Source organism: Nycticebus coucang, chromosome 17 (genome assembly GCF_027406575.1).
Source record: "Nycticebus coucang isolate mNycCou1 chromosome 17, mNycCou1.pri, whole genome shotgun sequence".
In the NCBI taxonomy this organism is placed as follows: domain Eukaryota; kingdom Metazoa; phylum Chordata; class Mammalia; order Primates; family Lorisidae; genus Nycticebus; species Nycticebus coucang.
The window spans coordinates 32,461,471-32,533,559 of record NC_069796.1 but is presented as its reverse complement, the minus strand read 5'-3'; the positions used below and the strand labels follow the sequence as shown (position 1 = coordinate 32,533,559).

At 41.3% G+C, this 72,089-nt stretch overlaps 1 protein-coding gene and 1 non-coding gene across 2 annotated transcripts; both read left to right on the top strand.

Moving 5' to 3' along the window:
• Window positions 1-34,037: 34,037 nt before the first annotated feature.
• Window positions 34,038-64,023, top strand: PPP2CA (protein phosphatase 2 catalytic subunit alpha). The gene is made up of 7 exons (XM_053566142.1): window positions 34,038-34,541; window positions 54,467-54,676; window positions 59,384-59,557; window positions 60,298-60,387; window positions 60,883-61,044; window positions 62,641-62,759; window positions 63,280-64,023. The coding sequence occupies exons 1-7, from the start codon at window positions 34,440-34,442 to the stop codon at window positions 63,350-63,352; spliced, it is 930 nt and encodes a 309-aa protein (XP_053422117.1). The 5' UTR covers window positions 34,038-34,439; the 3' UTR covers window positions 63,353-64,023.
• LOC128569477 (U6 spliceosomal RNA) lies at window positions 53,930-54,036 on the top strand. Its single transcript, XR_008375412.1, has one exon. It is a non-coding gene; the product is annotated as a U6 spliceosomal RNA (small nuclear RNA).
• Window positions 64,024-72,089: the final 8,066 nt, after the last annotated feature.

Below are 72,089 nucleotides of genomic sequence, written 5' to 3'. Positions count from 1 at the left end.
AGTTTTAACTTATGTTTTCTATCCTCTAAGGTTTAAAAAAAATTGTTATGAGAGGCTCGATGCCTGTCACTCAGTGGCTAGGGCGCCAGCCACATATACGAGAGCTGGAGGGTTCAAACCCAGCCCAGGCCCGCCAAACAACAATGACAACTGCAACAAAAAAAGTAGCCGGGCATGTGGTAGGCACCTGTAGTCCCAGCTACTTGGGAGGCTGAGGTAAGAGAGTTGCTTGAGCCCGAGAGTTTGAGGTTGCTGTGAGCTGTGACGCCATGGCACTCTACCAAGGGCAATAAAATAAGACTCTGTCTCAAAAAGAAAAAGACCAGTAAGAATCTGAGGCATGGGGTGGCGCCTGTGACTCAGTGGGTAGGTGAGACTCTGTCTGTCTTGTCTCTCTCTCTCTCTCTTTTTTTTAGAGACAGAGTCTCACTTCGTCACCCTCAGTAGAGTGTGATTGTGTCATAGCTCACAGCAAGCTCCAGCTCTTGTGCTCAGGTGATTCTCTTGCCTCAGCCTCCCAAGTAGCTGGGACTACAGGTGCCTGCACGATGCCCGTCTATTTTGTTTTTTTGGCAGTTTTTGGTCGGGGTGGTGTTCGAACCCATCACCTCTGCTATATGGGGCCAGTGCCCTACTCCTTTGAACCACAGGCACTGCCCATGCCTGGCTATTTTTGTTGCAGTTTAGACAGGGTCAGGTTCAAACTTGCCACCCTTGGTATATGGAGCCGGCGCCCTACTCCCTGAGCCACAGGTGCCACCTGAGACTCTGTCTCAAAAAGAAAATAAATTGTTATGAGACATTTCAAACATAGAGTAAACAGAATCTCATAATGATTCTTGTTTTTTTTTTTTTTTTGAGACAGTCTCACCTTGTCGCTCTTGGTTGACTGCCATGGTGCCATAGCTCACAGCAACCTCAAACTCATGGGCTCAAGTGATCTCTTGCCTCAGCTTCCTAAGTAGCTGGGACTACAGGTGCCCACCACAATGACCGGCTATTTTTAGAGACAGGGGTCTCACTCTTGCTCAGGCTGGTTTCAAACTCTTGAACTCAGGCAATCTACCCACCTTGGCCTCCCAGAGTGCTAAAAGTACAGGTGGGAGCCATCGCACCCAGCCTCATAATGATTCTTCATGAACTCGTCATCCAGCTTTAACAGTTATCAGCCACATGGTCAATTTCGTTTAATTTACACCCTCACTCATTTCCTCCCGTCTTGTATTATGTTGAAGCAAATTTTAGACATCATATAATTCTTCTCTAAATATTTCAATACGTATTTTTCTAAAAGCAAAGGGCTGTTTTTAAAAAGACACAATCACTCATAACATCTACAAATTATTAACAAGTTTTTAATAGCATCAAATATCCAGTCAGTGTTCAAATTTCTCATATGTCATGTTTTTTACATTCTGTTTGAATCAAGTCCTATTTTAATTTGTTCTTTTACTTCCTGTGGGCTACCCTGTGCAAAGCATTGAGTGAAGTTCTGTTCAACACATCAGGTGCTGAAGCTCTTACTCTGGGGAAAGGGCATCTTGCTCACTCCACTGATGAGCTGAGAATCTAGACTTCTTCAGGTGGCCTGTGGAAACCAACAGCAATTTCCACAGATGCCTGTTTGGACATCACTGATATTTATAAACTCTGTGATTTCTTTTTTGTGTGTGTGCGCTTTCTATGGTCCTTGTGTAAAAGAGCTCCTTTAACATATTTTTCTTCTTAACACCTGTTCAGATGCCTACACAGTTACTCAGCACTTACCATATTGAGTAAGATAAATAATACTTGTTTATATTCATGCTAAGCAAATACTGATTTCCATCATCTTACTATCTTAGTGCTTCCTTAAAACTGAAAAAGGGATGTGGGATGAAATGAAAGACTGAGGTCATGATCAAATGAAGTAATGTACCCGTAAGTAAATTGCAACCCAGACAGTGCTGTACAATGGTAGTTTTAGTAGAAGAAGCAACGCTCATCTCACACCCATTATAACTTCATAGTAACTGTATTGTTAGCTTCTCCCTCGTCTCCTGTCTTATATTCAGACCCATACCCAATGAGTGGGGCTGTTGTAGTGCGGCACCCTGTGCCAGGCCATGGCACAGTCTTGTCAGTGGTGCTCTCATTGTTGGCACAATGGAATTTTTATGACAGTTGGGATATTTCCCCCTTTTTATTAAGAATAAACATGAGTAGAATTGGAAAAATGAGGCCGCTGATGCTAGTGGTTAGAAGCATCTCTGTAAAAATGTGCTACCATTAAGACAAAGAGGAGCTCCTTAGAGATACTGAGAGCAACGAATCTTTGGCCCCATCTGAACTCTTAGTTGTAGACTAGTTGACATATATTCTTTGAAGAATAAGAAAATAATTGGCCAGGCCAGGGGCTCATGCTTGTTATCTTAACACTTTGGATGGCTAACGTGGAAGATCACTCGAGGACAGGAGTTTGAGACCAGCCTGAGCAATATAGTGAGACCTTGTCCCTGACTATTCAAAAAAATTTTTTTAAATTAGCTGGGCATGGTGGTACACACTGTAGTCCCAACTATTCAGGAGGCTGAGTCAGGAGGATCCCTTGAGCCCAGGAGTTTGAAGTTGTAGTGAGCTATGATGACACCACTAGCTAGGCAACAGAGTGAGAATCTGCTATACACACAAAAATAATAATACTACTAAATAAAAAGAATTTAAAAAGAAAGAATATCTACAAATGCTAAAAATATATTGCTTGATACTGTGATTAAAATGTGAAATGCAGTTGGGGATTTTATACTGATTTTTAGCTTTCTGGGAATGAACTATCCTTAACACATATAAGCCTATTATTTGACTTTCATACATTTGACTTTTGGATATTTTCAGAAACACATCATGTTAGAAACATGGAGCTGCCCATAATTGAACAAAGTTTCCCCTGCCACAGTTACCCACAGAGTTAGAACTCTGGAGGTACAGTGAGGAGACCAGCCTAACCCTGGCATAAGGCTCAGCCAGCCTGGAGTGGAGGGTAGCAGGAGAAAGGGGGTGGATACCTCGCCCAGGAGAGTAAGCCACTTCTCCTTCTTTTGCAGTCCAGGGCAGTCATGTCATGAGAAGCCATCCTGATGACATGTGCCCAGTTCACATGGTCAAAATATGCTGTCTAGCTGCATTCTTTCCTCCTGTGGTAGGCGTTGTAGGTACCACATTCTGGTATTTGGGTGAGGAGAAGCCTCAACAGCCTCATTGAAGTCTTGATGACACTGAAACCTGGCAGTCATTTAAGGCATCATTTGGTGTAAGACAGAGGACTCCTTCAGCAGGTAGGATTGCCAGGGTTCTGTAGCTTAAGGCCATGACAATTCTTTATTTCATGGCCTTGACTTCTGTAGATAGGATAATGGATACAGTATGGGAATGCAGCTTTCACCATCTGTTCTGCCTTGAATTACAAATACATCAAGAACGTGCATCACAACTACATCATTACGGAAAGGAGTCACTTCTAGCCCTATGCCATAATTTAGATCTAACACCTTATGTAATTTATTTTGGATAAAGCTTTGGGGGCAAAAAAGAAATCATAGTGTGATGGTATCATCTAAAAATTATATCATCAATACTACTTTTCCTTTGATATTATACTAAACTCAGCTATGTTCGATTGTATTTTTACTGTGTTTGCTCTTGAGAGGTAAATTCTGCTGAGTATTAGAGTAAATGGTCTTGGGTTTAAAATCTAGCTCATATTTTGAGATTCTTCAGTACAAGAGAACCTTACAGAAACAGAACATTTGTAATGATGATAATGAGCCTCCACTTTATTTAGCAAACATTGGTGAATTGGATTTGAGTTGCCTTGTCTGTTTGCTAACTGGATTGTGAGTTGTTTGGCAAAGAACCAAGTTTTCTTCATTTTTAAAATTCCCGATGGCACATAGCACATGGCTGGAATTTAGTGAAGCAGAACAGAGACATGAATATAAATAATTATAATACAAGGCAGAAAGTAGTTAGGGCTGAGAAAAGAAATATGAATGAGCTGTGGGATCCTAGAAGAGAGATAATTCTTTAGTTGGGAGAACTGGAAAGGCTAAATGGTTGGTATCAAGTAAGCTGGGTCTTGACAGATAGGTGGACCTCTACCAAATAAATATGGAAGATAAGAATTATCATATATTGGAAGTTTATTCTGTGCCAGGCACTGTGCTAAGCATTTTCATGCCTAATTCAAATGAATTTTCCCAGCAACTGTGTGAGAAATGTGCTATCATTATCCCATTTTAGACCTGAAAAAACTTGTAGCTTTGGCAGATTAAATGATTTTTCTTTCCTTTCTTGAGAAAGAATCTCACTGTGTTGCCGGGGCTAGAAAGCCATGATGTCAGAGCTCATAGCAGCCTCAAACTCCTGGTCTCCAGCGATCCTCTTGGCCTCAGCCTCCCAAGTAGCTGGACTACAGGCACCCACCACAATGCCCAGCTATTTTTTTCCTATTTTTAGTAGAGACAGTGTTTCACTCTTGCTCAGGCTGCACTTGAACTCCTGATCTCAGGTTATCCATCTGCCGTGGCCTCCGAGTGATGGAATTACAGGTGTGAGTCACCTCTCCCCCAGCCTTAAGTGATTTTTTCCAAGTCACACAGTTGGTAAGCAACAGAACAAGGATTCAATCCAACTCTTAAACATTGGGCTTTCGCAGTGGTTCTCAACCTTCCTAATGCTGTGACCCTTTAATACAGTTCCTCATATTGTGATCCCCAACCATAAACTTTTTTTCGTTGCTACTTCATAACTGTAATTTTTCTACTGTTATGAATCATAATTTAAATATCTGATATGCAGGAGACCCCCAAAGGGGTCACGACCCACAGGTTGAGAACTGCTGGGCTAGACTGTCCCTTATTCTGGAAGTGAATTCAGTGGTTCAGCATTTAGAAAAGTATGGATATGCTCTGAAAACATTTACTAGTGATATGGCTGGAAAATAGAGAATGTGGAGGGTAGAGAGAGAGCAGAGGGAAATGAGGTTGTTCTAAGTCAGGAACAGATGACAGAGAACTTTGAATGCTCTGTTAAGGAACCAGGGGATTTTTGGAAGGTGATAGAGGCATTAAATACATATTAGTGTAGTGACAGGACCAGATATATGCTTTAGGGAGACAATTCAGTGTGAAAGGGTGGGATGAGAGGCATAAGAACCAGTTTGGTGGCTATTGCACTAATGGTGCAGGAGTGAAAAGGCATACGTAGCTCCAAGAATATGTGATTATGTGATTTCCTCCTGTAAGCCTACTTGGGATTCTTACATTTTAAGAAAAAAATGCATGTTCAAAAATTCAGAACAGAAACTAGGGAATACTTATTAGCTTTATAAAATATGCTCTATTATAAAGCTTTTAAAATAAGACTCAGTTTAAAGAGTATTTTGTACATGAATCTTTAGGTACTGCATACATTGACCTATGTTTCTGTAGCATTCTTTGAAGGAACAGTCACCAGTGACTAACAGAGGAATATGGGGAATATGTTATTAATGTCATATGAATTCCTAAAGTATTTCTTTAAAAAAACTGAAACCCCAGAAACCCACAGCATTTGGCATCGGAAAACTCTCTAGATGCCTAGAGGGTAACTTCTGGACTGTGTTCTGGATCTACAACGGTTCCCCTATCCATGCTGCGTGCCTACATTCCCAGTGTGTGTAGCTCTGAGGCAATGTGTGACACCATGACGTTGCCTTCCTACGGTAATCGCTCATGAAGAGGCAGGCTCACTTCACCTTACTTTTGTGAAGAGTTCATTCCCATGATTTCCCATCCTGAAGTGCAAAATAAACAAATAATATAAATTATATTTTCTGTGAGAGCTTGTCACCCACTTTCTATGATCTTATCAGCAAGGTACAAACATGTCCTATTTACTGCACAGCCTATGGGAATGGCAGCATTTGCCGCCTAAAACATGACACCCAGATATTATGAAATTACTAATTTTAAGTGTGGGAGTTATTATATTGAAGATGAGTTTTTATTTTTTAGATGCCTGGGATTTGTTTCAAAATAGCACAGGATGGGCTCGGTGCCTGTGGCTCAAGTGGCTAAGGCACCAGCCACATACACCTGAGCTGGCGGGTTCAAATCCAGCCCGGGCTCACCAAACAACAATGACAGCTGCAAACAAAAAATAGCCGGGCGTTGTGGCGGGCACCTGTAGTCCCAGCTACTTGGGAGGTAGAGGCGGGAGAATCTCTTGAGCCCAGGAGTTGGAGGTTGCTGTGAGCTGTGATGCCACGGCACTGTACCCAGGGGGACAGCTTGAGGCTCTGTCTCAAAACAAACAAACAAACAACAACAACAACAAAAAAAAAACAGCACAGGATGGAGGAAGTTGGTAGAGCTACAAATAAAATAATAATGACCATGAGTTGATGACTGTGGAAGCTGGATAATGGGTACCTGAAGGAATCATTATACTATTCACCATATAAATTAGTGAATAATTATTAGTTTTACAAAGGTCTGCTTTTATAGATGTTTGAAATTGTAAATAATTTTGAAATGATCACTCTCAACAGAATTAATGTTAAGATTTGGGGTTAAAAAGGAGAAATACAGGCTCGGCGCCTGTGGCTCAAGCGGCTAAGGTGCCAGCCACATACACCTGAGCTGTTGGGTTTGAATCCAGCCCGGGCCCGCCAAACAATGACGGCTGCAGCCAAAAAATAGCCGGGTGTTGTGGTGGGTACCTGTAATCCCAGCTACTTGGGAGGTGGAGGCAGGAGAATCGCTTGAGCCCAGGAGTTGGAGGTTGCTGTGAGTTATGATGCTACGGCACTCTACCCAGGGCGACAGCTTGAGGCTCTGTCTCAAAAAAAAAGAAGGAGAAATACAAATGGATTGTTTCTAGAAAAATGTGCAATCTTTCTTCATATACAGTATACTAACCAGTCCCTCAACTCTCCATACGCCTCCACTAGCTCTGTGGAGTGGTGATTAGCTGTGTTTGCATTTGCCTGTGCCTTTTATCTGTGCAGTTAGAGCTTTTTCACCTCTGATTTGTCTGTTCCATTAGATTAGTAATCTCATCATGGCAAGACCTCTTATTTAACTGGCCCCTCACCCTATAGCACAGAGTACTCTTATGTTTCAAGAACAATAAAATAAATCATTCATATGAGACCAAAGAGTATAAGCCAACATTTTTCAAAAGGCTGGCAAGGGTGGGGTGATTATCTAAATGTTGGCTTATGTATCAGAAACATCTGAGTTCAATTCAGTCCCTATATTGATTGCTTCTTGAACTAGGGAGAATGCATCATATATTTTCTTCCTGTAAAATAGAAATCATCTAGTCTCAGAGTGAAGAAGGGAGAGGACGGAGAATGGAGAGAAACGGAGATACAGATGGGAGCCATGTTCTTCAGTGACTCAGCCATTCCTAAGCGGTATAGACTATGGACTTGTCCCCAGCGGGCTGTGTTCATCACCCTGGCTCTGTGTCTTATTAGTGTGTGGTTCTTCTGGGTAGCTTAACTTGCAGTAGCAGCTATAACTCTTTTTCTCTTTTTGCATTGAGTTGTGGGAAATTTGATTGTTGAGAAAGGTCATAGCATTATTTTAAAGGTGCTCAAAAGGCCCTGAATGTACAGGGACTTGCTCAAGGTCATAGTTATGCACTAAGGCTCATACTAAAATTCAGGTCTGTTCCCTAGTTCAGTACTATGAGCCAGTTCACCACCTCCACCCAAGCTCCAGAGACCTACCTTGGGGGCTTGTTTTGAAGATTTTAGGCTAATGGGAACCAAGGGACAGGTTAATAGGGGCCCTGTTTGAGAACTACAATCTCTAGTTTGGGGTTTCAAAAGGAAGTTTAGAGAGGATGGCTTATCTCTTAAGCAACCTGTTAAGATGACTGAAAGGATGACTGCGGGGGAAGGGGTGACGTCCTCAGCCACACTGAAACCGGATCTACTGCTCTTGGTAAGGAAATAAAGGAGGAAGTGAAGCAGATTCATCATGGCTTAAGGAGCTTGGTATGCGGAGCTAGGATTCCCTAGCCGTTGACAGGGCAACAGCAGGAAACTTTCTCACTCACAAGCTCACAAGGGAGGAGCTGCTGGGTGTTGGGACAGACCTGTCTCGCTGCCCTCTGAGGAGCTCATAGAAACAGTGGTGATGTCAGGTTTTCTCTGGCTAGCAGAGAAAACTCTGGAAAGTTTTCTTTAGTAGAAACCTTATATAGTAGTTCTGAATGAATAATTGGCAAATATAGCTTGGATACAGGTAGATTTGTTTGTTTGAAAGTTTATTCTACTAAATGGACATTAACACTAAAATTTCCACTTCCCTTGCACACCTAAAAGTGGTTAAAAAAATGAGACGTGAACAAGCCCTTATTCCAGGGGCTCGGAAGATCAGACATGTCAGCTAACTTGAGCTCTTAGCAGGCCCCTAGGCAGGCTCTCAGCCCTAATTATTACTCTAGGAATAGGTACTTTTTCAGCTGTCAAGAATGCAAAGTTATAGCTTGCAGGGACAATACGATGCCTGACAATTAAGTTCACGAACTCATCCTAGAAAAAGTGCTACAAAGCTCATTGATGAAGGTCACTATGGTCACTTTCAAAGTACCCCCCTTGGAAACTGGCCCCTCAGTTCCCCTTCCATGCTAGCTCCGAAGCCACCATTCAAAGCAATTTTGGAACTCTTTTTCTGAAATGGCCATGAGAGCTGTTGCTATATTAGCCTTGATGTCATGGATGTCATCAAAATGTCTTCATTTCAATATTTCCTTTATCTTCAGGTAAACTAAAAAGTCATTGGGGGCCAGATCAGGTAAAGTAGGGAGGGTATTCCAATACAGTAATTTATTACTGGCTAAAAACTCCCTCACAGACAGTGCTGTGTGAGCTGGTACATTGTTATGATGCAAGAGCCCTGAGTAGTTGGTGAAAAGTTTAGGTGGTTTTGTCTAACTTTTTCACACAGCATTTTCATCACTTTCAAACAGTAAACTTCATTAACTATTGTCTGGTTGGTACAAATTTATAATAAACAATTCCTCTGACATCAAAAAAAGTTAACGTTTCGTTTTGATTTGGATGAATGGAACTTTTTTTTGGTCATGGGGAATTGGGCTGACTTCCATTGTGCACTTTGATACTTTGTTTCAGGGTTGTATTGGTATCCCCACGTTTCATTATCAGTGATAACACAGCCCAAAATATCGTCTTGCCTCTCCAAAAGATCTTGGCAAACTTTGACTCTCCTTTGCTTTTGTTCATTGATGAGCTTCTTCAGGACCTTTTTTGCACACACCTTTCTCAGGCCAAGATTTTCAGTTAAGATTTTCCTGTTTCTTTATGGATGTTTACTTGGTCTAGTATATTTCTCACAGTTAATCAATTATTTTGATGTACAGTTTGACAATTTTTTCCTATGTTTTCATCATTTTTGTTTGGCACTGGCTGCCCTGACCTCTCTTCATCAGTAACACTTTCTCTCTCTTCAGAAAAATATTTAATCCATTTGTACACTACCATTTTCTTCACGGCATTATGTCCATAAACTTGGACTAACATGTTCCTGATTTCACTTCGACTCTTGCCAAGTTTAACCAGAAATTTAATGTTTGTTCATTGCTCTAAGTCAAGTTCCAACATTCTGGCAATGGCACACAAAAACATGCAGCAACAACGAACACCACTCAGCAAGATACCAGCCACCACACATTAACACAAACACAGCTGTGAGATGTTGATATACCAAGGTTTTGAAACCTTATTGAGTTGTTGTACAGTGCTGCAAACATAAGTGCATGGTGGCAAGTTCACAAACTTATTGTCAGGTCTTAAATCTAGCTACCCTTGAATCTAGCTACCCAAGAACCTTGGATTTTCCCTGCTTGCACATAGGCAAGCCTTGAGTCTAGGTTAGGCAGTGTCCCCTGCTCTGTCTGCTCCTTGACATCCTCATGCCCATGGACTAGTTCAGCCTTGCATTTTCTCTTCTGTTGAAACTTCCTTAGGAAGCTTGGTACCCATAGCCCATTGGTTATGGCACCAGCCACATACATCAAGGGTGATGGGTTTGTACCCCACCCAGGCCAGCTGAACAACTGCCATAAAAAAATAGCTGGGCATTGTGGCAGGTGCCTGTAGTCCCAGTTACTTGGGAGGCTGAGGCAAGAGAATTGCTTAAGCCCAAGAGTTTGAGGTTGCTGTGAGCTGTGACGCCAGGGCTTTCTACCGAGGGTGACATAGTGAGACTCTGTCTCAAAAAAAAAAGAAAGAAAGAAAGAAAGGAAATTCCTCAGGATCCAATTCAAATCTTCTTTGCCTTAATGTGTGTCCATTTCTTGAGTAGTCATCTGGGAGCACAATAAACTTCTTGATCATTAAGTAGCCACTACTTGAAATTTTTTCACAAAATTTGAGCCTCTTAGAAGAAAGATATTTTAAATCTGGCAAATAAACACATAAATTAATAAACATGGCAAACCTTAGACCTGGAGTCAAGTAGAAGGGAGGGTAGGAAGAGTAGCCTGAACTGGGACCTTGCAATAAACTACAGGAGCCAATCATTCTTTTATTTTATTTTTGAGACAGAGTCTCACTCTGTCACCCTGGTTAGAGTGCCGTGGTGTCATAGCACACGGCGACCTCAAACTCTTGGGCTCAAGATATCCTCTTGCCTCAGCCTCCTGAGTAGCTGGGACTACAGGTGCCCGCCACCAGGATTGGCTATTTTTAGGGTCTCGCTCTTGCTCAAGCTAGTCTTGAACTCCTGAGCATAAGCAATCCACCCACCTCAGCCTCCCAGAGTAATGGGATTATAGGCGTGAGCCACTGCTCCCAGCCTCATCCTTAACGATAAGAGAGCAGGGCCTAGGCTGACACAGCAGGGAGAGATTCTGACTCTGGATTCATACGGGATAGAAGACATGCAGAAGAAGGGAAGATCAACAACTCAAATATGTGAGTTAGTGACTCCCAGGACATCGAGGTGGAGATCTAACCAAGAGACACTCGAGGAATAGGCAGGAACAGGCTGACTCCAGGGCTGTGAGGGAACAATGCACTTCTGGGGCAAAGGCATGAAGGATGCCGGGGCAAGGGGATGAAGCCATGCTGGAGCCCTTCAAGAAGGATAAGTCAGGGCCCACTGGATGGTGGATAGCCTTGTCTCGGGCAAACCAGCCAGGCCATTTGTGAATCTTTGGATCTATCTTGTCACATGGCAGCCATCTTCAGGTTTTAATTTGTGCTCTTCCTTCTGAATGCCAACCTTATGTTATGGTTTTTATGTCTTAGGCCCCCTAATTGGTGTATATTTTCTGGATCTAGATGCTTTGTGCACACAATGATTTGTACTTTTCTTCCTCTGATCCTTTGCATTGCTTTTTAAAGCCCACCTCCTTGCTTCCTTACAATTAATTGCAGATGATAAGGGTAGTAACTATGGTATTCAGCATGGCTCAGATCCTTGCTTAATGGGCTGCTTACCCAGGCCTATTAGAAGTACTGAGATGTAATTCTAAATTCACAATCACAAGAAGTATAGTAATAATCTATTTTCTGAGATCATTATTCTTTCAGAAATGTCTTGAAAATTTTATTCTTTCCTGAAAAATTGAGTCTTCTGTCCCCTTATTGAAGTTCTCATTGTAATTATCATTGGAGATATGAGAAAATACCAGCAGAAAAATAAGTAATAGTTCTTTTTTTATCCCTTACATGTTTCATTTACCTCCACACATAGTTATTTTAAGAGTGCTTAAATGTATCTGAATGGTCACTAAGAATTTGTGATGGATTTTAAACCTTAACAGTTTAAAAAAGCTGTCCTGGATGGCTGAATCCAAACCTGTTCTGGAGTCCTTGAAGGGAATTGTCATTCCTTATCCATATCTGTCAGAGGTTGGTCACTAAGTGGCAAAGGCAGAATGGCCTAGAGCCAGCTCCACCACTGTGGCAAAGCCACTCAAGAGCTGCTGCCCTATGGATATGAGGACAGTCACTTTGCCTGTGTTCTGCGCACGGAGGACAGCAGTGATAAGGAAAAAGACGCTTCTCTGCCATCTTTAAGACAAAGTGGACAAGCACAGTGCCTAGGCCCCTTGCCTTGGCCATAGGCAGGCTCGTCTGGTCTACCGCCAGGTCTGCAGCCATACCTGACTGTCCAGGTCCTGTGGAGCTCACACAAACTGCACCAAGCCACATACATATAAAGGGCTCTTGCAGTGTGGCACTACTTATCAACTTAAGTATATGCATATCCTATGATGAGATTTCTGTAATCAACCGGCACCCTCCCCTTTCCTGTACTAACCAGGAGAAATGTTGCAAACAACAGAAACCTGGTGGAAGTAAGAATAGAGGACTGTTTGTAGGGCAGTATCCTATAGTTGCACAGATTGTGCCCTCCACAAGCCTCTACCCAAGGAGTGAGTGGGGCCTGAAACCCAGCTTGAGTTCTACTTTGCTGAGCCTTGCACTGTGGGACTGCATCCTCCATGAGGAGGAGGTGCCTTTTCTGAGGCACATAAAGACAGCATGGGGTGAGAGTTTGCCTAAAGAGATTCCCACCTGGGTCCAAAATGAGTACATAAAAGGTTACCTGTGGCAGCTTTACTTTGGTGGTGGGATGTTCAAGGCCCTTGGAGTGTCCGATACTGGGGAAGCAGAGGCCAAATGCAGCGGGCGCACACTGTGGATAGTCTGCAGCAGTCAGAATGAGGGCTTAGATGGGCACAGAGCAAAATGGTCTTCAAAACAAAGCAAGGAGTGGAAAACATAAGACATAAAAGGAGATATAGAACAGTACACACATACTATTGATGTGAATTAAAATACATGCAAACTAAGCAACACACTTTGCATGAACACATACAAGCCAAAAATATATATGAATATATTAGAATGGTTGCCTAATGGGCAAGGACAAGAGGGAGGAATAAGAACAGGAGGAAATACATACATACATACAAAACAAAAGAGGGGCCTTGTATGGACCAATTATAGTATAATGAGTCCTGAACTAAAAAGTGTGATTAACTTAACACTCTATACCAAAGACCTTATAATTTTTTTTTTTAACCTAATGGCACTGGACCCTGACATTTGAAGCTTTCCTCAGCCTAGCTGCCGACTCCCAGCATAGCCTCAACAGGATGAATACAGCTTCTTAATGATCTCATCGACAGAAATTTATAACTGTATTCCATGAGCTGTCTCATAACATGCCAGCTCAGGGGTAGATGAAGCTTTTTTTTTTTTTGAGACAGAGTCTCAAGCTGTCACCTGGGTAGAGTGCTACGGCATCATAGCTCACAGCAAGCCCAAACTCTTGGGCTTAAGTGATTCTCTTGCCTCAACCTCCCAAGTAGGTGGAACTACAGGCGCCCACCACAATGCCCAGCTATTTTTTGGTTGTAGTTGTCATTGTTTGGCAGGCCCAGGCTGGATTCAAACCCGCCAGCTTTGGTGAATGTGGCTGGCACCCTAGCCGCTGAGCTACAAGCACCAAGCCTGATGAAGCTTTTGTTAAAATTAGAAATGGGTCTTACTATCTTGCCCAGGCTTGGGTACAGTGTCTATTCACAGGCTTGATCATATTGCACTGCAGCCTCCAACTCCTAGGCTCAAGTGCTCCTCCCACTTCAGCTTCCTGAGTAGCGAAGACTGCAGTAACACACCATGCCCAGCTTATCCTCTTTAAAATCCTTGTAAATTACTTTGTTTTATCAGTATTATTTTAGTTTCCTGATGCCCATAAACAAACTAAAGCATTTATTCTCTTGGGGAATAAATATCTAAAAGCTAGGTTAATGGAGGGGCCCAATAAGAAAGCTGACATGGGGCTGCAGGAGGCGAGGCTACCTGAGATAGACCTCCTGGGACTTAAAGCCAGGCGGCTGCCACAAAAGGCTCCAGTCCTCCCAGCAACCTCACTAGGGAAGCCTTGCATCTAGCACAGTGCTTGGCCCATAGGAATATTTCCGTAGGAAATATTAAAAAAAAAAATGTTGGTAGAATAATGAATGAATGAATTTTCCTGGATATGAAAAGAGTGAAGCCACATTTTCTCCCAAGGAGAAAATCCTTTTTTGAACCAGATCTCCCAGTAAGAATAACAATGTGATGCTTGGAAATGCAGTGACTATCTGTGACCATGAGACAACAAGCCAATACTCTAAAGGTGGCAAAGCAGAAAGACCAAAAGGACTTTAGTCTTAGGATGTCATTGAGCTGCCACAACAGCCCTGAATTACATAACTCTTGATTTCTATAAAATAAAGAAATTCCTATCTATTCAAGCCACACAGAAGAAAAGCTAGGTTAATGAAGAAAGAGGATTGAAAAATAGAAAAGAGGCTCAGCGCCTGTAGCTCAAGCAGCTAGGGCACGAGCCACATACACCAGAGCTGGCGGGTTCAAATCCAGTACAGGCCTACCAAACAACCATGCCAACTACAATAAAAAAATAGCCAGGTGTTGTGGCGGGTGCCTGTAGTCCCAGCTACATGGGAGGCTGAGACAAGAGAATCGCTTACGCCCAAGAGTTTGAGATTGCTATGAGCTGTGATGCCATGGCACTCTACCCAGGGTAACAGCTTGAGACCTTGTCTCAAAAAAAAGAAAAAAAAGAAAAGAAAAGAAAACCTCAATTCTGTTTGGCCCGTTTTCTTAGAAATCTTGTGGCCATTTTCTGCATCCGGCCAAAGCTGGCAACAGATGGATCAGGGTGGGCCCTCAGTCTGAGAAAGATAGGTCAATGTAATCAAAATGTTATCTGAAACTAAAGTCTTACACCATCTAAAAACAACATTTTTGTAATCCAGCACCATTTTATTAATATACAGAGCAGCCATAAAGTTCATGTCCAATTAATAGTTATAGCTATTTAAATTGTACACAAACTTTATGGCCACACTTTATGTCTTTTTAATTAGCTCGATGGTGTGCATTTGTATCCATAATACATCTAAGGCCTACATTAATGTGTCTATATATACATAAGTACAAATAGAGAAATAAATCTTTATCTAACAAGATAGTTAACTTTATTCACTCCTTTCCAAGTAAAATCAATATTAACTATAAGCTAAAAATAATACATAGTTCTTAGAAAATAAAACTTAAAATTTCTGGTGCTTGAGCTTTGTCATTTACATTTTTTAAAAGAGGTTGTCCATGTGATTTTTTCTTTAAGGTCTGGTGAAATAGCACCAGCACCATTTTTTTTTTCTTGACAGGGTATTACTTTATTGCCCTCGGTAGAGTGCCATGGCATCACAGTTCACAGCAACCTCCAACTCCTGGGCTTAGGCGATTCTCTTGCTTCAGCCTCCCGAGTAGCTGGGACTACAGGCCCCGCCACAATGCCCAGCTATTTTTTTTGTTGTTGTTGCAGTTTGGCTGGGGTTGGGTTTGAACCCACCACCCTCGGTCTATGGGGCTGGCACCCTACCCACTGAGTCATAGGTGCCACCCACACCAGCACCATTTTTGAAATACTCAGACATTTCTCGTGCTACTTGTATAAGCAGCTTAAACTCAAAGAAGTCCTAATATTCTTCAAAGGAGCATGTGTTCAATAGATATACAGTAAGTGTAAGTTATATCAAGTGACCTTTTACTGCAGGGAGACTCGGGACTGAAGACCCCATTCTTGACAAGAGAAAGCACCCCCAGAAAAAGAGGAAAACTGAAAAGTAAGCTTGAGTGAATCAGAACAAATAAAAGTCAGCTAGTTGACATTTAAGCTAGCCATTGCTAGCAAGCTTCCTGACTTTTCTGAAATTCTAGTGGGTTGGGGATACAGATTACAAATATCCCCACTGGGTCTGTGAGCACTTTGAGGAAAAATGGCCATGGAAGAGACTATGGCAAAGACCTAGAAAGATACGTTAACTGGGTCGTTTCCTGTCTAGTAAAAAGGCAAAGCAGATACCCATTGTGGAGATTTGCATTTGCCTGGAGCAGAGATCAAGGGAGTAGCTTGAGCCCTAAGATATGGGCAGAAGAACTTATATCCCTTATGGCAGAGGAAGATCCTCTGTAGTGGTGATGGGAGGAAAGTGCCTCCCTCCCACCGATTCCTCAGAGGAGATTAACATAGGTGGCATTTTACTCCACAGGGAACTAGCAGAGTTTAACATCTCCCTAGAAATCTGAGTGTGTGATCTCAAGCAGGAGGTTCTCCCAATACAAGGCTCAGATTTCAGATCTCTCAAGGCTACACTTAAGGTTAATAATAATAAGAATAGGAGCTGATATGCTCAATCAGAGAAACTGCTGGCATCTTTGTTCCCTCCCTCATCTTACCCTCTGGGCAAATAGACTTCAATAAAAGCAGAGTGGAGCAAACACTCAGTGCCACTGCCAAAAGCCCACAAACGAGCAATGGACCCCTGAGTTTCCACCTTTAATTCTATTCTATGTCTCATGTCTCTTTTCTTTCTTTCTTTTCTTTCTTTTTTTTTTTTTTTTGCAGAGACAGAGCCTCACTTCATCACCCTTCATAGACTGCCATGGCATCACACAGCTCACAGCAACCTCCAACTCCTGCGCTTAGGCAATTCTCTTGCCTCAGCCTCCCGAGTAGTTGGGACTATAGGCACCTGCCACAATGCCTGGCTTTTTTGTTGCAGTTTGGCCGGGGCGGGTTTGAACCCTTCACCCTCAGTCTATTGGGCCGTTGCCCTACCTACTGAGCCACAGGCGCTGCCCCTCATGTTTCTTTCTTTACTGTCGTTTCTTTCTTTCTTTCTTTCTTTTTTTTTTTGGTTGCAGCCATTATTATTGTTTGGCGGGCCTGGGCTGGATTCGAACCCACCAGCTCAGGTGTATATGGCTGGCACCTTAGCCACTTGAGCCACAGGCGCTGAGCCTTCACTGTTGTTTCTACTTTATATTGTTTCAGTTGGTTGCACCAGTTTCCACAGGTCTTAGTGGACCCTGCCTCCAGAGAGGGACCCTGACATTTACCATCCATTTAGGGACACCTCTTGCCCATATGGTATCTGTGTGCTGCTTCTTCCTAGAGACACACCCTCACTGTAAGGCACAGATATGACAAATGGCACTGGACTTTAGCTCAGCCCACCTTCTCGGTGTGCATGCCATAACAGGGCACAACTGTAGGACCTGGCCCTACAAACAAATTTCCTCTCTTCTCTCTTCCACCAGGTTTCCACTGTTTGTAACTTACTTCCTGGTTGGTGTAGGAAAGGCAGGCTCCATTGACCATCCTAATCTCCAAGTGGGGCAATAATATTGTCCATCCCACATGCTCTTCTGGAACCCTGCTACTCTAAAAGTAGAATCAACTCCACTAGGGTTGAGTTGGGGTGAGCTTGTGCCTTGTTCTACCCAATAGTACACAGCAAAACTGACCCTCTGAATTTCTGAGACCAAGTCAGAAAAAGTGTTACCCTCTTGACCACAACACTTGAATTTGTAGCCCCAAGCTGCCATGTAAAAGGGGACTGTCATGCTGTGAGAAAGCCAAGCCACAGAGAAAGGTCACGTGTAGGTACTCCTGTCCACAGTCTTAGTTTTGAGTGCTTCAGGCCTAGGCATCAGACATGTGTGTAAATAAGCCTTCAGATGCTTCTGCTCCCACTGTGAATTCATTCCAGACTTGGCTTCTTTTCAGCTGAGGCCTCAGACAGTTTGGAGCACAGAGAAACCATATCCCCATCATGCTTTTTTTGAATGCCTGACCCGTAGAATCTGTGAACACATTAAATTCATTATTTTTATGCCAGTAAGTTTGGGGTGGTTTGTTACACAACAATAATAACTCAAAGTTCCATCATCTTCATCAACACCAAAAAATAGGGCAATAAAAAAGGGGGAATTATTTTCAGTTTTAGCTGGGGTTGGGCTTGAACCCATCACCCCCAGTATATGGGGCTGGTCCCCCACTCCTTGAGCCACAGGCACTGTCCAGAAAAGGGGGAACTATTATAAGTTAAAAATTAAAAGTTGTAAACTAAGAAAGACATAAGACATGTATCCACAAATGCAAATAACATTGTTTTGCTCCCTCATTAGAATAAACTATTGTGGAAAGACATGTAGGAAAGTCAGGGTATTTGATTTCTGATTGGATACTAGATGACATGGTAGTAATTGAGAAAAAATGTGCTTATTTCTTCCAGATCCCTATAGAGTGCTTAAACAAGAAAATAACTGGGATTTGCTTTAAAATGAGTCTGAGTGAAAATTGTCATATACTGACAATTGGTGACAGCAGGCAATAGTAATAGGGTATAAGACATTATTATCTGTACTTTTGTGTATATTTGAAACTTCCCATAAGAAAAAATTTAACAGGGCTGGCATGGTAGCTCTTGCCTATAATTCTAGCACTCTGGGAGGCCAAGGTAGGTGGATTGCTTCAGCTCAGGAGTTCAAGATCAGCCTGAGCAAGAGCAAAACCCAGTCTCTACTAAAAAAAGAAAAACTAGCTGGGCATGTGGCTGGTGCCTGTTGTCCCAGCTACTCGGGAGGCTGAGGCAAGAGGATCACTTTAGCTCAGGAGTTTGAGGGTACTGTAGGCTATGATGACACTACAGCACTCTAGCCTGGGGCAACAGAATGAGACCCAGTCTCAAAAAAAAAAAAAAGAAAAAGAAAAAAAATTAACCAAAGAGAGGGTGGGAGGATGGACTTCTTCTCTGTGCCATTCTTTCAGGTTGTAGTTAATGTGATAGCAGGTATCATGGTTTAAATAGATTTCCCCTCTTAAGAATGTGGCCTCAATGTATGTTTGAAGAATTCTTTTCTTTTTTTTTTTTAGAGACAGAGTCTCACTTTATCACCTTTGGTAGAGTGCTGTGGAATAACAGCTCACAGCAACCTCCAGCTCTTGGGCTTAGATGATTCTCTTGCCTTAGCCTCCCAAGTAGCTGAGACTACAGGTGCCCAGTACAACGCCCGGCTATTTTTTTGCAGTTTGGCTGGGGCTGGGTTCGAGCCCTCCACTCTCAGTACATGGGGCCAGTACCCTACTCATTGAGCCACAGGCACCGCCCTGCTTGGAGGATTCTTAAAACCCAGAACCCTATCCCAATGTGGGAGATTTCATGCACAGAAACAGACTGGCAGAGGAAATCATATTCTTAGGCAAATATTTGGGCACTCCTCAAATTAGTATGATTTTTGGTGGCTAGAAATGCCCTTGAAGACAGAACTATCTTCTCTTGCGGTACCTAGTCTTAGCGCTAGGAAATTCTTGGAAATTGATTTGAATTTTAAAAACCTGATAGTTCAGGATTAATTCACCAACTTTCTCTGAAGGTTAGTTAGTGTTCAATTTTCAGCATTGAAATTATTATCTGTCAGCAGAAGAATAGGCAAAGGGGCTGCACGTTGCTATGCAGACACATTTTGGAAGGTCCTTCTGTTTGTGGATTCTCTTTCTCCCTTGAAGAAAAACTATTAACTCATACTGCAGCTTGCCGCTCTCTGCTTGGTTTGCTATGTCACCAAGCCCAAAATAGAAAGTTCTTTTACTGCAGAGCAGAGAAGGAGGTTTAAATTTATCAATTCAAATAACAAAGGGTAGCATTATACTGGTTTTTCTCTGGTGGAGAGTAGGGGGAGATAATGCCTGTTTCATTAGGAGAAAAAGTGATCTGATGCTGGCAGGGGCTGGGACCAGGAGACAAGCTTTCACTGTGGTGAGTTGGGCTTGTTTCCCATCCTGGCCCCCCTCACTCCCTCCTTCCAACAGTGTCACCTCTTTTAGGACATGGGAAAGCAGCTGAGCCACTGGGGAATCAGTTTCAGAAATGTCACTAAGGTTATCAGACTGGGAACAGTTCTCTGAGCCAACTCCCTTCTCACTCAGGTTTTGAAGGAGTCAGTACCTAGCCACAAAATTAAACAACAGGGAGATATTATCTTTCTCCCATCAAATGGTAAAAAAAAAAAAAAAAAATTATTGTTTCAGGTTAATTTGAGAGGATAAAGAATTAGTTTACAATGTTTGCATTTTTTAGGTAGAGTCTCTCTTCTAATTGTGTCCCGCCCCCAAGAGGTGTGCCATATCCCCTAACATTGTGCCCATTAAGTGGGAATACTCCCATCCCACTTCCTTCTCCCCTCTCTCCGCTCCCTGTTTCCCTGCCCCCCACCAGCCCCACCTTGAATTTTTTTTTTTTTTTAGAAACAGAGTCTCACTTTGTCGCCCTCAGTAGAGTGCTGTGACATCATAGCTCATAGCAACCTCAAACTCTTGGGCTTAAACAATTCTCTTGCCTCAGCCTCCAAAGCAGCTGGGACTATAGGCACCCCACAATGCCCAGCTATTTTTTGTTGCAGTTGTCATTGTTGTTTAGCTGGCCAGAGCTGGATTCAAACCTGCCAGCCTCGGTGTACGTTGCTGGCGCTGTAACCACTATGCTATGGGTGCGGAGCCCCCCACCTTGAATTTATTTGAGTTTTTCTCTTATGTGGGTGTGTATTAGATCATCTACTGGCTTCATATTAGTACTGAGTATATTGAATTCTTGTTCCTCCATTCTTTTTTTATTTTTGGAGACAAGGTCTCACTTGGTCACTGTTGGTAAAGTGCTGTGGCATCTTAGCTCACAGCAACCTCAAACTCTTGGGTTCAAGTGATCCTCTTGCCTCAGCCTCCCAAGTAGCTGGGACTTACAGGCACCCGCCACAACACTTGGCTATTTTTTAGAGATGGGGTCTCATTCTGGCTCCGGCTGGTCTTGAACCTGTTAGCTCAGGCAATCCACCTGCCTCAGCCTCCCAAGTGCTGGGATTACAGGCTTGAGCCACCATGTTTGGCTGTTCCTCCATTCTTGTGGTACTTTACCAGAAGAATGTATTTCAACTCCATCCAGGTTAATAGAAAAGATGTAAAGTCTCCCGTTTTTTTAATGCCTGAAGAGTATTCCATGGTATACATATACCACAGCTTGTTAATCCATTCCTGGGACTGAGCTTTTAGGTTTTTTCCACATTTTGATGATTGTAAATTGAGCTGCAGTAAACAATCTAGTGTAAATGTCTTTATGATAAAATGATTTTTTTTCTTCTGGGTAGATGCCCAGTAATGGGATAAAGTCTAATTTGAGTTCTTTGAGGATTATTCATACTTCTTTCCAAAGAGGTTGTATTAGTTTGTAGTCCCATGGTCAACAATTTTTAAATGATCTCCAGCATTGGAAAGAGTGTGGAAAAATGAGCATTCTCATATGTTTTTGAAGGAGAGGCAAGCAACCTGACAATGCAGATCCCAAGTACGTATAGTAGAAACAGGACTATCAGAGGATGTAGATCCAGAGGGTCTCTTATTTGTGGCTCATGGAAGTATAAATTGGCCTTCTAGAGGAACACTGATGCTTGTACAACAGAGACATTTACAGTAATGTTCATGGTAGCAGTGTGTGCAAGAACATAATCCTAGAAACAATGCAATTAACCATTATTGGGAGAGTGGAAGATACATGGTATATTTATGCATTGAATTATTTTACATCAGCCAAAATGAATGAACTGCAGGGAAATGCAATGATAAGGATGTATTTTGTCAAAATAACATTAAGTGAAAAATAAAACAAGTCCTAAAAGGTAACATACAACATGATATCCTTTTTATAAAAGTGAAACCAATTTTCTAAATTACTCTTTAGGCCCAGGCCTGGTGGCTTAATCGCTTAAGCCCTAGCTCTCTGAGAGGCCAAAGCGGGAGGATTGCTTGAGGCCAGGAGTTCAAGACCAGCCTGAGTTGGCTTGGTGCCTATAGCACAGTGGTTATAGTGCCAGCCACATTCACTGAGGCTGGCAGGCTCGAACCTAGCCCGGGCCAGCTGAACAATAATGACAACTGCAACACCAGGTGTTGTGGCGGGCACCTGTAGCTCCAGCTACTTGGGAGGCTGAGACAAGAGAATCACGTAAGCCCAAGAGTTTGAGGTTGCTGTGAGCTGTGATGTCTTGGCACTCTACCAAGGGCGACATAAATTCTGTCTAAAAAAAAAAAAAGAAAAGACCAGCCTCAGCAAGAGCAAGACCTTGTCTCTACAAAAAATAGAAAAATTAGCCAGGCATGGTGGTATGTGCCTATAGTCCCAGCTACTTGGAAGACTGAGGCAGGAGGCTTGCTTAAGCTCAGGAGTTAAGAGGTTGCAGTGAGCTATGATGATGCCATTTCACCCTAACTAGGGCAACACAGTAAGATCCTGTATATAAAAAAAATTACTCTTTAGGCCAGGTGTAGTGGTACATAACTGCATAGTCCCAGCCACTCTGGAGGCTGAATCAGGAAGATTGCTTGAGCCCAGGAGTTCAAGTATATAATGAGCCATGACCCCACTTGTGAATAATCACTGCACTCTAGCCTGGACAACATAGGGAGACCCAGTCTCTAAAAAACAAACAAACAAATAAAAGTAATAAATTACTCTTTAAGAATATATACAAATACAATAAAATTATATAAAAAGGAAAGCAAGGAACTGAGCATGGGATTCTGGATGGATGCTTTGGGTGGGGAACACATGGAGGTGGGGTGGTAGGAGCAGGGGAACTGTGGTTGGATATAGTTGCAGTCTGGGGTGGTGGGTTGTGGAGTCACAGCTATTGATTAAATTATTACTGGATTTATCACCTAAGTGAACAAAATACCGATTATGAGACTGTGTAATGAACCAAAGATTATGGTTAGTCCAGTTCTGTGTATCTGACATCAAAACAACAACCAGGTATAGCCTTTGGTGCAGTCATTCCACTTCTAAGCATTTATCTTAAGGAAATAAGCAGAGATGTACACAAAAATTTATAAGCAAGGACATTTATCATAGTATTAATAAATATAAAAATAGGGGCGGCGCCTGTGGCTCAGCGGGTAGGGCGCCGGTCCCATATGCCGGAGGTGGCGGGTTCAAACCCAGCCCCGGCCAAATTATAAAAAAAAAATAATAATAATAAATAAATATAAAAATAGGAAACAATCTAAGTGCCAAACTAACGGGTTAATTGTAAAAATTGGGTTATATCAATATGCTAGAAAATTAGGTAGCCTTTAAAAATATTATTTTCCTTTTTTTTTTTTGAGACAGAGCCTCAAGCTGTCACCCTGGGTAGAGTGCTGTGGCATCACAGTTCACAGCAACCTCCAACGCCTGGGCTCAAGCGATTCTCGTGCCTCCGCCTCCCAAGTAGCTGGGACTATAGGCACCCACCACAATACCTAGCTACTTTTTGGCTGCAGTCGTCATTGTTGTTTGGTGGGCCTGGGCTGGATTTGAACCCGCCAGCTTAGGTGTATGTAGCTGGTGCCTTAGCCTCTTGAGCCACAGGTGCCGAGCCTAAAAATACTATTTTCTAATGGCATCTAAGTCAGTGTTTTTCAACCTTTTTTATCTCATGGCACACTTAAACCTATAGTTAAACTTCCACGGCACATTTAAATTATGTTGATAAAAAAAAAAAGGTAAAATACAAATATACTTACTGTGCTTGGAACTGCTTTTGAAAATAATTTAATTAATGGTCTTTAAAAATTCTTGTGACACCTTTATGGGGGCAAGACATGATTGCAAGAGGGACTTCACCTAACAATTGCAATCAGTGTAACCTGGCTTATTGTACCCTCAATGAATCCCCAACAATAAAAAAAAAAAAGAAAATTATATTAAAACAAAAATCATATAAAAAAAAATTCTTGTGACACGTCTAAGATACTCTTATGGCACACCAGGGTGCCACAGCATACCAATTGAAAATCATTAATCTATGTATATGGGAAAATGCTCATAATATATGAGTTGAATAAAAGAAATTATACTATAGGAATCCAGCTTTTTATTTCTCTTAAATATGTGTGATTATGTTTAAGAAAAACTGGAAGGTTATGCATAAAAAATGATAATAGCGTTCATCTCTGGATGTTATGATTGTTTCATCTTTAAACTTGGCAATAGTTTACAAATTTGCTATGAAGAAAATTAATTCATTTGTAATCAGAAATAAATTTATTATAAAAATAGATGTTGGGCAGTGCCTGTGGCTCAGTGGGTAGGATGCTGGCCCCATATACTGAGGGTGGCTGGTTTGAACCTGGCCCCGGACAAACTGCAACAAAAAAATGGATGGGTGTTGTGGCAGGCGCCTGTAGTCCCAGCTACTCCGGAGGCTGAGGCAAGAGAATTGCCTAAGCCCAGGAGTTGGAGGTTGCTGTGAGCTGTGACGCCATGGCGATAAATTGAGGCTCTGTCTCTAAAAAAAAAAAGATGTTAACAAGAAAGATGCTACCTAACAGATGAAAACATTGTGACCTAGTTGTTTGTACCCACATATTAATCTGAAATTTTAAAAAAGTAGATGTTAGCAATAATAGCTAATGGAGATGGAATATTTGTTATGTGCTAAGAGTTTTACATGGGTTAATTTATTTAAAGATTAAAATAACCCTACATGGATGGTGCTATTATGACTCCCTTGTTAACAGATGAAGATACTAACATTTAGAAAGTTAAATAACTTGTATGAGGAAACAGAGATCACAAGAAATGGTTCCTTCAATTGGGCTGCCAGGGGGCTCTTTAAAGGGTATCCAGTGGTAGAGCCTTGGTCTCCCAGACCCGGGGGAGTTACACCAGATACAATGATCTCTCTGAGAACAGTTTTGGAAGCTGAATGGACTGATGTGGAACCTGAAATCCACACCAAGAAAAGGGCCCCCTCAGGGTGTGTGAGCTAGAGCCTACACCAGGAAGCCAACCAACATAGGGAGGGCAGACATGAAGGGCCAAGGTGCCCAAGCCCTGAGGGTTTCTGATGAGCCCTTATGGGAAAAGGAGACTTCAGTAATTGAGAATAGGCTGGGGAGCAAAAAGTTTTCCTCATAGCTCTGACCAGCTCTGACTTCCACCAGCCATTGCAGGACTGGCTTCTAGAGCTTTCGATGATGAGAAGGGCACCGTAGAGGTGAGGCAGAGCCAGGAACTTAACTGCGGTCTCTTCTCATCACTCATGCTTTAAATATAAGCTCTGATGTGATTGAGCCACCAGAGATAAAATGCCTTTCTCAGGCTAAGCAGGCAGGATCTGGATCCAATTTGGACAAGATACTGGAACATAGACTCAGGGGGAAAAAATCCCTTGGCCTCAGCATTAGCATGTGGGAGTTAAAGAATTTGACATTTTAACATTGTAGAATAAACAAATGTTTATAGGCATGGTTTCCTATGTTTTCTTCAAAACGTCTAGCATAGATATGATTTAAGAGGGAATGATTTCAACGATTCTTCTCTTCTCAGTGAAGAATTCTGGACTGTCCTTCAAGATGTTGTCAAGCACTAGCTTCCGTGGAAATAGTTCCCCAACTTCCCCACGCAACAAAGTCATCCTTCTTCTGTGTGTGCTTAATACATGATTGGTTTGCTGATCAAACTGTTTGCCCTGATGGAGCATAAGCGGGGTGGACTGTGTATTACCCATCTGTGGGTTCTTCCTCCTTTCCCGACACCTCTCTCCATCATTCTTTCCTCATGTGCATCCCTATGCCTGCCACATGGAAAGTGCTAATTAAATGTTGAATGTTAGGACAGAGAGCTATAGAGGTTCAGGTATGGTCTTCTAGAATTCCCGGAGCTGAGAATCAAATCCCTCTTTGGATCTCTGATATTTGAGAGAATCTGATGAAAGCTAAGAACCAGTCCCAGAAAAAAAGCACATGCAAAGAAAATACCCAATTGTGTAGCACTATATAGATACACTAACACATACACAAGTGTGTGTGTGTAAAACTGGGGAAATTTGAATAAGAAAAAATGAATCAAATCAATGTCAATATCCAGGTTCCAAGATGTTACCACCGGGAAATTGGAATCTCTCTGTATTATTTTGTATAACTGGAATCTCTCTGTATTATTATTTTGTATACTAATCTAAAATGGTCTCAATGAAAATTTAAATAAAAAAGAAGATTACCCTACATTATCCTTTGGAAGTATCCTCATCCTCCATTGAGAACTCCCCAGTACAGTGTAATCTCCATATTGTTAGACGGAGAAACTGGTGGGAAACAATGTGTTCAAAGTCTTCAGATTGATGGTGGCAGACATGAGATGAGCTTGCTCTCTTTCTCTTAGGCTACAATTGGTTTCTGGGAGGAAGAGAGTCCTGTCCACATTGTGTTGTTTATGTGATTTAGTTTTTTTTTGAGACCTTGAGTCTCATTTTTTTTATCCTGGCTAGAATGCTATAGTGTTATAGCTCACAGCAACCTCAAGGTCTTGGGCTCAAGTGATCCCTTACCTCAGCCTCCCCAGTAGCTGAGACTACAGACTCCGGCCAAATAGTTTTTCTATTTTTAGTAGAGATGGGGTCTTGCTCTTTCTCAGGCTGGTCTTGAATTCATGAGCTCGAACAATCCACCTGCCTCAGCCTCCTACAGTGCTAGGATTACAAGTGTGAGCCACTTGCCTGGCCTGTTTATATGATTTAAAGGCAAGACAGACCACTACTTCAGGGCAACCCATATATCCTGATGTGGGGAGAGAGGAGAGAGCACTGAGTCTAGGTGGGAAATTTGCTTTTAGAATCGTTTGGTCTTTTTTTTTTTTTTTGAGACAGAGTCTCACTATGTCACCCTGGGTAGACTCCACAGCAACCTCAAAATCTTGGGCTCAAACAATTCTCTTGCCTCAGCCTCCTGAGTACCTGGGACTATAGTTGCCCTCCACAATTCCTGGCTATTTTTTTGTTATAGCTGTCCTTGTTGTTTGGCAGGCGTGACATGGGTTTGAGCCTGCCAGCTTTGGGACTGGCACCTTAGCCGCTGAGCTACAGGTGCCGAGCTGGTCTCTTTTCTTTTCAATGTTTCCTAGGCTGCCTATATTCAGTCTGTGGACTGGGATGATCTCATCTGCAAACAAGGTGACTTGAAAAGCTCAACAACCAGCAGCCTTTTTGATTCTGAGTACCAGAAGAGGAGTCAAATAGTGCTTATGGGTTATCCTGGCAGGCTGGACATGTAAGGTTATAGGGGAGAAAGAAAGGAAAAATAAAGGGGGCACGTTGAGAGAGTGGATAGCAAAAGAGCATGGTGTGGAAAGAAGGCAGTGGAGGAGGGCACAGAGCAGGGGGTGATGTGGTGGGCAGGGCCACAGGCTGGTCACCATGCCGGAACTTTTAAAGCCATGGGTTATGTGCTTTCTCCTTGGAGATTGCTAGGCACTAGAATTGTCCGATAGTCAAACTGTCAAGATTTACCTTTCATGGAAATCATTTGTGATGTGATGCTCAAGCCTCTCCAGTAGTTAAGAGTTTGGTGCTTCTCTGGCACTTGAAGCCAGACTAACTGTGAATCCCAGTTCCTCTATTGTTTGCTACAATATTTTACCTTATACAAGTTACTTAATCCTTTTATACCTCAGTTCCATCATTTGTAAAATGAGGATGATAATAGCATCTACCTCCTAAATAGAAGAGTGCCTGGTGTATAGGATAGTGTGTAGTAAGTGCTTAGCATATGTTGGCCCTTACACTCACTCGTGACAGAGGCTCATTTCCTCCCGCTTGTTCCTCCAAAGATGGAGACAACTGATTAGCATTTTTCCTCCAAGAACCAACCATCAACTGTGGGTACTAAATAGCTCATCAGTTTTCTCTTTTCTGCATACACTATCTGTTCCTTTTTTACTGGTTCTGATTTAAAAATTGGAATTTAGGGCGGTGCCCGTGGCTCAGTGGATAGGGCGCCAGCCCCATATACCGAGGGTGGTGGGTTCAAACCCAGCCCCGGCCAAATTGCAACAAAAAAAATAGCCTGGCGTTGTGGCGGGCGCCTGTAGTCGCAGCTTCTCGGGAGGCTGAGGCAAGAGAATCACCTAAGCCCAGGAGTTGGAGGTTGTTGTGAGCTGTGTGAGGCCATGGCACTCTACCGAGGGCCATAAAGTGAGACTCTGTCTCTAAAATAAAAATAAATAAATAAAAATGAAAATAAATAAATATTGGAATTTAAAGATGAGTATATAAGTGCTTGGTAATTGAGAAAGGGGCCTTACTGCTAATTCCCTCTGTTGACTTAGAGAACAAACACTCCTACATGGGGAGTTTCTTTCCATCAGATAGAAAAGTAGTATGGATATATATATGTATGTTTTATATATATGTAATATGTATAATTTATACATGTATATATACACACACATATGCATACATCACAGTAAGTCCTGCTTTGTCACACAGGCTGGAATGCAGTGCTAGGATCATAGCTTACAGCAACCTCAAACTCCTGGGCTCAAGCAATCCTCCTGCCTCAGCCTCCTGAGTATGGACCTATATTTCTTTTTTTTTTTTTTTTTGAGACAGAGTCTCAAGCTGTCACCCTGGGTAGAGTGCTGTGGCATCACAGCTCACAGCAACCTCCAACTCCTGGGCTTAAGCGATTCTCCTGCCTCTGCCTCCCAAGTAGGTGGGACTACAGGCGCCCGCCACAATGCCCGGCTATTTTTTGGTTGCAGCCGTCATGGTTGTTTGGCGGGCCCAGGCTGGATTTGAACCTGCCAGCTCAGGTGTATGTGGCTGGCGCCTTAGCCGCTTGAGCCACAGGCGCCGAGCCTATATTTCTAACTTTACGAATGAATTTCCTAGCACTGTTTATTTTCTTTTTAGCATTTTTTCTTTTCATTTTTTTTTTTTTATAATCTCAGTCCTTTTCTGCCTGAACACTGTTTAGTTACTTCTTTTTTTTTTTTTTTGTAGAGACAGAGTCTCACTACTTTATGGCCCTTGGTAGAGTGCCTTGGCATCAAACAGCTCACAGCAACCTCCAACTCCTGAGCTTAAGTGATCCTCCTGCCTCAGCCTCCCGAGTAGCTGGGACTACAGGCGCCCGCCACAACGCCTGGCTATTTTTTGGTTGCAGTTTGGCCAGGGCCGGGTTTGAACCCGCCACCCTCGGTATATGGGGCCGGCGCCTTACTGACTGAGCCACAGGCGCCGCCCTTTTTTTAAGAGACAGAGTCTCACTTTGCTGCCGTTGGTAGAGTGCTATGGCGTCACAGCTCACAGCAACCTAAGTCTCTGTGTTGTTTCGCCAGCCTCTGAGAATCTCCTGATAATCTACTAGGTATCCTCATTTGAGAGAGACCTACAATCAACAGAGAAGACTTTCAGAGGGTATGGAACCTGAACTGATCTTGAATGACAGATAGGGTTCATACAGAGACAAGGGAGCAATCCAGGGAGCTGAAGAAAGTGGAATGGAATGGACAAGTATGGCATTGAACTGAGGAGTAAGCTGAGCCAAGGAGAAGCACTTATAGTGAGAGGGAAGCCAGGAGAAAAAGCCATATTGAAATGTTTTGTGAGGAGACCCTGTGAGAAGGCCATGGGAGAGCTGAGATTCTTTTTTATAACAAAGTCAGAGCTTTTGAGTAATACTCCAGGGTACAGTGGAATATTTAGCACAACTATTGGCTACGTGTTCTTTGGGCATATCATTTTGCCAAGAGATGCCTTGGCATGTTTACTCAGATATACTGGGAATTTTCCTTCATAATTATAAAAGCAGTATGTATTCATTATAGAAGAATCAAGAAACCAAAAAGAAGATAAACAATTCCACTCACCAGAATCAACCAGTATCAACACCTCACTGCATAGCTTTCTAAAGTCTTCTATAAACATACTTATGTTTAATAAAGTTGGTTATCTCATATTGTGTTTTATAAGGTACATTTTTTACTTAATGTAGTATGAATAATAGTCTCTGTTATAGAATTTTAATAGCTACAGAGTTGGTAATAGTATTCTTAAGGTTTACCCAGCCTCTGGAGTGATGAAATTTGCCTTCTATTTAGAAATTATTTTTTCCAACAACGGAAAAATATTTCCTCTGTAATTGAGAATATTGTCTGGACCTTGTGGGTATCAACAGGAGACATAGTCATTTCTCTTTAGCCAAACTGCAGTATCTGGAGAAAGGGCTGTATTCTATCTGTAGAAAAGTTCCTGGCCACAAAATTTAGGCTATATCTATAAAATTCTAATTCCATATAAGAGGACAGTATAAACTTAATTTTTCTGAAAACTACAAAGGAGAGAAATAGAGATAGCTACCAATGAGTCTCAGGCATTGTCATATATGCTGAGTGCAGAAATCTTCTGGTACTGGGCCGGCCCAGTTGCCTAGAGCATGGCAGGCTTTTCACAAACACAGCCACCTGGATTTTGGCTGCTTAGGACTTCACCGTGTGGCTTCTGGGGCATAGAAGGCCTAGGTATAAAGATAATGTTAGCCTTTCCAACTATGGCATCCTTTTCAGATATAAGATTCTGAGCTGACAGGAGCATGAGACCCATTAACTATTAATTCTTGGATTTATTACTAAGTGACTTTCTCTCTACACAAGTATTCTGAATGTCCATTTGATGGCAAGAGAAGAAAGGGGATGTTCTTTTTGTTTCATCTCTACCTTTTGTTGAATTTCTTCTCCCATTTCCACGTCATCCAATGGCTTTGTCTCTACATGATGTTTTTGATACCCGTATGTTATGTTTCCAAACACCACTCTGTTTCACTGAAGACATTGAGGGACTCTAATTGGCATGAGGGAGTTGTTTGTTTGCTTGCTTGAGATAGGGTCTTGCTCCATTCTCTAGGCTAGAATGTAGCACTTCCTTATAGCTCACTGCAAACTTGAACTCCTGGGTTCAAGCAGTCTTCCTGCCTCAGGCTCCCAAGTAGCTGGGACTGCAAGTGTGTCCACATCTGGCTAAGTTCTGTATTTTTTGTAGAGTTGGGGTCTTGCTATATTGCCCAGGCTGGTATAACACCTGGCCTCAAGTGGTTCTCCTGCCTCTACTTCCCAAAGTGATAAGGATTACAGGTGTGAGTCACCTGCCTGGCTAATAGAGTGCATTTAAAATCAGAGCCCCATTAGAAATTATAACAAAAAAAATATTTAACACATATTAGACAATAAATTTTATTTAATTCCATTCAGTTCTCAGAAGAATATTATTATTTGGCTATTATGATTATTCCCACTTTATAGATGAGAAAACTGAGACTCAAAAAATTTAGGTAAACTTGCCAAACATCACATTACAGAACAAGAATTCAAACCCATGTCCTTCAGCTCCAGGGCCATTTCTCACCCTGCTCTACTTTCTGTCTCAGGAGTTCAGGGAACTGGAAGGAACAACAACCACAAAATAAATCTAGGGTAAAACAAAGAGAACTGCTGACAAATACAACTCATTCCTTCTCTATGTTTAATGTCAATTTTTATATCCTGGCTTAGAGTGCTTATTACAAAGCTATTTGCTCAAGGTTATTCTTCTGCCCCGCCCCCATCATCAGATGATTTTTATTTATAGTTATGTTTAAACATCACAGGCAACATTCAGACTTGTTGTATACTGACTTTGCCATCTGAGCAAAGATTCTTTCTCAAAGCATATTTGCTTTATTCACTCTCTGGTTTTCACCAAGAGATTAAAAGGACGATTTTTGTGCTGGTTTTGTTTTAAACTTTTGCTTCAAATATTCCTCGGTTCTAGAATTGAACCAGTCAGGTCAAATTAGTCAAGACCAGATTAATGAAACTAATTTTCAGATCAAATGATTATTTTGAGTTCTACAGAAGAAGCAAACATTTGGATTTCTTCGAATGGACAAGCTATTATAATTTAGTTATGTATTATTTATAATAATGCATGCTATACTTCACTTTACTGTCTGAATGTTAATAAGAGCTTCCTAGAATTCATTCCTTAAGAAGAAGTTAAGTCATGGCATCTAATTACTTGGCAGGATGTTTAAATTCATATAATTATATATTCCCTGCATTTTTTGATGGTGGTGAGCCAAGTAATCTGCATCCAAGAAAATAAATAACACCCACACTCATGTTACCGACAAGGAGCTCACAGTACTTAAGGAAAACTCCTTATAATCACATAGTAAGTGCTGAATACCCTTTTCATCTACCAAACTATCTCTTTCCGAGTAAGAGAACCTAGGCAAAGAGAATTTATGTTGGTTGTGTTCCATATTTCAGTCTTTGGAAGGTCAGCTGTGTGACTGTGGCTGAAACCTTGAACTTAGGGTATGTAGTTTTATTCCTGACTACTACCTTTGGCAAATGGTACTTTTTCCTTTTTATTAGAGACAGAGTCTCACTTTGTTGCCCTCGGTAGAGTGCCATGGCGTCACAGCTCACAGCAACCTCCAGCTCTTGGGCTTAGGCAATTCTCTTGCCTCAGCCTCCCGAGTAGCTGGGACTACCGGCGCCCGCCACAACGCCCGGCTTTTTTTTTTTTTTTTTTAAATTGCAGTTTGGCTGGGACCGGGTTCGAATCCACCACCCTCCGTATATGGGGCCGGCGCCCTACTCACTGAACCACAGGCGCCCTCCACCTTTTCCTTTTTGAGTGCCTATCTGCTTCTTGCCCTATTATACAGGACCAGTTCTCACACAGGTTCAGGGCAATGGTGAAGAGTAAGAAAAGATAGAACACTAGCTATGGGCACCAAATAATGTTTTCTTATTCATTCTACCATGGTCTTAACTCTTACTCCTTTATTATTTGGCAATGTTAACCGCAAAGCAGGTTCAGAATTTGGGCTAAAAGGAACTTTTCCCAGTCTGGTAAATTAAATATGCAGTAAGTCTTCTGGAGGAGATGTGAGGTATTTTTTTCTGGGCACACTAGTGGGAGATACAAGGAGAAAGCAGAATTGCAATTCAGCCTGGGGAGGTCCAGCCAGTTGGCCTTGCCAAGCAGGTTGTCTTGAATGAAAGAGGATTTTCAGTTCTGCTATTGTCTGATGGGACTTCCTAGGCCGCCTTCAGCCTGTTGTTGGTTTGGATGATGCCCTCGGACAGTGAGCGCTGTCCTCCAGTGCATCACTAAGAGCTTGGGTGTGGCAGGGTTGACAGGTGTGGAGGGTAAAGAGGCTGTAAGACAGGCCACCAGGTTCAGCTTTTGCCTTGCCCTGGGGGTAAAATGTCCTTTGGGGACATTCTCTCTCAGATCCTGCAGACATCATTTTCTGCCTATCCCAAACCAAACCTATTTTCAGTCAGTACTGTTGGGAGAATATAAGCTCCAGGGACCCCTCTATCCCTCAGGCATGAGAACTAGCACATAGTTTGTGCTCTGTGGAGCCAAGTATTTCTGTAAATTCAGGTACAATGGAATGAGAAAACGTTTTGCGAGCCACAAAGAGATACATAACCAGACCGAGGTCAGATCCTAGAGAATAATAGTTTTATTTATTTATTTATTTATGATTTGTATTCAGCCAGAAAGAATAATAGTTTCCTTTAAAGTGCAGATCGTCGCTGAATGCGGATGCGGTCAGGACAGGTGTATCCGTGTTCTGTGGGCTTTCCCTCTAGGAAGCAGGCCAGGGTGGGCAAGGGTTGAGGGTCTCTCATTCCTAGGGGGAACTTGACTCAAAGGAAGGCGACGCGCGCAGGGCGCCGGGAAGCCAGGCGAGGTCGGTGGCCCAAAGAAAAGCCCAAGCTTCGCTCTGCCATAGCGCCCAACCAGACTCCTAGGCCCAGGTGTGTAGGGAGGGAGTCAGGTGCACTTCGCGGCACTCCCCCAGCAGGTACACCCTCCTCCGCCTGCGAGTGACCTAATTACAAAGTGCCGGCAGCTCCCAGAAGTGGGAGTGGTTACTTCAACGAGGACGCCCGCCACTCGATGCCCATTCCTGCCCCTAAAGCCGCGGGAACCCCACACAATTCCATCGCTGTTGCACCACGGAGGAGCCATGGTGTCGCAACTCTGGTCTCCGAAATCCGGATGCCAGTCTCCAGGTGAAGAGCTGAGGCGTACCACCAGCAGTTCGTTCCCGAGGGAACAAATCCCAGACTGCCAGGAGACTCCGCACCCACCAGGCCGCGCCTGCGCCGCGCCTCGAGGGCGTGGCGCTGCTCGGGGATTAGCCTCGTTCGCGATTTCGAGCACTGCGCTTGCTCGGACTCCGTTCTTACCCCCTCACCCGCGCTCCCCTCCCTTTTGGGAGACCACGCCCTAAAAATGAAGGCGCCTCACTTGCCAGCCCGGTACGCTGCGTCTGCGTCTTAGACCGTAGTTTGCGTCCCGCTCCGGTAGCGCAGCCGACCCGGACCTGCCCTGCTGCTGCGCGTCTGACGTCCCGCCCCTTCTCCCCTCCGATCCCCGCCTCCTGACGCCGGGCGTGACGTCACCACGCCGGGCGGCCGCCATTACAGAGAGCCGCGTTCCGGAGCTAGGGCAAACGGAGGAGGCGCAGCGGCCGGCGGCCGAGCACTGTGGGAGAGAGCCAGCGGGTCAGCGCAGAGCAACCGTCAGTGGCCAGAGAAGTCTTTCGGGAGCCGAAGACGGTGTGTGCGTGTGGCCCGTGTGCGGGCGGCGGCGCGGGAGGAGCGAGGAGCGGCAGCCGGTTCGGGTGGGTGGCATCATGGACGAGAAGGTGTTCACCAAGGAGCTGGACCAGTGGATCGAGCAGCTGAATGAGTGCAAGCAGCTGTCCGAGTCCCAGGTCAAGAGCCTCTGCGAGAAGGTGAGCTGCAGTCTGGCTGCGGGAGTCGCCGCGGGGCCAAGCCCGCCAAGAAGGAGGCGGCTGTGGGGAGAGTGCAACATGGCGGAGACCGCCGGCCCGGGCCCCCCAAGCCTCTCAGACCGGCGCCCGACCCGGCCGGCGGCGTCTTCTGAGAAACCCGGCGCCCCCTGCCTCTCGCGCAGGGATTGGTTGTCGCCGCCACCGCCGCCTAAAATGGCGCCGTTACCCCGACTCCGGGGCTTTTGAGTCTCCCGGCCCTGATGCCGGGCGGGGTGGCAGGGGCAGCAGAGGCCCTGTGGATCCTGGTCGGGGACAGTATTGGGATCCAGGTGAAGGGGCTTGGGTTCTGTGGCTTGGGGATGGGGCCCGGGCCTCTTTACGGTGGGCTAAGAGGCTTTTCTTCTGTGCTCAGTCCTTATTTTTCTGTCCAACGCTGCCCAGAGGGTCCCTCAAAGGCAGTCTTGTATGCCAGATACCAGAATCTATCTAAAGGTCACACAGCTTTAGTACCATCCTGGGTGGTTTGTATTAAACTCACCAAGCGACCTTCTCCAGAGGCCTATTTACGGGGTGTCTTTAAGAATTTTAAAGTTAATCTCTAACCTAATTTTTACGAAGGTAATGGTGGTGTTTATAAGGGGCGAGTATAACTTATTTTTTATTGTTGAAAGATAGAGAATATGGTGAGTCATACTATATGAGGAGCTTTTGGATTGGAAATCAAATGTTAGTTTAATCTGTGATTTGTCCGATGACTCAAATTGGGTCGCGTGGAACCTTTTTCTACATTTAACATACTTGGCATGTTGCCATTTATTTTTAAGATGAGCAACATAAACTGGAAGAGCAGCACATTTTGTGTCCTTGCTTTTTTTTTTTTTTTAAGTACTTTGTATTTTGTGGCTGCAAGTAACAGTAGTAATAACTGGCGACTGAGCTCTTAGTGTAGTTCAGACATTGTGCTTAGTGTTTATTTCACAGATGTTGAAATGGAATGTTATAGTCTACATAACTCCAAACTTTGTACCTAATTCTGGTTTGTTTTGGAAAACAAAGTCTTTTTAGCTATTAGCTTTGACTTGTATTTTTAAAATCCTGTAACTCGGTTTTAAAATTAACTTTTATTTATTTATTTATTTGCCAGGGCTAGGTTTGAACCCACCACCTCCGGCATATGGGGCTGGCGCCCTACTCTGTTGAGCCACAGGCGCCACCCTAAAATCAACTTTACAGAATGTAATTTTAGTACAGAATTGTGGAATATCATTAACATTACATGTTAGTGAAAATAATTATTGGAGCGCTATTCTGATTTGTTTGTAATTTGATGTGAAAATTAGACTCATGTATTTGGTGTATATGTTCTCAAGACAGGCTTTTTCAGAAACCGTACTGTGAACAATTGGAATTTAAGTAAGTCAAATTTAGATATCTCAACTTAACTCCATTACAAGTTGATGAGGTGGTATATCATCTGTTGCAGCTGAATTCTGATGGTAGCAATATATTGAATCTCCTCTTATTTGACTCCTTAATTCTCTCACATCAAAAGAGGTTGGTTTTATTTTAGAGGTTTGGAATAGGCTTTTAAAAATTACCTAATGTATATTGGCAGGTCTTAATTTCTAGGTACTGTAGATGATGACATTTCTGATTTTAAGGTTCAGTACTTTTTTTTGTTGTTGCAGTTTGGCCGGGGCTGGGTCCGAACCCTCCACCCTTGGTATATGGGGCCGGCGCCCCACCGACTGAGCCACAGGTGCCGCCCAAGGTTCAGTACTTTATATAAAAGACTTTGAGTCAATAGTTGGCTAGTTGACTAGTCGTTTGTGAAGGAAACATTGACAAGGCAGTAACGAAGTAATCGAAACACCACTCAACTGTGTGTTAGATCTGGACACTAGTCCTCTTTCTGCTTGATGTGAGGTAATTGTGACAGACTTTGGATCAACCACTTTACTTGGTTCTTGCTTTTCTGTTCATAAAACTAAGAGTTAAAACTTGTTTTGAGATTACTTTTGCGGGATTATACAATCAGTTCTATTTTAAATTAGTACTTTGAGTTGAAACTTTGAACACGTAGTATCCGAGATTTCATACTCTTTATGAGGGGAATGAAAAGTAGTGAAGAGGGTGGCGCCTATGGCTCAGGGAGTAGGGCGTCAGTCCCATATGCCAGAGGTGGCAGGTTCAAACCCAGCCCCGGCCAAAAAAAAAAAAGAAAAGTAGTGAAGAATAAGTGTGCTTATTCTCAAGGTCCTTGAACCTAGGTGGGGGAACAAGCACAGTATGGAAATGAGTGGAAATGAAGTATGAAAGTGGAGAGTTTACGTTAGAGACTGTAGAAGATACTACTGGGTATTAAGATGTGGTAGTTGCAGCTTAATGGATCAAGTGTTCGTTGTTTTCTACATCTTTCTTTTCTTTTTTTTAATTTTGTTTATTGTTGGGGATTCATTGAGGGTACAAGAAACCAGGTTACACTGATTGCATTTGTTAGAGTTCCTCTTATAATTGTGTCTTGCCCCTCAAAGATGTGTCACATTGAAACCCCACCCCCTACCTCCTTCCCTCTCTCTGTTCTTCCTTCTCCCACCCCCCTCACTTCTTCCTTCTGTTTACTCTCCCCTTCCCCTACCCCCACGGTGTACTAGATCATTAATTGTCCTCGTATCAAAATTGAGTACATAGGATTCATGCTTCTCCATTCTTGTGATGCTTTACTAAGAATAATGTGTTCCACTTCCATCCAGGTTAATACAAAGGATGTAAGTCTCCATCTTTTTTCTTTAGAGACAGAGTCTGGTTTTGTTACCCTCTGTACAGTGCCGTGTTGTCACAGCTCAGAGCAACCTCCAGCTCCTGGGCTTAGGTGATTCTCTTGTCTCAGCCTCCCCAGAGACTGGGACTATAGGCGCCCGCCACAACACAGTTTGGCTGGGGCCGGGTTTGAACCTGCCACCCTCAGTATATGGGGCTGGCGCCCTACTCACTGAGCCACAGGTGCCACCCAGTCTCCATCTTTTAATGGCTGAATAGTATTCCATGGTATACATATACCACAGCTTGTTAATCCATTCCTGTCTTTAAAACTAAGGTATAGTGAGGTAAATCAACTTACCAGATTTCCATTGCTCACTCAGCATGCACAGATGTTAGTTCAAGAACCAAAAAGATAGGAATAATATTAGGAGCTAGATGTTTCATAAAAGTTTCTATGGAATGTATCCCTTTTGGTGGATATCATCATACAGACTTCATAATGTTTTTAACTTGTATTTTGGAACTGTGTTAAACTTCCAAACTACATTAATTTGAAGACAGTTTTTTAGGTATCTGGGACGCATGACTTTTGATATCTTTTGTACAAGTTTTTCTATAGTAAAACAAAAGTTCTCTTTCCATTGTTAATATTTGCATGGCCAGTGGCATGTCTGGGTGGAAGCTACATATGGTCTTTGGTGTGATTGCCTTCTAAATAGAAATTTTTGAAATATTAAGGGTTAACTTTTAATTACAAGAAGGAATGATACAAAAACCTTCCCTCTACCCACCTGAAGGTGCCTGATCCAAAATAAAGTTATGTAGTAAAGATGGATATATACCATAAGAGATAATTGTGATTAAAATATCCTGAGGACATTATTAATGGTATTGCACTAATAGTAGTAGGTTTTCAAAATGGAGAGAAACCAAGTGTACATTTATAGACAAAGGTGAACATGGTTTTTATGTTACATGCTTAAAGTTTATATCAAAGCCAGAGTTGTTATGTGTGCAGTATACTTTGTCATTTTGTGGATCATAATTGATTGTTTAAAAATTTGGTATGTAGTTTTGTTTTAGGCACAGTTCTATCCTGGTAGCATTTGTTACATCTGTACAACTGGCCTGGTATGTTTCCATTTATAGATTGAAAAAAGTAAATAGTATCAACTTGCTTTTGCATTAGCTACAATAAACAGTCTTTTATTATATGACTTAACCTTTGGTTTAACTTAGGTATGATTTTTGGCTTTGTGCTTTCAGGTCTTACCAAATGTGTGGAGAATGTTGTTTGATAGCCAGATTTCCCCCCCACCCCCAAAGGAGTTCTTTACTCTAGGTATGCTGTTTTCCATTGCCCTACTCTAGGTATGCTGTTTTCCATTGCCCTGCAAGCACTATAAATAAAATGCAGTCATTAAAGCTTCACTTAGTTTCAATACATGTTACATGAACATGGAAAAAGCAAACAGCTTCCTACTAATTAGACAACTAAAAAGTGTATTGACCAAGATTATATTTTATATAAATTGGGTAATACATTTGTCTCACTATGTATGTGTATTTAAATTAAAAGGCTGTTTGGCCTATTTCAATAGAAGTAATTTGAATATTGAGAACAAACCGGTTACAGAGCGTTATTCTCACCATACTTTCATATATATAATTCTCTTAACATGTTCATGAGATAGTTTTTGATTTTGGTTATAGCTGTAAACCAAAGCCTCAAAAAGGCAAAGTGACTGGACTGTAGGGGCTAAAATTGAGATTCCCTAGGCTTGTGGATTCTGAGACTAGTGTTCCAGTATTGCTTTACAAATCCAGTTCTCTTTTCAGAGGTAGTGTTAACAATGAGCAATGTAGGTGAAGGGCCAAACTAAATTGTGGAAGTAGCAATTTTGTAAAATGAAGCACTTGTTTTTCCCATTGCTTGAAAGCTTTTCTATTCATGTCACATACTGTTGTCCTACTTATGTCCTGGAAACAGTAATTCTTCTATTTTGAATGTGGCTAATTATTAAGTGTGTTTGCTCCTTAGATAAGATTGGTGAGATGAAAACCCCAGATCATTTTCCATGTATTCTCAGGTAGCATAAATCATGATCCGGAGACTGAGTTCTAAAATACTCTACTAAAGTTGACATGTTCATCACAGCTTATAAAAAGCCTTTCTTTTTCCTCCTCATAGCTTCCAGAGTCAGGCACACATCTGTGTGTTTGTTTCATGATTTCCTGGGCAAAAAGCAGTAATGTCAGTTTTGTGTTGATTTAATACGGAAATATGGAAAAGGCGAGTAGTTGTATTCAGATATACAGGTGTCCCAGGAATCCCTGTTCTCTTCATTGGGGCCACAATTTGTCTACAAAAAATGGCAGTAAGGCTAAGGTGTTGTAGAGAGAATGGTGGATTCTGGAGGAGTAGATGGGACGTTTGTATTACAAGTCTGGAGTTCCCCTGTTTTATATCTCATTGTAAGTAAAATTTATCAGAGTTACCTCTGAGGTATCCTTTGTTTCGTTTAGAGGAAACAAATCAGGACAACCAAGAGACCAGTGAGTTTGGGTTGAGGTGGTAGGGTCTTTTTTGAGGGTGCTGAGGAAAGATAGGGAAAGTTATGTGTGACAGGCAAATAACTATTTACGCTTTCTACTTTGACCCATTTCCCTTCTACTTGAAAATAAATTACTTATTTTTTATTATAATACTACCATTGTCACTTTGGAAGGCCAAGGAAGGTGGATCCCTTGAGCTCAGGAGTTTGAGACCAACATGAGCGAGAATGAGACCCCCCGTCTCCACTAAAAATAGAAAAATTAGCTTGGGGTTATGGCGGTGCCTCTGTAGTCCCATTTACTTGGGAGGCTGAAGCAAGAGGATCACTCAAACCCCTGAGTATGAGGTTGCTGTGAGCGATGAAGCCACAGCATTCTCCCCAGGGTGTACAAATAATACTACTCTTGTCTGGAAAAGTCCTCAATCTGCATTCTCATACACAAGCAAGATCTTAATTGGACTAGAACTATAAAGGGAAGATTTTGTTTTTTGTTGATCCAAATGACTTTTCTTTCTGTTACTAAGGTAAAACTAGAATAGGCTAAAGAAGAGAGAGGTCCTTAGCTGCTAATAAATGACTGGGAGATGGGGTGTGAAAGAACAGTGAAGAACCATCTTCGATTAACTGTTTAATTTCTTCACAATACAGTGTTTCTGTCTTTTTATATATTTTGTTGTGGATTGTGGTTTGGAATGGATGTACAAGGCAGTGACAGGTAATGAGTATGAATCTGAATCTGGGTATTTTCTAAACTATACATGATCAGCTCCTGAGTTGCTCTTGCACTGCTGGTCCTCATTTCAGCCTTAGCTATTTAGTTACTATGAGATGAGAATATTACCCTTCTGGTGTTGGGACTGAAAAAATGTTGTAAACGTTTGTTCTGTACTGCTCTTGGTTAACAAACAGAATTTGTTTACCTGGCTAAAGGCATGCAGAGTTAAGAGTTCACAAAGGTTATAGACTGAGTGTCCCTGATGCAGACTCTATCACCATGTATATTTGTTTTGGGAATGCATTCAGCCAGCCAGTGTTTGTTAAGCCCTCATATTTAGCTTTGTCTGAATTGCATTATCTTAGTGAATAAGGATTTGTTAGTTTGGTTTTGCTCTAATTAATAACACAGTTTCAGATTAGCTAGCAGATTGACTTTATAGTTAAATCTAGGTAGGAAATGTTTACAAATGTAAACATTCATGATTGTTTACAATGGTGATTACAAACAGTGGCGATTAAGTAACACCATTATCTGTAAATGATCAGGAATCCCTATCCAGTATTCTTTTGGTGGCTTTAACTTAATAAAAGAGGCTTAAGTGCTTTAGGATGGAGTGGAATTTTAGTGATGATGGAAGAGGCCTTAAAAACCATCTGAGTTAAGTTACCATTGGTAGATGAGTAAGGAAACAGACCCAGAGAGGTTGTTGAATCTTGTTCACGATGGATTGTTGTGAGAATTTTTAAAATAACTGCATATGTAGCAACATTTCTCAGTTGTTAAGTGGCTTAACATTTTTCCCCATGTAGGAATAATTGAGAATGTTTAATCATGCATATATGTAGGTTAGTTGATAAAGATTCAACTTTAGGCTTGGCGCGTGTAGCTCAGAGGCTAGTGCGCCAGCCATATACATCAGAGCTGGCGAGTTTGAACCCAGCCTGGGCCTGCCAAACAACAATGACAACTACAACCAAAAAAAAAAAAAAGATTCAATTTTAAAGAAAATGGTTGTTCCTTTTGGTCAGAGGTAAAACTGATTGTATGACATAAATAGATGGGAAGCCAACAAATTTCAGATTTAAGACTTATCCCTTGTTGTTAACACTTTCTTTCATTAAGTCCTAAGCCTTAAAGCCAAATTAAAAAAAAAAAATGCTATTCCCTAGGACATTACGGTGATGGTTATATTACAGTGGAAGCTCCGTAAGTTGACCCTCCAACGGACTCTAACAGACTGGTCAACAAATGGAGGTGGTCAATATAAGAAACTAGGCTTACTGTATTGATAAGTACATGTGGTGCATATCCGGGCTACAAAAATTAGGTCAGTTTCAGGTGGTTAGTGTAGGGAGGTGGTCAGCTGTGGAGGTTTTTTTGTTTTGTTTTTTTTTGTTGTTTGTTTGTTTGTTTGTTTGTTTTTGAGACAGTCTCAAGCTATCGCCCTCAGTAGAGTGCTGTGGCATCACAGCTGACAGCAACCTCAAACTCTTGGGCTTATGCGATTCTCTTGCCTCAGCCTACCAAGTAGCTGGGACTACAGGTGCCTGCCACATGCCCGGCTATTTTTTTTTTTTTTTTTTTTGTCCAGGTCCAGGTTTGAACCCATCACCTCCAGTATATGGGGCTGGCACCCTATTACTTGAGCCACAGGCACCACCCTGCCTGGCTATTTTTTGATTGCAGTTGTCATTGTTGTTTTTAGCAGGCCTGGGCCAGGCTCGAACCTGCCAGTGTTGGTGTATGTGGCTGGTTCCCTACTCACTGAGTTATGGGCGCCAAGCCAGCTATGGAGGTGGTGTTTTTTTTTGTTTGTTTGTTTTTGCTTTTTTGTAGAGATAGTCTCACTTTGTCACCCTCTGTAGGGGGCTGTGGCATCACACAGCTCATAGCAACCTCCAACTCTTGGGCTTAGGCAATTCTCTAGCCTCATCCTTCCAAGTAGCTGGGACTACAGGCACCCTGCTATCTTTTTGCTGCAGTTTGGCTGGGGCTGGGTTTGAACCTGCCACCCTCGGTGGTATATGGGGCCGGCGCCCTACCCACTGAGCCACAGGTGCCACCCAACCTGTGGAGGTTTTAAAATATAAAACCATGCAGATTTTAATTTAAGAAGATTGGAATGTTTCATAAAATATTATGCTGTTCCGTGTAATTGAAAGACAAGTACAGTTATGTGCTGCATGATGACATTTTGGTCAACAGTGAACTGTGTTTATGGTGGTGGTCCCATAAGATTATGAAACTTACTTGAATTAAAATTACAGTGAGTACAAGAATTAATAATTAGCAAGTTTTTTTATGGTAAAAATGACTTAATGGAGCCTCCTTTGACAAATAGTGTTATTAGTAATATTAATACTAAGATTGTAAAGAGGTATTTTGTGTCTGGTTTTGAGTTTGATCCCACAGAAAAGACAAATAGGTCAGCATTGACTTCTTCCTTACTTGAAGAGATTGGTGGTTGTTTCTACATAAGACTTTTCCCACCAAGAGCAAAATTTATGATATAAAAAATAGATTTCTGTACTTAAGCTCAGATAATTGACCTCTGATGAACCTGTACGCTTTTGTCTCAGTGTAAGCCTTGAGGTTCTTTTTTGTTTGACATATACTGTGTAGGAATACTTTCTTCTTTTGAAAGAAACCATGTTTAGTAAATACCTGTAAGGTAGTTACACCATGACCACTTTTAAGTGGTTAACAATAGAAATGAATGTTAACCTCAGAAATTGAACCAGTATTTGAAGCAACTCAGTTCTTGGTATATTTTAGTGCCAGAGTTGGTACTCCTGTTCCTATTTTTGAAACTGAGAAGAATATTGGTGGAGATCAGTGGAATTATTTTAAAAATTGCACTTGGTCATTTTCCCTGGAGTAGTGCCAAGAGTGCTCTGCTATCCAGCAAAGCCACTTTCTGCTCTCAGATGGCCTTGCTTTTGAATGGCATGATCTGGTTTAGTTGGAGTACTCAAGTCCTGAACACTTGAAGGATAAGAGTCATTACCTCAGTCTCATCTTTGAGAAAGTACTTCTTCAGGAAACATTTGTTGTCAGTAGTGAAGGGAGTGAGAGTCTGGTTAGGTGTTGCCATATATTTAAAAAATTGATGACTTGTTTTTTTGCTTTTTGATTTTTTTTTTTTGAGACAGAATCTCACCTTCTTGCTCTGGTAGAGTGCTGTGGTGTCATAGCTCACAGCAACCTCAAACTCTTGGGCTCAAGCGATCCTCTTGCCTCAACATCTTAAGTAGCTGGGACTATAGGCACACACCATAGTGCCTGGCTTTTTTTTTTTTTTTTTTTTTTTTAAGAAGCGGGGTCTTGCTCTTGGGCAGGCTGGTCTTGAACTCCTGAGTTCAGGTAATCCACCTATCCCAGCCTCCCAGTGTGCTAGGATTATAGGTGCCCTGCCCCTATATATTTTTTTTTAATTGGAAAAGTTTGTCTAAAGCTACAGGTCTCAGTTCATTGGTTCTTTGATGCAGGATTCCAAAATACATAAAGGTCATTATTAAAACATTTTTTAAAAGCAACTTAATGTTGGGCGTCTCCTGTGGCTCAGTGGGTAGGGCTCTGGCCCCATATACCAAGAATGGCGGTTTGAACCCAGCCAAACTACAACAAAAAATAGCTGGGCATTGTGGCGGGTACCTGAAATCCCGGCTACTTGGGAGGCTGAGGCAAGAGAAACGCTTAAGCCTAGGAGTTGGAGGTTGCTGTGAGCTGTGACACCATTGCACTCTATGGAGGGTGATAAAGTGAGACTCTGTCTTTAAAAAAAAAAGTAACTTAATGTCAAAATGTTTTTAACTGTATTCAGATTTAAGGTACAGATATAAAAAGAAGCTTAAGTAGTGGTCATGTAATCTAGGATTCAAGTATAAATTTTGAAAAGAAAAACTATTAGAAAATGGCAAGATGATAGCTTTTCTTTGTAACAGTTGTAGGAGAAAAATTATAAAGCAAAAATAGCAAACAGTATAACCAAATATGACGTTTGTAACCTCATATTAGTCAGAAAAACTGGGCATAGAATGTTCTGACTACATTAAAAATACGAGAAAATGGTTAGAAGTTATTTAAAATAACATTAAAAGTAGTTTCTTTCAAAACTACATTTTATGTATATGAATACATAAAAACATGTAGTGTTCAGTGAGTAGATACTTAAAAACACAAAAACGGTGAACAGTATGTAAGAGGAAAAATTACTGATAGTAAACGTGGAATAAAAAGTTTGAACTCAGAAATGAAAAATGAGAATTAAATCACTGAGATAACATTTTATGTCTGAAGTAGCTGAGAATGGGTGCATTCTTTTATTTTTGCATAACAAGTTGGCATAATCCAGTTTTGTAGCATACATGAAATTATAAAATGGGCCAGTCACGTAAGCTAACACCTGTCTGTAATCCCATCACTTTGAAAGGCTGTGGCAGGAGGATTGCTTGAGGCCAAGAGTTGGAGACCAGCCTGAGCAATATATCAAGAGCTGTCTTTACAAAATACGGAGAAGTTTGCAGGGAGTAGTGGCTTATTCCTATAGTCCAGCTACTTAGGAGGCTAAGGCAGGAGGATAGATAATACCCCGTTTCCCTGAAAATAAGACATCCTCTGAAAATAAGACCTACTTACAGGAAAGATAAGACATCCCCTGAAAATAAGACCTAGCGCATCTTTGGGAGCATATGCTAGGTCTTATTTCGGGGAAACAGGGTAATATAAGCCCAGAAGTTTGAGATTGAAGTGAGCTGTGATGCTGTTGCTGTGTTCTAGCTATCCTGGGCAATACAGTGAGACCCTCTCTGCCCCTGCAAAACAAAACAAAAAACTATTTTATTCCATAATCCCACAGTAGCTTAGCTCTAGTGCGTTGGCCATATACACTGGGGCTGGTAGGTTCAAAACCCGGCCTGGGCCAACAATGACAACTACAACAAAAATATATAGCCAGGTGTTGTGGTGGGCACCGGTAGTCCCAGCTACATGGGAGGCTGAGGCAAGAGAATCCCTTAAGCCCAAGAGTTTGAGGTTGCTGTGAGCTATGACTCCACAGTACTCTACTGAGTGTGACATAGTGAGACTCTGTCTCAAAAAAAAAAAAAATGAAAACCATAATCCCACAGTTGAAAACTTTTTGGAAGGGCATAGTTCAAATAAGTAATGATAATGTACGTGTATTGATCTGTTCAGGAAGGTATTAATTATACAGTAGTGGTTTTAAATGATTGCTATAATCTTGTAGAAACTTAATCGATTTGAAATTTTAGGATACAAAATGAAATGTTAACCAGTTTTAAGTAAGAGAGATCTCTGTGTGGGTTAAAAAATAGAAATGAGAATAGTTCTCAGCTCAAGGGATCCTCCTGCCTCATAAGGCATGAGCCATTGTGCCTGCTAATTTTTTATTTTTGGGTAAAGAGGATGTTTCACTATGTGGGTCAAACTTTGACCTCCCAAAATGTGAGGATTACAGACATGACCCACTAAATAGTTTTTGTTGGTAGGAATGAGACAGATAACCATATTTTATAGCTGTACCACTGAAATAAAAATCTCTTAGCATTTTAATTTTTTCTTCCTTTTTTTTTTTTCTTTTCTTTTAGAGACAAGAGTCTCACTTTGTCACCCTCGGTAGAGCACTGTGGCATCACAGCAACCTCCAACTCCTGGGCTTAGGCGATTCTTGCCTCAGCCTCATGAGTAGCTGGGACTATAGGTGCTCGCCACAATGCCCGCCTGTTTTGTTTTGTTGCAGTTTGGCTGCAGCTGGGTTTGAACCCACCACTCTCAGTATTTGGGGCTGGTGCCCTACCCACTGAGCCACAGGCGCCGCCCATTTACTAACTTTTTTTTTATACAAAGACTTTATAGTTGTAATCATTTTGTGCTTTTAAATGTTTGATTTAATATAAAATATATAAAAATGAGTGTTTGTCCCTACAATATTAGTTAACTAAAAATGACATATAAGCATAGGCATTCCTCAGATATTTTGTAGGTTTATTTCAGACCACTAAATAAAGTCCATGCATGTAGAAGTTACATGTACACTATAGTGCTCTTAAATGCATGATAGCATTGTCTTTAAGAAAAAGTGCACATACTGTACCTTAGTTTAAATATGTTTGTTGCTAAAAAGTGCTAACGATTATCTAAGCCTTCAGCCAGTGGACAGTCTTGCTTGATCAAGTTGATGGTCACTGACTGATGAGAGTGGTGGTGGTTTTAAAATAAGACAAAATTAAGTTTACTGCATTGAGGCCGACCGCAGTGGCTCATGCCTGTAATCCTAGCACCCTGGGAGGCCCGAGGTGGGCGGAAATTCCTGAGCTCAAGAGTTTGAGGCTTGACAATTGATGTCCGTAGCTCAGTGGTTTGGGCGCTGGCCACATATACCGGGGCTGGTGGATTCGAGCCCAGCCCAGGCCTGCTAAACAACAATGACAACAACAACAAAAATAGCCAGGCATTGTGGCGGACGCCTGTAGTCCTAGCTTCATGGGAGACTGAGGCAAGAGAATTGCTTAAGCCCAAGAATTTGAGGTTGCTGTGAGCTGTGATGCCATGTTACTATATCTAGGGTGACCAAGTAAGAATCTGTCTCAAAAAAAGTTTACTGCACCCGTCGTGCAGTGCTTACAGCATCAGCCGTATACACAGAGGCTGGTGGGTTCGAACCTGGCCCTGGCTAGCTAAACAACAATGACAATTGCAACAAAAAAAATAGCCTGGCGTTGTGGCAAGCACCTATAGTCCCAGCTACTTGGGAGGCTGAAGTGAGAGAATCACTTAAGCCCAAGAGTTTGAGGTTGCTGTGAGCTGTGATGTCACAGCACTTTACCAAGGGCGGCATAATGAGATTCAGTCTTAAAAAAAAAAAAATTTACTGCACCGACTGACTCTTTCTTTCATGAGAAGGTAGCATGTGATGCTGTTTGATAGCATTTTTTTTTTTTTTTTTTTTTTTTTGTAGAGACAGGGTCTCACTTTATGGCCCTTGGTAGAGTGTCGTGGCCTCACACAGCTCACAGCAACCTCCAACTCCTGGGCTTAAGCGATTCTCTTGCCTCAGCCTCCCAAGTAGCTGGGACTACAGGCGCCCGCCACAATGCCCGGCTAAGTTTGATAGCATTTTATTCACAGTAGAACTTCTTTCAAAACTGTGGTCAGTCTTCTCAAACCCTGCGGTTGCTATATCAACTAAGTTTTTGGCAAATTCTAAATCCTTTATTGTCATGTGAATAATGTTAATGGCATTTTCACCAGGAGTAGATTCCATCTCAAGAAACCACTTTCTTTACTCATAAGCATCTGTCCAAGTTTTATCTTGAGATGGCAGGAATTCAGTCACATCTTCAGGCTCTACTTCTAATTCCCTTGTTCTTTCCAGCACATCTGCAATTCTTGACTCCACTGACATCTTGAACCCCTCAAAATCTTTTTTAAGGGTTGGAATCAAGTTCCTGTTACTGTTGGTACTTTTGTTGTTGTTTTTTCGTTTGTTTTTTGTAGAGACAGAGTCTCACTTTATCACCCTTGGTAGAGTGCCGTGGCGTCACACAGCTCACAGCAACCTCCAACTCCTGGGCTTAGGTGATTCCCTTGCCTCAGCCTCCTGAGTAGCTGGGACTACAGGCACCCGCCACAACACCCAGCTATTTTTTTGTTGCAATTTGGCTGGGGCCGGGTTTAAACCTACCGCCCTCGATATATGGGGCTGGCATCTTTCCAGAAGGTTTTCAGTTTATTTTGCCCATACCCATTAGAGGAATCACTGTCTATACCAGCTATGCCCTTATGAAATGTATTAAAGTCATAAAACTTGAAGGTCAAAGTAACATTAATCTCCTTATATTTCTTTATCAGAGTTCTTGGGTGGTCAAGTATATTGTCCATAAGCAGTAATACTTTGAAAGGGATCTTTTTCTACCAGTAGGTCTCAACAGTGGGCTTAACATACAGAGAAAACCATGCTGTAAACAGGAGTGCTGTCGTCTTTGTTGTTCCATTTCCAGAGCACAAGCAGAGCAGATTTAGCATAACTCTAACGATCCTAGGATTTTTAGAACGATCAGTGAGCTTCGCCTTAAAGTCAGTCAGCTATGTTAGCCCTAACAAGAGAGTCAGCCTGTCCTACGAAGCCAGTTATTGACTTCTCCTCTGGTTAGGAATGTCCTAGATGGCATCTTCTTCCAATAAAGGTTATTTTTTTCTGCATTGAAAATCTGTTGCTTAGTTTAACACCTTCATCGATTATCTTAGCTAGATCATCTGAATAACTAGCTGCAGCATCTCTGTTAGCACCTGCTGCTTCACCTTGTATTTTTTTCTGTTATGAAGAGGGCTTCTTAAATCTCATTAACCAACCTCTGCTAGCTTCCAGCTTTTCTTCTGCAGCTTCCTCACCTCTTTCAGCCTTCATAGAATTGAAGAGAGTCAGGGCCTTACTCTGGGTTAGTTAGGCTTTGGCTTAAGGGAATGTTGTGGCTGGTTTGATCTTCTATGCAGACCACCAAAATTTTCTCCATATGAACAATAAGGTTGTTTTGCTTTCTTATGAATTCATGTGTTCCCTGGAGTTGCAATTTTAATTTTCCTGCAAGAACTTTTCTTTTGCATTCACAACTTGGCTGTTTGGTGCAAGAGGCCTAGCTTTTGAAAGACTTTTTTATCTCAGCCTTAGAAATGCCTTCTTAGCTAAGCACATCTTTTGTTTTAAAGGAAAAGATATGTGATCCTGCTTTTACTTGAATATTTCCAGACCATTGTAGGGTTATTAACTGGCCTAGTTTCCATATCGTTGTCTCTCAGGGAATAGGGAGACCCAGGGAGAGTGAGAGAAATAGGGGAATGGCCAGTGGAAGACACACTCATCAGTTAAGTTTGCCTTCTTACATGCACTGCAAAGCATTACCATAGTAACATCAAAGATCATTGATCACAGATCACGTTACAAATATATATAATGATGACAAAGTTTGAAATATTGAGGTAATTACCAAAATGTGACACAGAGACATGAAATGAGCACATGCTTTTGGGAAAATGGTGGTGATAGACTTGCTTGATGCAGGGTCGTCACAGCCTTCAGTTTGTTTAAAAAAAAAAAAAAAAGACCAACAACACATTATCTGTGAAGTGTGTGGTAAAGTGAAGCTGAATAAAATGAGGCATGCAGTTAGTTATTGTGTACCTTTTAAATCTGTTGTTGGTTCATGTATTTTTCTCTTTTAATTATCTTAAAGAACCTTGGCATGAATGATTTAAATGAAGTCTAGTTTAAGCCTGCTTGTTGATGATTTCATGTTAATATGGTAGTTATGATAACCCATATTCAAGAATGTCAAACAAGTGGATAGGCCATTTGACTGATACATGATTTTTTTTTTTTTTTTTTGAGATACAGTCTCACTTTGTCACCCGTGGTAAAGTGCTGTGGCATCATAGCTCGCAGCAACTTCAAACTCTTGGGCTTAAGTGATTATCTTTCCTCAGCCACCTAAATAGCTGGGATTATAGGCATCCGCCACAATGCCTGGCGATTTTTTAGAGACAGAGTCTTGCTCTTGCTCAGGCTGGTCTTGAACTTGTGATCTCAAGCAGTCCGCCTGCCTCGACCTCCCAGAGAGTGCTAGGTGAGTATTTTATAGTGGGTTATTTTCAACCTATTAATTTCAGTTTCACCACTTCATTTTCAAAAGGGTGAGATTTCTCAATCCAAACCCCAAATGTTCAGAGAACATTGGTAATGAGATAGTATCCAAAAAGATTGCTTTACTTCGAGTTTAAGTAAATGTTTAAATTGTTTGGATTCTAGGACAGTGTAAAATGTTAACTTCATGCAGTTACTTGTGATAAAGCTTATTTATTTTTTGAGACAGTCTTCACTTGGTTACCATTGGTAGATGCTGTGGCATCATAGCTCACAGCAACCTCAAATTCTTGGGCTCAAACAATCCTTTTGCCCCAGCCTCCCAAGTAGCTGAAACTACAGGCACTTGCTCCAGCACCTGGCTTTTTTAGAAATGAGGTCTTACTCTTGCTCAGACTGGTCTTGAACTCCTGAGCTCACACCTACTTTGGCGTCTCAGAGTGCTAGGATTATAGGCGTTAGCCAGTGTCTGGCCTATTTATTTATTTATTTATTTATTTATTTATTTATTTATTTAAGGACAAGATCACATTCTGTGGCCCAGGCTAGACTATGGTGGTGTGATTATAGTTGACTGTAACCTCTAACTCCTAGGCCCAAAAGATCCTCCTGCCTTGGCCTCCTGAGTAGTTAGAACTACAGGCACACCACCATGCCCCATTAACTTTTCTGTTTTTTATAGATGTGGGATATTGCTATGTTGCCCAGGCTGGTCTTGAACTCCTGGCCTCAAGTCAATATCCTGTCTCAGCCTCTTAGAGTGCTAAGCTGCACCATGCCTTGTTGTGATTAGATCTTATTAATAGAATAGCTTATTTCCAATTTTAATCTTGTTCTGGGAAGTTTATATTGAATCTTTTTTGCTTGAATTCATTTATTCCAGCTTATACCACCATTTGCATTTCAGAGGAGTTCTGATATATCAAAATCAATATGGTGCTAATTACATTATTTTTGAAACTTTTAAAAATTTATTTTTAAATATTTGTTATGTTGAGAAATTCAAAGACCTGGAAAAATATTTAGGGGAAGCAGAAAAAGGTTGATGTTTGTGCTTTGCTTTAGCTTCTACCTTGGTATATAATTATAGAAGTCAAAATGCCAGAGAGCAAAAAGGTGGTTATTGAAAAGTAGGAAAAAACCACTAACTTTCTATTGTTAATGAAATTACTTTCAAATCCTGGTTCTGCCTATACTTTTAGCCACCTTTGAAACTGGTGTTGATGACAGCCTGGAGGCTCTAGAGATGACCCAGTAGAGGTCCCATCAGGAGACCTAGAAAGATGTTCCCTTAGGTGCTGCTAGGATTCACAACTTAACCACTGTAAGTTGAAAATACCTTGAGTCTAAAATGCACTTTCAGCTTAGGATATTTGTGAAGGGCTCATCCTCATTGTTAAGGATCATCTTTACATCAAAATGGCTTTTGGTGGTTATTTTGCCCGAGAGGAGTGAGATAGTGGCGTGGTCAAAGGGGATGTTAAGTTTTATGTATAACAAAATATTTTATAAGAATGTATTATCATGTAACTTACGTAGTTTTTAAAATAAACAGTGTTTATCATCGTGATTTGCTGAAATGAAATAAAAGGAAGAAACAGCAGTTAGGCTTAATTTTTCTTTCATGATTTGAATAGAAATTTTGAATAGGTTATAATAAGGCAGTCCTGATCGGGATGGCAGTATTTTATATTTATGTAGAGAATTGCCTTACATGTCAGCAACTGTCCAGAGGTATACTTTGAAATTTAACTTCTGATTGAATTGTGAAAATTACATCACAGCAAGATTTACATGGTATGTGACTGTTTGGTATCATGTCCTTTAAAATTTTCTGAATTTTCTTTGTCAGTTTCTTTGAAGTATAGAATTTACAATTCCATTCTCAGCTATTTTCATTAATATGTACTATGTACTAAAAACACTAGACATGGTGTTAATGCCAGACAGACTTGGTAATGGAGTATGTCAGTGAACTTCTGCTTTTTAGTAATAATTAGGAGAAGTTAAAATTATCATGTAGAGAAAAATTTCAAAATAAAGTAGAATTTGATAACATTGGGTTATACATATTTTCTTAGGATATCTCTCTTTTTTAAGTACAGTGGAGAGATTTTTTAAACGTAGTGAAATATTTGATCAAATTAGTAATTAGTTTTGGAGTGTCAGTGGTTGGTGAGCATCCTGAAATAGGCTCCTCCAAATGCTTGAAACTTGATCCCACCTAGGGAGACATTGATGGAGGAAAGGGGAATCTTAATTATTGATGCTTGGATACCACTCCAGAGATCCTAACTTAATTGGGGGAAGAGAACCTGGGCATTGGGATTTTTTTTTTTTGTAGAGACAGAGTTTTACTTTATCACCCTCGGTAGAGTGCTGTGGCATCACACCGCTCACAGCAACCTCCAGCTCCTGGGCTTAGGCGATTCCCCTGCCTCAGCCTCCCGAGTAGCTGGGACTACAGGCACCTGCCACAATGCCCAGCTATTTTTTTGTTGCAGTTTGGCCGGGGCTGGGTTTGAACCCGCCACGCTCTGTATATGGGGCCGCCCCCGGCATTGGGATTTGTTGAGTTTACACTTAAAATTATATACCATTGCTTTAAACCTAATCCTTGTCCTTGGTTATCACGGCTCATTAGCAACACTTCACATAGTGGTCTCTCTTGATTACCCTGTCTCTTTATAGCACTCCTTCATAGCACTTAACACAGCCTGTATTTTTGTTTACTTGGTTACTTGTTTTTGGTCTCTTCTCTGTTGCATTGGGAATGACCTGTCTTATTCACCATTGTATGTCCAGTTGTTAGCACTGGGCCTGGCACATAGTTGTCACTCACGTGGTTAACCAAGTGATTTTATCCCAGTGCACTTCATAGTTTTTAGCATATAGTAAATGATCAGCAAATGTTTATTGAATGAATAATAGGGTTTGTACTGAGTGAAATGTTACTTTGCCCTTAAAAGTAGTGCCTGTGGCTCAGTGGGCAGGGCGCCGACCCATATTCTGAAGGTGGCGGATTCAAACCCAGCCCCGGCCAAACTGCAACAACAACAAAAAAATAGCCGAGCATTGTGGTGGGTGCCTGTAGTCCCAGCTACTTGGGAGGCTGAGGCAAGAGAATTGCTGTGAGTTGTGTGACGCCACAGCACTCTACGGTGGACGATAAAGTGAAACTCTTGTCTCTACAAAAAAAATAGTATTTAACACCTCAAATGGTGTGTTTGGTTACACTGTGTGTGTGTGAAGTTAATTTTAAACATACTTCTGGGTTGTAAGCTCCCTGAGGACAGGGGTGGGGTCTTACATATTTTTATGTGTGTATTCTGAATTTACGATTACATGGGAGATTGCATTTGCTGCCAATTAATTTTGTAAAAACATGTATTTCAAACAGTCCAAGTTGTCATCCAAAAAGTTTGTATTTGGGTATAAAGAAATGCATTAAAATACAGGCAAAATGTTAATGTCCTTCAAAAAAATTTTTTTTGAAAAGTCAAGCAGGACTTTTAGCCTCTTATGAGACTGGAATCCTGCAGTGCTAGCATTGTAGTTAGAACTCCAAAGCTAAGGAAGTAGACAACTGAAGGTCTTGCTCCATTTTCATTGATCATGTATAGGTGCTAATAATGATCTGTTTAGTATTTAATTAGATGGCAGTTTGATATGCTTAAAAACTCTTAATATTGTGCTCGCTTCAGCAGCACATATACTAAAATTGGAACGACACAGAGAAGATTAGCATAGCCCCTGCACAAGGATGACACGCAAATTCGTGAAGCGTTCCATATTTTTACATGTGAAACTTAGTAAATGTAGAATATAAATGTCTTAACACAATAACTAAGAAAATGCCAGGAAGGCTATGTTAACCAGTGTGATGAAAATACGTCAGATGGTCTATAAAACCAGTGTATGGTGCCCCATGATTGCATTAATGTACGCAGCTATGATTTAATAACAAAAAAAAAAAAACTGCAAAAAAAAAACCTCTTAATATTGATGATGAAGATGGGGATATGCGTCTTGATACGCATCCCCCCATACCAGGGGTAAAATAGGTAATGGATGGAATCTTGTCATATCTTGCTTATTTTAGTAGAATCAAAAAACAGCTTCATCTTATACTGAGTCTTCTCTTTAAGCTACATTAAATTGTAAGTAACCATGACCTTGTTAGTGTTGTTTGATAAAGTATTGCTTTACTTTTTTTCTCCATTTGTAGGCTAAAGAAATCCTGACGAAAGAATCCAACGTGCAGGAGGTTCGATGTCCAGTCACTGTCTGTGGAGATGTGCACGGGCAATTTCATGATCTCATGGAACTGTTTAGAATTGGTGGCAAATCACCAGATACAAATTACTTGTTTATGGGAGATTATGTTGACAGAGGATATTATTCAGTTGAAACAGTTACACTGCTTGTAGCTCTCAAGGTAATTTGAGTTTTATATTTGGGCATTTTGAACTGGATAAGACCATCTTCTTGAATCTCCTTTTTTCCCCAGTGATTTGTGATTTTTCTGTATGTGAGCGTTAACTCGTAGAACAAATTTGCACACTTAGGAATGGAAACATTTAGGTTTTAGACTTACCCGTCATAGGCGTTTGAATCAGGTGATGGTATAGAATAAAAACAAAAGGAAGAGAAGGTCTTAGTCGTATTATTTTTAGAGTCTAATCAAATAGAAATTTTAGTTCAGTAAATTGGGTATGGTTAGGTAATATAATTCTAGATACTTCTGAAGTATAAATGTATAAGCATATCAAATGTCAGATTGTTTACATCCTATGACACAGTCATCCTATAATAATTTTACTGAGGAAAAGAGTAATTTATGTGAAAACAAGATAAAGCATTATCTTTAATATTAGAGAAGAAAAAAATTGATCTGAATACTTAACAGTGGTTATTTATAAATTATGGTTTATCTCAGTGGAATAGGCCATTAAGCATGACCTCATAACCCAGAACAGTAAAAATGACAATTGAAGAAAGCAAGTTGCAAAATTGTACGTATCTCAGTTATATCTTTGAGACATTTGAAGGTGAAACACAGTATAATAGCTTTTAGGGTAGCAGGAGTCTGCTGTTTTTCCTTTAAAAGAAATTGTTTGACTTTACCTTTTAGAGAGATTTTTTTTCTTTTCCTAGGCAACAGCCTCTTTTTTTTTAAAGAGAGACAGAATCTTACTTTGTCACCCTCGGTAGAGTCCTGTGGCGTCACAGCTCCTAGCAACCTACAACTCCTGGGGTTACACGATTCTCTTGCCTCAGCCTTACGATTAGCTGGGACTACAGATGCCCACCACAATGCCTGGCTATTTTTTTGTTACAGTTTGGCCGGGGTCAGGTTTGAACCCTCCACCTTCGGTATATGGGGCCAGCGACTTACCCACTGAGCCATCAGGTGCCGCCCCTCAACAGCCTCATTTTTATTAAAGAATATTCAGAAAGACAGAATGGCTGCCACAGACTTTTCTAGTATTAGAGAAGCAGTGACATATGGTTTCAGAAAGAGTTGAATTTTAGATGATTAATATCCGAGTCATGTAAAGTGCTACAGAATAGTTTTGGAGGTCACTGTGTTCTGCCTGTATAAAATGGAGTTAGATTTGAGGGTGGAAGATTTCTGCTGTGATTGCAAGCTAACTTGTGCATAATGCCCAGTACATGCTGGACAAAGTGGCTAATGCTAATAACCACTTTGGGAAGTCAAGGTGTGAGGATTGCTTCAGGCCACAAATTTGAGACCAGTGTGAGCCAACATAGTTAAGACCCTATCCCTACAGAAAACTTTGAAAAAATATACCAGGTATGATGGTGTGTGTGTAGTCTTAGCTATTCAGGAAGCTGAAGTGGGAGGATTGCTTGAGCCTAGGAGTTCAAGGTTACAATAAGCTATGACCTTGCCATTGCACTCCAGCCAGGGAGACAGAGTGAGACCCTGTCTCTTTAAACAAAAACAAAAGGAAACAGCCCTGTATAAATCCCAGTGCTTGGAAGAGAAGGGAATGTACTACTTTTAAGAATTCATGAATAGGGGTGTAGTGGACTGAATTATATCCCTCAAAATTCGTATGTTAAAGTCCTGATCCTCCAGGACCTGAGAATGTGACTATATTTGGAGCTGGGGCCTTTGCAGAAATAATTGAGGTAAAGTGAAGTCATGTGGGTAGACCCTAATCTAGTGTGCGGAGTGGTGGTCTTAAAAAAGAAGGGGAGATTAGCAATACAGGAAAGGAAATGGGAAGACACAAGGAGAGAGGCCTTCAGAAGAAACCCACTGTACTGATACCTTGATCTTGGATTTCTGCCTCCAGAACTGTGAGGAAATAAATTTTTGTTGTTGAAGCCACCCATTTTGTGATATTTTGTTATGGCAACCCTAGTCAACAAATACTGGGGAAAGAGATGGTCCTTTGAGTAAATGCTGCTGGAACCAATGTATCAAAGTGGATCATAGACCAAACTGTAAGAGGTAAAGATACCAAAGTTAGAGTTAAAACATAGAAGAAAAATTTTTGTGATCTAAGGTTAGACAAAGATTTCTTAGATATGATGATAAAAGCATGACCTGTAAAAAATTGGATTTCATCAAAATAAAGGTTTTTTGTTTTTCAAAACACCTAAAAAGCATTTGTATTTAAATATTTTTATCAAAACCTCTTACAACTGAATGGTAAGACAGATAATTTAAAAAGGGACAAAGTATTTGAATATATATCTTTACCTAAGAAGATATATGAATGGTTGGTCAGAGAGAGTACATAGAAAGATGCTCGGTATCATTCAGTTTGGGAAATGCAAATTAAAGTTGCATTGAGATACTGTTTTACACCTGTCAGAATGACTATGTATTAGTAAAATTGATTAACACCAAGTGTTGGGGGCGACGCCTGTGGCTCAAAGGAGTAGGGCCCAGCCCCATAATCCGGAGGTGGCGGGTTCAAACCCAGCCCTGGCCAAAAACTGCAAAAAGACCAAGTGTTGGTAAGTATGAGAGAGTAGAATCTTAATACATTGCTGATGAGAATGTAAAATGGTCTAGCTCTTTGAAAAACAGTTTCACAGTTTTTCAAAGTGTTAAACATAAATCTACCATCTGACCCAGCAGTTACCTTAGGAATCCGCTCAAGAGAAGTGAAAGCATATATCCACATGAAAACGTACATGCAACATTATAGCAACATTATTCATAATAGCCCCTCCAAAACTGTAAACAGTCACCGGTTCATTCTGGATGAAATACTGTGCAGTTATAAAAAGGAACACGCTACTACTGATCCATGTTGCAGCATGGATGAGCCTCAAAAAATATTCTAAGTGATCTTTAGTACAAAAGACTACATTTTGGGGCGGCGCCTGTGGCTCAGCGGGTAGGGTGCCGGCCCCATATGCCGAGGGTGGCGGGTTCAAACCCAGCCCTGGCCAAACTGCTACAAAAAAATAGCCGGGCATTGTGGTGGGCGCCTGTAGTCCCAGATACTTGGGAGGCTGAGTCAGGAGAATTGCAGAATTGCCTGAGCCCAAGGATTTGGAGGTTGCTGTGAGCTGTGTGATGCCACGGCACTCTACCGAGGGCGATAAGGTGAGACTCTGTCTCTACAAAAAAAAAAAAGACTACATTTTTGTCTTCCGTTTATATGAAATTTCTAGAAAAGGCAATCTCAAGAGACAGTAAATCAGTGGTTGCCAAGAGCTGGGAGTAGGAGTGGGGAATGACTGCAGATAGGCAGGAGGGATCTTTTTGGAGTAATGGAACGTTTTTAAAACTGGGTTGTGGTGATTGTTACATAAATTTACTGGGTATGTGTGATATTTTTTCAACAAAATTACAACTCTGAATTTTTTCTATAGAAAGTTTCCTGAAGGGGCAGCGCCTGTGGCTCACTGGGGCACTGGCCCCGTGTACCGAGGGTGGCAGGTTCAAACCCAACCCCAGCAAACTGCAACAAAAAATAGCCGGGCATTGTAGCAGGCGCCTGTGGTCCCAGCTACTCTGGAGGCTGAGGCAAGAGAATCGCCTAAGCCCAGGAGTTGGAGGTTGCTGTGAGCTGTGACATCACAGCACTCTACTGAGGGCGATAAGTGACACTGTCTCAAAAAAAAGAAAGTTTGCTGAAGGAGTTCAGGGATAAAAATTTACCTATCCTGGCTCAGCGCCTACAGCACAGTGCTTTACGGTCCCAGCCTTATGCACCTGGCTGGCGGGTTCAAGCTCAGCCCTGGACAGCTGAACAACAATGACAACTGCAACCAAAAAATAGCCAGGCGTAGTGGCAGGTGCCTATAATCCTAGCTACTTGGGAGGCTGAAGTAAGAGAATCGCCTAAGCCCAAGAGTTTGAGGTTGCTGTGAGCTGTGACACCATGGCACTCTACCAAGGGTGACAAAGTGAGACTCTGTCTCAAAAAAAAAAAAAACTTAACCCATCCAGTACAATGTACACTGTTCTGGTGATGGTACACTAAAAGCCCTGGCTTCAGCATTATACAATTCATCGGTGTAACAAAAACACTTGTATCCCATTGATATTTTGAAATTTATTAGATTTCCAGGCTTGGCGCTTATATAGCTCAGCAGCTAGTGCGCCAGCCACATCACTGGAGCTGGCAGGTTGGAACCCAGTCCAGGCCTGCCATACGACAATGACAACTACAACTTGTGGCAGGCGCCTGTAGTTCCAGCTACTTGGGAGGCTGAGACAAGAGAATTGCTTAGGCCCAAGAGTTTGAGGTTGCTGTGAGCTGTGATGCCGTGACACTCTACCAAGTGTGGCCATAGTGAGACTGTCTCAAAAAAATAAAAAATAGGGCGGCGCCTATGGCTTAGTGGGCAGAGCACTGGCGCCATATACCGAGGGTGGCGGGTTCAAACCTGGCCCCGGCCAAAGTGCAACAAAATAATAGCCAGGTGTTGTGGTGGGTGCCTGTAGAAGCTACCCGAGAGGGTGAGGCAAGAGAATCGCCTAAGCCCAGGAGTTGGAGGTTGCTGTGAGCTGTGTGACATCCTGGCACTCTACTGAGGGCAATAAAGTGAGACTCTATCTCTACAAAAAAATTAAAAAAAAAAGGTTTCCAGGTTTTCATTTGATTTTTAAATAAGCTAGTGGTTTATGTGTTCCATTTTGTTGTTTTAGGTTCGTTATCGTGAACGCATCACCATTCTTCGAGGGAATCATGAGAGCAGACAGATCACACAAGTTTATGGTTTTTATGATGAGTGTTTAAGAAAATATGGAAATGCAAATGTGTGGAAATACTTTACAGATCTTTTTGACTATCTTCCTCTCACTGCCTTGGTGGATGGACAGGTATGTGGGCCTTAAAACTCCTGTTGCTGATTATTTTCAGGAATCTGCTTGATTAATGTTGAGATCTGTGACTTTTTTTTTGTACTCCCACATCCCTTTTGAGATACTTTTTGGTAGTTATTGATAACATTCATCCAATTTTTTAGTAGACAATAATTCTATCAAATTTGTACCTTTTTTGTATCTGGCACTGAACTGTATGGTAGAATCACAGGAATGTACGTTGTAGTCTATTCATAGTCTCAGGCTATTTTTGGAAAAGGGAGATGAAATGAGCTATTTATTGGTCTGGGTAGAGGTGTAGGTGGAAGAACTTGCCAGAAAATTGTACAAGTATGATCTGTTAACAAAAGCATGAAAATTCTAGAAGTATGAAGATATTTGCCTCTAGGGGGCAGGAATGAATGTTTTCTCAAAGGAGCTGATTGAGATGTAGGCTGGATGTGATAGCAGTGATTTATCAGAAAGAAAGGGAGTGTACTCAATACAGCGATAGGTAAATGTACCTGTCCAACTTACGTACAAATTCAACTGAAGAACAAACCTACAGAACCTATATTGTTCGTAACCCTAGGATTGCCTATAGTTTAGAGTGGGCTGGAACAAAGATAGACTCCCTTGTTCAGGCAGAGCACGGAAACACCATTGGGGCCATTGAGGCTACTTCAGTACTGCAGCTTACTTTGTAATAATCAAAGTTACTTTTAGGTGAGGCTAACATTTTAAACCATTCCTTTCAGATCTTCTGTCTACATGGTGGCCTCTCGCCATCCATAGATACACTGGATCACATCAGAGCCCTTGATCGCCTACAAGAAGTTCCCCATGAGGTATAACTTCTACTTGATAGTGAAATCTTTTCAGAAAACTTTTATGGAGAGGAGAAATTTAATTACATGTATTCTTTCATTTAATACTCAAAAACAGCACCATTAGTGGTGTACACTCTTATCTACCCCATTGTTCAGAAGAAGCTGACAAGAAATCTGCCAAGATCACAACAGCTATAGAAATGGGCTTATCAGGACCTGTGTTATCTTTTCAGGGCCTCTGCCTAATGTTGAAATTTGCATGCTAGAAGCAGATTGGTTAGTTACGGCATGTTGTTATTGGAGACTCACTAACTATTGTCACCTGTGCCTCATAATGACTTCTGGGAAATCTTATTTAACATAGATATTTAATGACTAATTGCACATTATATTATTTTCAGAAAACACTCAAAAAGTGTGACTTCGTAGGGTGTTCCTTCTGATGAATTATTTAAATTATATGTTAACCATTTTTGTGAAAGGGGCGTTTTATAACTTGAATCTGCTTTCTAGGGTCCAATGTGTGACTTGCTGTGGTCAGATCCAGATGACCGTGGTGGTTGGGGTATATCTCCTCGAGGAGCTGGTTATACCTTTGGGCAAGATATTTCTGAGACATTTAATCATGCCAATGGCCTCACATTGGTGTCTAGAGCTCACCAGTTGGTAATGGAGGTATGTTCTATTATTTGACACATGATTCGGTTTTTAGTAAACTTTAAGGAAAAAGAGATACTAGGGAATTTTAAATTAGTGAGAAATTAAGTCTTTCAAATGGTAGGATTAGAAGTGGTTTGAAAGAAGGTAAAGGGGAACCAGGCTAAGATTCTTAGCATAGAACATTGATGAGCATACTTTTAAAATTAAGAGTCTATTGAGATTAATACTAATACAGCTGTGATTGTTGTCAATAAAGTCTGATTTTGCTAAAGGTAGAAATTTGTGAACAACGCTAAACAAAAAGTACCAGAATATGGCCAGGAGCAGTGGCTCATACCTGTAATCCTAACACACTTAGAGGCTGAGATGGGAAGGACACTGGAGGTCAGAATTTTGAGACTAGCTTGAGCATAGGGAGACCCTGTCTCTACTAAAAATATGAAAAGTAGCTGAGTGTGGTGGCGGGTGCCTGTAATCCCAATTATTTTGGCGGCTGAGACAGGACTGCTTGAGCCCAGTAGTTTGAGGTTGTTATGAGCTAGTGTGATGCCATAGCATTCTTGCCCGCGCAGCAGAGCAAGACTGTCTCAAAAAAAAAAAAAAAAGATGAAGTAGTTCCTTCAGATGGACTATGAGGAAGCAGAGCCAGAGATCCTACAGGCGTGTCTCTTTTTTTTTTGCATGTCTCATTTTTACACTGGCAGTGAGCATATAAGGGCCTTCACCAGTGACTGAGAAGAAGAGTTAAAAAGTTCTGGTCTCCAGGAGCAGATATTTACCATTGTTAAGAATGGAGAATGGCTATATAAACACTTACTCTTCTGGCTGTGGGGTGAAAGAGGGGTAGAGGCAGGTCTATCTCTTTTGCCCAGGCTAGAGTGCCTCAAACTTGTGGGCTCAAGTGATCCTCCCTCCTCAACCTCCCCCAAGTGAGTGCCAAGTTTATAGGCATGAGCCAATGCCCCAAGCCTACATACTCTTTTAAACCATGTTTAAGGCCACTGCAGTAATAGAGGCTGATGAAACATTGCCATTTACAGAAGGCCAGATATACAAAGAGTTTATTTTTTAGTGCTTGGTGCTGTTTTTTAAAGTATTTTTCTTTTTATAATGAAAAAGGGGGAAAAACTAGTTTAGAAATTTGGGTGAAAATATATATTGGGTTTTTTTTTTCTCTCTTTTTTAAAGACAGAGTCTCACTTTATTGCCCTCAATAGAGTGCTGTTGCGTCACACACCTCACTCAACCTCCAACTCCTAGGCTCAGGTGATTCTCTTGCCTCAGCCTCCCGAGTAGCTGGGACTACAGTGCCCACCACAACACCCGGCTATTTTTTTCTTACAGTTTTGCTGGGGCTGGGTTTGAACCCACCACCCTCAGTATATGGGGCTGGCGCCCTACCCACTGAGCCACAGGCACCGCCCATATATGTATATTTTATAGGTTGTACAAAGTACAAAAAATTAAAATCATTCAGAAACAAAGCATTGACATTTCTTAAGTCCATTGAGGGGGCAGTAGAGATCTTATTTTGTCTCTTTGAGTGGAGTCACATTAAGTTGTGTAAATAAGGAGCAAAGTAGTTTTTCATATTCTTTTTTTTACTTATAGGGATATAACTGGTGCCATGACAGGAATGTAGTGACGATTTTCAGTGCTCCAAACTATTGTTATCGTTGTGGTAATCAAGCTGCAATCATGGAACTTGATGATACTCTAAAATACTCTTTGTAAGTATCTACACCTGAGCATTTAATTGTCCTCACTGAAGTTTTTTTTCCTTTGATAACATTGGTACCACTGAAAATAGTTTTAATGGGTTGAGAGTTCATGCTAAATCAGATTCCAACTTGATTTTTAAGTTTTCCTTGAATTGGACCATTGAAACACACCAACAGAAACTTTAACATATAGACCCTAATATGAATTTTTAGGTTTTTACTTTTAAGCCCATATTTTTATTAATGGAATTAATGTAGTATATGGTAAATGTGAGAGTACAGATACAGTACATTAGCTTCCGAAAAAATTTATTCTGTTAGTAGAGCCCTTTCAATTCATCTTAGAAGAAAGGCACCCCAGTAGATAAAAGCAGAGCCTCTCTGGAAGACCCTCATCATTAGGATCCTGTTACATTCAATCAGGAATGGATAGGAAAGAATGTAAACCTTAAAAGAATACTATTCTTGTTTTTGATCATACATACATAGATGTCTGGAACATAAACTATGAATCTGTCTTGTTTTTCAGCTTGCAGTTTGACCCAGCACCCCGTAGAGGCGAGCCACATGTTACTCGTCGTACTCCAGACTACTTCCTGTAATGAAATTTTAAACTTGTACAGTATTACCATGAACCATACATTGACCTAATGGAAATGGGAAGAGCAACAGTAACTCCAAAGTGTCAGAAAATAGTTAACATTCAAAAAACTTGTTTTCACACGGACCAAAAGATGTGCCATATAAAAATACAAAGCCTCTTGTCATCAACAGCCGTGACCACTTTAGAATGAACCAGTTCATTGCATGCTGAAGCGACATTGTTGGTCAAGAAACCAGTTTCTGGCATAGCACTATTTATAGTTACTTTTGCTTTCTCTGAGAGACTGCAGATAATAAGATGTAAACATTAACACCACGTGAATACAATTTAACTTCCATTTAGCTATAGCTTTATTCAGCATGACTGTAGATAAGGATAGCAGCAAACAATCATTGGAGCTTAATGAACATTTGTAAAAATAAGTACCAAGGCTTCCCCTCTACTTGTGAGTTTTGAAATTGTTTATTTCAGGGATACCATTTAATTTAATTATATGATTTGTCTGCACTCAGTTTATTCCCTTCTCAAATCTCAGCCCCATGTTGTTCTTTGTTATTGTCAGACCTGGTGAGTTGTTCTGAACAGAACTGTTTTACCCCCTCCTGTAAGATGATGTTAACTGCACAAGAGCACTGCAGTGTTTTTCATAATAAACTTGTGAACTAAGAACTGAGAAAAATCAAATTTTAATGCTATCAGTGGGCAAGACTGGTGCTGTTTATTTAAAAAGTTAAATCAATTGATTAAATTTTAGAATTTGTAGACTACTAGGTAAAGAAAAATAAAAATCAAGGCCACTATATAATCTCTGGTAACTCCTTGACATTCTTCAAATTAACTTCGGGTTTATTTGTATTCCATGTTTGTCGGATTTCTGGTGTGCTCTTTGTGTGTGTTCTTCCTGCTTATTAACTTGCTTGTAAGAAAGGAAATCTGTGCTGCTTTAGTAAGATTTAATTTTGAAACTTTATATATAACTTGAGACTTAAGTCTTTGGGATTTGTTTAATAAAATGGCATGTTTTCAGATAGCGCTTAAAAAACTAAATGATGTGTCTACTTACACCACTCAGTGTAGTTTCTGGTTATAAATATTTTATTGCTATGTAAATATTATGTGGACTCTGTAAAATAATTGACAGATTGGCAAATTTTTAACATTTGTACCTTATTGTCAAGTCATGTGGTCTTACAGTTAAATTTGTCTTGGATAAGAAAGCTGTTAAAGCATTAGCCTGTGTTAAGTTTTTTCAATGATACTAGTGAAGACTTGTTGGATCATTCATTTAGTGTTATGTACATTCACCCAAAGACAAAAGTGGCGCTTGATTGAAGTGACAAGTGTTCAACATTTAATGAGTTCTTGAGTCCCCCCCCCCTTTATCCTTTTAACAGGATTAGAAGTTAAAAATTTCTTCTGTGGGAACTAATAATTGATATCTTAAGCTACTAGGGTATACTTCAGAACACTTGATCATACTTGTGTAGTAAATAAACATTTCCTTGCTTTGTACTGTGTTGAATTTGGTACCTACAAGGAAGTGAATAGGATTTCCTCTAAGATGCTTGAGATACACACATTTATCTCTTGTCTGATCCAATTGATAGTTTTTGGTGGCTTGTGGAGTTAAACTGTCCAAATACCTAGCAAAGCTAGTCTTTTCTACATTACATTTTATTCTTTTCTACTTTTGCAAAAAATCTTTTCTTTTTTTCCTCTTTCTGTTTTTTTTTTTTGTTGTTGTTACTTTGTCCTTTCACTCTGACTGAACAAATAGCTTACCATATCTGTGTGCAGTAGTTTTAATTCAATGCCCAAATAATCTAGATACCACGCAACAATTTTTCAGGTCTTACGATAGCATAATTGACTCTTATGGAATGCATGTCTTACAATCGGTATGTGGTGCTGTCATCCAGTTACAAATTTTCTAAATCTGTAGTTAGCAGGATGGAACATAATTATAGCAAGAATGGCTCGGTTTTAGAATAATTACTGTGGCTTTAGTCTGAGTGTAGATAATGGCTAGGGTTTAGCCATCTAAACTAGAAACCGTTAATATTCTACGTTCTTATGAAATTAGAGAGGAAAATGTGTTGGGAAGTGTAATTTATTTAAAAATATATAAGTATGGTTGGATCACTAATTGGGCGTCATTGTTGATTTCTCAATTAGCAACAAAAGTAGCAGAGAATTTTCAGATAAATACTTAAAAAGCTTATTCTAAGCACAGATGCTTGTCATAAGACAGTGTTCTGCGTCTATACTGATGGCTTGCAGAAGTTTGCTTTGGAACTTTTTTTGTTTGTTTGTTTTCAGATTACATTGTTTGCCTTGTTAAGTAGAGTCCAAGTTGTAGTTGTGCCCTCCCCTAGGAGGTGTGCTGTATACCCTTACATTGTGCTCCTTTGGAACTTTGTAAGGCTAAAATGAATTTGTAAAACGATGTGCTTAGTGCTCATTTCATGGCTTTTTTCTTTGCTGCATATTAAACATTTGTTGGAGCAGGAGTTTTTTAAGTGGAAGTATAACATGTCAGTATTTTTTAGAAAGACTAACCTTAATAGGAAGAGAATGTTATTCTTACGGGTCTCAACCTTGATGCCTACACAGATTCTGATTTAAATTGTTTGGAGGAGGGTCTAGGCATATGTATTTTTAAGTTGTTCAAATGATTCTAATTTACATCTAGGGTTAAAATCTCACAGCTCTGTTTCTAAACTAAAAATTTAAGAAAAATCGGGCAGCACCTATGGCTCAAAGGAGTAAGGATGCCGGCCCCATATGTCGGAGGTAGTGGGTTCAAACCCAGCCCCAGCCAAAAACTTAAAAAAAAATTTTTTTAAGAAAAATTGGTCAAGTGGCGATGGCTTGTGGTTCATGGCTTTTGGTAAATAAGGTATACCATGTGACCCTTTGTTTCAATGGTGACTTTTACCAGTCCTGTATAAGTATTTCCTTACTTTCAACCATAAATGTATTGCTAGAAATGGGCCTGAAGTTTAGTAAACAGGCTTGAGTTTTTTGTTCCCAGAAGCCAAAGCTGTTTTTCATTAAAACCTTCATCTATTCTCATATTCTTTGACATATTTGTAGCCTTTATAAACTTTTACAAAAATTTTAGTGTCTTTTTTTTTTTTTTCCTTCTTCACAACTGTTAATTCCATTTTAGTGAACAACCTTATGAAGGTTGCAGTTGTATTATTTTAAGCATGCCTGGTAATCTTCATATTTGTTTCAGTTATAGTTTGAACTTTGTTGTAGGGCTGAAAGTACATTTTCTTTTTATTACATTATTTAATAGGGCAGGTGTTGCTGTCTGAACAAAAATGGGTGTTGGATTGCACTAGTGCTGTCCTATAAATAGGTTGAAATGTATTTTTAATCAGCTAGTATGTATATTTGGGTTACGTTTGAATTGTATAAAAGTTGAACATACAAAGATCAATGATAACTAAGTAGAAAAGGCAACAGACCCCAGTTTAATTTGTATTCTCTGTCATTCCTAAACCAGAATTCCTCTTTCTTAAAAGGTGAAAGAGGAAATAATTATAACTAAATGATTGAACAGTAGGGAACGGTCACATTTTTTTTTTTTTTTTTTTTTTTTTGTAGAGACAGAGTTTCACTTTATTGCCCTCAGTAGAGTGCCGTGGCGTCACACAGCTCACAGCAACCTCCAACTCCTGGGCTTAGACGATTCTCCTGCCTCAGCCTCCCGAGTAGCTGGGACTACAGGCACCCGCCACAATGCCCGGCTATTTTTTTGTTGCAGTTTGGCCGGGGCTGGGTTTGAACCCGCCACCCTCGGTATATGGGGCCGGCGCCCTGCTCACTGAGCTACAGGTGCCGCCCACGGTCACATATTTTTTTATACTTTAAGGAAAAACAGCCTTATGGCTGAAGGTCACTTCTAAGTACATTGTTTCTGTATCCAAGGGTTCAGCCAACCACAAAGTGAAACTAACTTGGGGGAGGGCACTAAAAAGCAATACAAAAATAAAAAATAATGGAAATAAATCAGTATAGTATAACTATTAACATAACATTTACATTGTATTTAATATTATAAATAGAGGTGAATTAAAGGTCTCAGCGTCAGCCGTTTTTCACTCTTGTGTTCAACGGATTCACCCATCCTTGAATTGAAATGACAGTGTTCTTGGAATGCAAAACCCCTGACTATGGAGGGCCGACTTCAAGACTTGAACATTGGGGAGGAAGGTGTACTGGCACCTATCTTCTGTGGTTACTGAGGGACGACTAGTATGTATTTTCAGCAGGCTTGGTTGTGGGTTATTAAGGGTTTTTTTTGTCTACAATGCTGCTAATGCAGCAAACCACTGCTTCTGGCTTATTTTACCTCTTAGATCCTTGAGGAACTCTTTAGATACCCTCAACCATGGTATATAATCTTTTTAACCATCCAGAGTGTTGTCAGAGGAAAGACTTGAATGAATGTGTTTTTCCAAGAGATAATTTAAAACTTCTTGGTGCAGTGGTAGGCTGTAGCCACAAGCAAGTGCAGTTACTATGAGTGGAGGTCAAAGACCAGAATCTTGGTTTTGGTTAGGTTTGGTTTGATTTGGTTTGGTTTTTTGAGACAGAGTCTTACTTTGCTGCCCTCAGTAGAGTGCCATAGCATCAGAGCTCACAGCAACCTCAAACTCTGGGTTCAAGCGATTCTCTTGTCTCAACCTCCCAAGTAGCTGGGACTATAGGTGGCCACCACAATGCCCAGCTATTTTTAAAGATAGGTCTTGCTGTGGCTCAGGCTGATCTCAAACTCGTGAGCTCAGGCAATCCTCCAGCCTTGCCCTCACAGATTAGTTAGGATTACAGGTGTGAGCCACCAGGTCCAGCTGGGTAAGACCTGAAACTTGTTGATAGAAAAGGGAATTAAGGGTGCTCCTTATGCCTGTAATCTTAGTACTCTGGTAGGCTGGGGCGGAGAATCATTTGAGCTCAGGAGTTCAAGACCAGTGAAGCAAGAGCAAGACCTGGTCTCTACTAGAAATAGACATGGTTGTGCCTATAGTCCCAAGGTACTCAGGAGGCTGAGGCAAGAGAATTGCTTAAGCCCAGGAGTTGGAGGTTGCTGTGAGCTGTGTGAGGCCACGGCACTCTACCGAGGGCCATAAAGTTGAGACTCTGTCTCTACAAAAAAAAAAAAAAAAAAGCCAATGGCTGACATATCTTGAATGAACTTAAGTTTCTACTGCATTCAGTGCTGAAATGATTATGTGGAGGGCTGAGTTGAAGTCAGAGGGACTAGGAGAGTAGATACTGGATGCTCAAACCTTGAAAATGGCAGAAATAGCTAATACTGAATAATGTCTAGCACTGAGTATTTCCATGTACCAGGCATTTTACACAGATTATTTTGTGTCTAGTGGCATTTGAAGGGTGAGTATAGCCTATACATCTTCTGGGTTTAGAAAAAGTAACCTTGGCTCAGCGCCTGTAGCTCAGTGACTAGGGCGCCAGCCACAAACACCGGAGCTGGTGGGTTTGAATCCAGCCCAGGCCTGCCAAACAACAATCATAGCTACAACCAAAATATAGCTGGGCGTTATGGCGGGCATCTATAGTCCCAGCTGCTTGGGAGGATGAGGCAAGAGAATCACTTAAGCCCAAGAGTTTGAGGTTGCTGTGAGCTGTGACACCACAGCACTCTACCAAGGGCGGCAGCTTGAGACTCTGACTCAAAAATAAGTAAATAAATAAGTAACCTTTCTGTGGCCAACCCCTATTCAGGAAGCCAAGTTCCTTTGGGAAGTGTGGTGAAGGCAGACTTACACACTGGGCTTTTTGAGTATTGGCCCAAATCAAGTAGGCTGATGACTGCATCCTCAGGGTTTGTGGGATGCCTGTGTGTCTCAAGTGCATTTTTTCTTTTTTTTTTTTTTTTTGAGACAGAATCTCACTCTGTCGCCCTCAATAGAGTGCTGTGCTGTCACAGCTCAGAGCAACCTCAAACTCTTAGGTTTAAGCCATTCTCTTGCTTCAGCTTCCCAAGTAGCTGGGACTTCAGGCACCCACCACAACGCCCGGCTATATTTTCAGAGAAGAGATCTTGCTCTGGCTCAGGCTGGTCTCGAACTTGTGAGAGCCTGGGCCTCTTAAGAGTGCTAGGATTACAGGCAGGAGCCACTGCGCCCAGCCTCAAGAGCATTTATTTGAACCAGATTTTAAGAGTTGGCTGAAGTTCAGCCTAACTCCCATAACCTAACAATTGCTCCTGAAGATAAAAGAACTTCAAAACGGATCTGAATTAACAAATATATTAAAGGAAAACTCATGGTTTCTTTAAGGAGATTTATAATGGAGTGGAGCATTCCATCCCCAACTTTTGAAAATCCATCTAAATAACTTCTCCACGTAACAAAGATATTTGTACCAGAATGTTTATTGCAGCCCAATTCATAATTGCTAAGTCATGGAAAAAGCCCAAGTGCCCATCGATCCACAAATGGATTAACAAATTGTGGTATATGTATAACATGGAATATTATGCAGCCTTAAAGAAATATGGAGACTTTACCTCTTTCACGTTTATATGGATGGAGCTGGAACATACTCTTCTTAGTAAAGTATCTCAAGAATGGAAGAAAAAGTATCGAATGTACTCAGCAGTACTATGAAACTAATTTATGGCTTTTATATGAAAGCTATAATCCAATTAGAGCCCAAGAATATGGGGAAAGGGGAAATGGAGGGGAGGGGAGGAGGGAGGATGTGTGGAAGGAGGGTAATTGGTGGGACCACACCTAGGATGCATCTTACAAGGGTACATGTGAAACTTACTAAATGTAGAATATAAATGTCTTAATAAAAAAATGCCAGGAAGGCTATGTTAACCAGTGTAATGAAAATATGTCAAAACAGTCTATAAAACCAGTGTATGGTGCCCCATGATCGCATTAATGTACACAGGTATGATTTAATAAAAAAAAAGTAACTTCTCCATTTCCCCCTCTGAATGCCTAGTTGATTTCAGGGTATCATAGTATTCTTGCAGCTGAGGAATGACTCAAGTGTTTTAGATTTTAATGAACTGGGATTCTATACAAGACTGTTGGAAACTAGTCAGCATTTTAGGCTGACAAGGTTAATGAGTGAATGTTAGGCTAGCCCATCATCACCTAACCATCTTCCCACTCTTCTGAAGATCCTTACTTTACTTTGTGCTCTTTGAGAGGAGCCAGAAGTCAAGACCAACTTAACTTTCTGTTGTCTGGCGTCATAGTGTCCAGTTAATCATTCACAAATTCTGATATGAGGGACTTGACCCACAAACACTGCCTATCCCTAAACTGTGTGAGTGCTCAATCTTAGAAAATTGATCTTTTCAACTTTTATTATATGATACATACTTGTAGTAAAGAAGTAAACACGTGTACAAAAATAATCTTCCTTCCAACTTTATTCCTGTAAGGTGATGGATACGTTCGCAGTCATGCCAGCACATACAGGTATGCCTGCTTCTCAGGGTGCTTGTGCTCTATTACACTTCCTTCATGATCATCATGGAAATTAATTTGCTCTTTGGTTAGGTTAGTTTTGCAGTTATCAGCACATAGGTATCATATTCCTTACCCTTTTAAAACATGATTGGTAATAGACCCTGTTCTGCACTTAGCATTTTTTAGTTTAACATCTTGAGTATTGTGTCAACCCGTAGGAGCTTCTAATTATTTTACAAGCAAGAGCAGGGAGTTGGAAGTATGCTAGGTCACTGAAGTAGTCAAATATTAAACAAGGAGGCAAAAGTAAGTGAACTTACCATTTTGTTTGTGTGTGGCCATGGTTGGATGTAGCTCAAGGTAATTATTCCTATCAGCCTACAAACACTGTAGAGACAGTCTCACTTTATTGCCCTCAGTAGAGTGCCATGGCCTCACACAGCTCACAGCAACCTCCAACTCCTGGGCTTAGGCGATTCTCCTGCCTCAGCCTCCCGAGTAGCTGGGACTACAGGCGCCCGCCACAACGCCCAGCTATTTTTTGGTTGCAGTTTGGCTGGGGCTGGGTTTGAACCCGCCACCCTCGGCATATGGGGCTGATGAGAGCCTGTTGCCTGACAACATGGCTCAGAAAGTTGACATGGGATTCATACAACTGTGAGAGGGCACCATACATACTTCCAGACAATCCTCTACACTTCCTTAGATAGATTCTTTCTCAGGGACTGATACAGGCGCACTCTTCTCAAATCGCCAGTACCTCTCCTTCCTGCTCTAGAATGCTGATGACCTCAACTATATTAATACTTGAAAGTACTGGGGGTGGCATGTGTGGCTCAAAGGAATGGGGTGCCAGCCCCACATACCGGAGGTGGAGGGTTCAAACCCGGCCCCAGCCAAAAACTGCAAAAAAAAAAAAATAGAAGTACAATCAGATAATGCCTCTTTTTTTCTTTTTTTGAGACAGAGAGTACCGTGGCATCACAGCTCACATCAACCTCAAACTCTTGGGCTAGTGATTCTCTTGCCTCAGCCTCCCAAGTAGCTGGGACTATAGGCGCCTGCCACGAGGCCTGGCTATTTTTTGGTTGCAGTTGTCATTGTTTAGCAGGCCCAGGCTGAGCTCAAAGGTGCCAGCCTCTGTGTATGTGGCCAGCACCCTACTCACTGAGCTACTGGTGCCGAGCCAATCTCTCTCTTATTTTTTTCCTGCCATCACATCCACCAGTCTCTGCAGCTGCACTTCTAACTTTGGCCTGTTTGGATTAT

Bases quoted from the DNA above. Each gene is read 5' to 3' on its own strand.
- PPP2CA (XM_053566142.1), top strand. From the start codon at position 34,440: ATGGACGAGAAGGTGTTCACCAAGGAGCTGGACCAGTGGATCGAGCAG. The intron at 34,542-54,466 runs GTGAGCTGCAGT...CTCCATTTGTAG, and splicing joins TCAAGAGCCTCTGCGAGAAG to GCTAAAGAAATCCTGACGAA. The intron at 54,677-59,383 runs GTAATTTGAGTT...TTGTTGTTTTAG, and splicing joins CACTGCTTGTAGCTCTCAAG to GTTCGTTATCGTGAACGCAT.